The sequence below is a fragment of the Meriones unguiculatus genome, chromosome 5 (assembly GCF_030254825.1).
Source record: "Meriones unguiculatus strain TT.TT164.6M chromosome 5, Bangor_MerUng_6.1, whole genome shotgun sequence".
Lineage (NCBI taxonomy): Eukaryota > Metazoa > Chordata > Mammalia > Rodentia > Muridae > Meriones > Meriones unguiculatus.
In genome coordinates, this window is record NC_083353.1 from 46,020,905 (window position 1) to 46,092,993 (window position 72,089).

Sequence of the window (72,089 nt, forward strand, 5' to 3'; positions counted from 1 at the left end):
TACAAGAGAAACTTTTCCTGACATAACCTTGATATGGTGGTGTCCATGATGGAACAAGGGATAACATCCTTCTTACCTAGCAGCTTTGATGCTCTCTTTATAACAAAAAGGGAGATGGGTTTCTGTTCATCTGTTCCTAACCCCATGCAAAAACTCAGCTTGTGAAACTGTGAGAGCTAAGAGCAGAGACAAGGCCTAGAGAGAAACAAAACCTCGGTATTTCCATTATCTGAGCACTTTGCAATTGTCTCTCTCAGGCTCTAGGAGTCATAAATTCCTGTTCTTAGAATCCAGAAAGGGGAAACCACCACCAGGCTTAACATGGCCTTGACATCTGATAACTGGCAACCTTGTCCCTTACCTGAGACATCCCAGTGGGCAGAGCCCAGGCTAAAGGCAGCCTCTGAGTTCTAGGATCTATAGATGAACTGGGAGTGAACCACAGCACGGTGTGGGGCTGTCTTCTGTGGGGCTTTGAACTTACACCTTCAATTCCTTGTAAAGATTCAAACCTCTTAATTATTCAGACCACAGAAGTCAGATACAGTGTTGAGGACATTACATTAAGCTGTGGGTTTAAGCTTTCCTGGATAACATGAGGAGAGCTACAGGAAAGAATAAATCAGGAAATTGATTGTGTGATGGAAGTGCTAACACAGAAAGTCATTTACTTTAGAACAACATGCGTGCAAACCAAAATGTATTACTATTCTGGAAGCAAGAAAAAATTTAGGATTTACAGAATTTTAGGAATTACAGAAAATGAATATCCTAAGGAAAAATCATGCTCATTACCAGTGCAAAAACAGTCCCCAGTGCTGAGGCTGTCGGAGTTCAGCATCTTATCTGCAGATGCTGAAAACGTCCTGTAGCCCAGTTCTTCTTCTTCCACAGTCTGCCTGGGACCTGAACACCTTCGGATTCTGCCCTTGGATGTAGAGCACTTACACAGATGGACATGGCAGGGGCAGACTCTGCTCCTAAGGAGATCCTGCACAGCTAAGGTGAAGGAGTCTTTAATGCATGTCAGAAGTTTGTTATTGCTGTGTCTATAGAAGGTGACAATTTTCCACTGGGGAGCATGAAGAACTGGCATCCCAGGGCGGTGTCCTGTCTGCCTGTTGATCTTACTCGCTGTGTCCTGATAACAGCCATCTGGGGAGGGCTGAACACGGACTTTAGCTGAGTTATCTTGCAATACCTGTGGGAGGGATCAGAAAGTTTGCACCAGACAGGCAACTCTAGCTTTGCTCACTTTGAACCTCTGATCTAATCAGTCCCAGACCATTATATAATTTTCACTGTGTCTGCTCTGAGATGAGAAACTGCTGGTCCTCCCATGACTTCCCATGGCTCTGAGGTTCTCCCTAAAGTGTTAACAGGCAGCCTTTCCCTGGGTCAGTACTCACACAGAGAATACGGTTTCCGTGTAATATTGGTTCTGTGTGCCTCAATTTTCAGATGCTCAGGCTCAGGATTTGAACTGTCTGGCATTTACAAGCAAATGTAAAGAGAAATAATATGGAAATGTCGAGGGACAGACACACAGCTTGGCCTTTGGTGAAGCAGCCATGGGCAGATGAAAGTGGCCAAGGGTGGGGTTATCCTAAAATCCTACTGTTTCTTCCCGTCCACTCTCTGATTTATGTTTGGTTTTACGATGTGAACCCTGTGTCTTATTCCAGCTGCCATGCCTGCTGCTTGCTGCCATGTTTTCCCACCACAATGGTACCGTTAGCCAAATGAACTGGAACATTTCCAAGAGGTCAAGAAAGACCTGCCTAATGAATGGTTTCGTAGGAAGCCAGTGAAGTCCTGAATGAATGTGTGTTATTTCACACTGGCGGGGCTGTGTCAATGACCAATGGCTCAAACCCAATATCAAGGGCAAAACTTTCTTTGAAGGAGGCTCAGTAGGATGGCAAAGCCTTCCTCTGGTCCAAACAGGAATGTTCTCAGTGTGTGTAGAAAATATCCACCACAGCTTCCCCCTTCCCTGAAGCTTACAACCTGAAGACTGCTTCCCTACAGAGGCAATCTGCCTGAGATTAACTAAACCTGCCTTATTTCCCAGCTTCTGCAATAGCCTGTGTATCTGTTTGCTATTGCAGACCACTTCCCATTACAAGTGAATACCATATACACACTGAGCTTCTGGGGTGCTGTATCCACAGCACAGAGATCACAAGCCAGCTTGTATGTGTGTGTGTGTGTGTATACGCCTGTCCTTCATTTCCTCACCATCCTTAGTGTGCTGGGAACCAAGCTGTGCAAGGATGTGGCTGAAGACAAGGCTCAACATTATCAGATGAGGCTTCACTATATGACAACATTAAAGCATATACCAGCAAGTTGAGGGATGAAAGCAAGGACAGGAGTGAAGGAAGAATCTGATCACTCTCTGGCAGGTTAGAAATGTGGAGGCCCCATCTAATAAGCAGTAATCAGAGATCACAGGTCCAAAGGTCAGTAAGGATAGAGCCGCCAACCTAATCAACTGTTTGTAAAATACAGAACTGAACCTGATGCTAAGTTACCAACCCATGTAATTTCTACCACCAACCCCCAACCAGGAGACAGAGATCATAGCAGGAAGAGTTTAGTTCATACCCAAGCTTTGGGAAACAGGATAAAGAATGTCTGTCTCAAAAAACTTTCCCTAAGGAGAAGGTTTCAGCAGGTTTATGGAGTAATAGACAGACTATTTCAGCACATGCCATCATGCCTGGTCTCATCCTTTCCTTCAAAATCAGCTTTGAATCTCCCATCATGTGTCCTTGTTAGCACACTGACTCTAAGGATGGGGAGAGTAAGTACCACAACTCCTTCTCCATAGAATATGAAAAAACCTCTTGAAAGGATAAATGCAGACTAGACAAAATGGAGGACAACAGCGGTAGCAGGGTTTCAGGCTCAATAAAGGGGGGGGGTATTTCCAGATGCTAAAGATGTCTGTTTTTAGTAGATTTATCCTGTATTCTCTGTCTATATGAATAAGTATATACCATGTGTATCTTTCTGCTTCTGGGAGAGCTCACTCAGGATGTTCTTTTCCAGATCCCACCATTTTATTTGCAAATTTCATGATTTCCTTGATTTTTGTTCCTGAGTAATATTCCATTGTGTAGATGTACTAGAATTTGTGCATCCATTCCTCCACTGAGGGGTATCTGGGCTGTTTCCAGCTTTTGGCTATTACAAATAAGGCTGCTACAAACATGGTTGAGCAAATGTCCTTATTGATAAAAAGATGTCTCTTTTTATATGTGTATTATTGTTTTCTTTCTGTGATTCTGTTAAAGTTGCTATTACATGAGTTTGAATCAAAACAGTGGGAGATGAGAGGTGCATCTGACTCTACCAAGGGACTTGCATTTCTTAACCTGCTAATAACCTGTCATCTCAATAGATTATAATATACCCAGAAGGGAGTTATCCACAGGAACATACTATGATCCCCTTTCTTAAGGATAAATGTAGATGGGCATGTCAGCACCATGAACCAAAAGGAGCCTTCTGTTCACGAGCTTTGGGAAAGTATGAAGCCTACCTCCACATATACAGGCAAACAATGGGCTCTTTGGTGCTCATTCCTGGACAGTGATTTCCTCCATGGTAAACTACAGCCATTGCTCAGTTTTGCCACTGAGAATGCCTCATGTTATTCTTTAATAAATTCTTGATGTCTTCTCTACTATGCTCTGTGGGAAGTCATTCAAATAAAATCATCAAGTTCAGGGAAGCCCTAGTAAAACCACCTTGAGACCCTCGCTCCACAATATCCTATCACTGGACCCTGAGAAAAGGGAGCAAAACTAAACAATGATGTTCTCCCAAGACCACATGCAGAGTTCCACCTGGCTTTCAGTTTTGACACTGTGCACTTAAAGGAGCTGCATCTTTATATTTACAGTGTTTTTTACTACAAAGCATTTTTTATGGAAACACTTCTTTAAATGGTCAATGTTTCAAAAGTCTTTTCTGACTGCATTATTGTCTGTGGAGAGCAAACTAAACCCACCATCATCATTCAAGTTGCTCCATGCACTGGTTTGCTTTTCTGTTGTGATGAAATACTGTGAGCAAAACCAACTTGGAGAGATAAGAGTTTGCTTCAATTTACAAGCTATAAGCCATTAGTGAGGGAAGCCAAGGCAGGAGCTCAAGCAGGAACTGAAGCAGAATCCACAGAGGAAAGCTGCCTACCAGCTTTCTACCCCTGGCTTTCTTAGCTACCTTTTGTTGGAGGGTATTTTATTCCATTGTGAGTCCTGAGGCTGTGAACTGTAAACACCTGTTTCTAATTGTGCTGTGGCTCAGTCTTTGAGCCTAGAGCTTTCCGTGTATTATAAACAAGTTCTTGTGGTGTGGCTCAACACTAGAACACAGCTTTAATCCAAGAGCTTTCTGTAAACAGGATTAAATCAAGTTAACCCTAAGTCAAGTAGCAAAGTTAGCAACCAGCTGACAGGGATTAAACTGATAGGAGGGACATTGAGAAGGAAGGTATTTAAGACAATATGGAGAAGGAGGATGTTTTTTCTTTTAGGACATGATTTGAGTAAGAAGGGCTTTTTCCATCTAGGACATAGGCTGTATAGGAAGAGCTTTTTCCTCTGGAATGTGAACTGAGAACAAAGGGCTTTATCCTTCTGGGACATTGTTGAAGTAATGTGAGCTGCTTCTCTGAGCTAGCAGGTTTTAACCCCAGCATCTGGCTCCTGAGTCTTTATTGGCAAACTCAAACAATTGGGATTTTGTTTTGTTTTTAAAACAACAACTTCTCTTATTTAGACTCCCTCAGGTCACTGTATCAAGTTGACTACTGAAGCTAACTAGGAGATATTCTTTGGTCCCTTCAAAGCATGCTGCAAGGTCCTCTCACATAGTATATGGAAGTGGGCTGCACTGTTCTGCTACTGAATTTTTATCAAGGTGACACAAGCTAGGGTCATCTGGGAAGAAAGAACCTCCTCAATCCTCCATCAGACTGTCTTGTGGGCAAATCTGCAGGATATTTTCTTAATTCATGATTGATGTGGTAGGTTCCACTCAGTGTGGATGGTGCCATCCTTGGGCAGGTGGTATGGAGAGCAAGCAAGCAGGAGCAAGGGCAGTGAGCAGATAGTGTTCTTTTATAGCCTATGCTTCAGTCCTTGCCTCAAGATTTCTGCCCTGGGTTTCTGGACTGACGTCCTGTATGTATAAGTTCATTGTGTAATTCAAATGCTGATTTCTGCACCATGACAAATTCAGGGCTCCTAGGCTGTGTCAACAATGCCAAGCTCTGTCTTGTCCCTTCTCTTACTGTTGTCATTTTGAACAGTATTTGTGGATCTAGAGACAAAGCACAGGAGAGGCAGGGATGTCCAGGGATCTTGAACTTCAACACTGATAATTGTGGAACAAACTTTCTGCCAAGGAGCCTTCTGAGGAGGCCAGAGCCTAGACTGGGCTCAGAAGAGGGCTCAGCAGTCTGTGTTGCCTTTATCCAACAAGGCTTCGAGCTCTAAGGAAGGAATTAGTGAAACAAGTAGCTGGTCTTCTGGGTTTAGATTCTTTTCCACAGCTTAAGCACAAAAAAAACAAGAAAAGAGGGCAGTGAGGAAAGTCAAATCCTGGTGATCTTTAGTTGGGGTCTGGAAGAAGGTTAGGGGGAAGAACTAAAACTGAGAGATTTTCTTGGCCCTGGAGGAATAATCCCTCAGTTGGGCAGTGTGGTCTGCTATGGTACTCACCAGGTCACCATGGGCCAGAATCCTGTCCCCATTTCAAAATCTTACTTGATTCAGCTCTGCAAGAGAAGGGCAAGGGGAGTTGTGTAAACCAAATGTTGGCTTCCACAGAGCTCTCAAGGACAAGAGCTATCTTTTTCTTGTAGAGAATGATGGAACGTGTAAGTTTTATCCTGAGTCAAAAGCAGAGAGCAGGAACAGCTGGTGTTGGCTCCTTCCACCTTTGTCTACGGTGACAACATCCACACTCACTGACAGACATCTGTCTGAGGTGTCCACCATGGGCCAGGCAAAAGAGCTTTCCTGCAGGCTGTCCTCTGGTGAGAATACAAGAAGTCTACTCTGGCTTTCTTAGGAAGCACTTAGGAAGTATTAAACACCTACCGTCTACTACTTGCTCAATTCCCCAACACCCTGAGAAGTAAGCACTTCCCTCCCAGTTTGACAAACCAGTAACAAAGGCTCTGTGAGGCCAGCAATCTTCTCAGTTCCATCAGTGGGGATCAGTTCGAGGCTTAACATCCATCCTGACTTACTCTGGAACTCTGGCCATTAACAAGCGCCCTGGACTAGTGGCTATATCCTAGTTCTATGAGATGACAATGTCTGAGACCTACTTTCCAGGTCATTTTAGTTAATGGACAGAGATAGAGGCCCCCAAAAGAAAGAGATCTCGAAAAGAGAAGCCATGGGATCATGTCAATAGGTGCAGAAAAGGCCTTGGTGAAAGTCTAACAACTTTTTGTTAGAGACAGAGAAAGATGAGCATACTTCCATTTAATAATGTCACTATTTGACAACTTTATAATCAATGTTATCTCAAACTGGGGAAACTCAAGAATTTCCACTAAAAATCAAGAGCAAGAAAAGGGTGCCACCTTCTCCACTCTTACCTAATACAATTTTTTCAAGTCTCTGCTATAGGCATAAGACATAACAATGAGATAACGGAAATACAAATGGGGAAGTCAAGCTATTTGCAGCTAACATGTCCAATGTCCATAAGACCCTAAAGGACCTTTTTGGTGACACAAAGCTCCACAAAGTAGCAGGATACACAAGTGTGTGTGTGTGTGTGTGTGTGTGTGTGTGTGTGTGTACATTTTCTGTGTAGTGATAACAAACCTGTTGAGAAAGAAACAATCCCATTCAAAGGAACCTCAAGTAAATGAAAAAAATTAAATAGTAACCATCTTCAGAGTAAACCCTAACAAGGAGTTGAAACTTACTCAATGAAAAAATGTTTAAACACTGAATAAAGAAAAGGCTAGAATAAAGCAAGTACCCTCCTTCATGCTCCTGAACAGATAGGGTTAATATTGTGTAAATGACTGTACTATCAAAAGCAGTCCACAGTTGAATGCAATTTCCATCAAAATTACAAAGTCACTCTTCACAGAAGTAGGAAATACATTCTAGGATTTCTATGAACACAAAAGACAATGCACATTGAATATTTAACAATAAAAGATTTTTTATAACAAGGGTTGGAGGTAAATCTCAGCAGTTAAGAGTATTGGTTGTTCTTTGGGGGAGACCCCAGTTTGGTTCCCAGCACCCACCTGAGGCTCTCAAAAAGTCTGTATCTCCAGTTCAAAAGGATCAAGCACGCAGTGCACTTACATACACACCTGCAAAACACTCAAAAATAAGCATCTATTTTTAAGATCTCAGAGAAATGAACATTCAGGAAGGTGGACTCAGCTCCCCAGGGTCACACAGCAGGTTCGAGGTTGGCCTGGAATGTGTGCTGGTATCTCTCTCCCTCTCCTCCAGAGAACTATGTCTTCATAAAGAAGGAAGATAAGGCCACCTCCTCTGCCACACCAGCCCCAGAAGTCTTTCAGGAACCACTTGCAACTGGATGGCAAATGGCCTGTTCCAGAGAGTAGGACATAAGCCAGCACACTCGGGGAAGAGGTGTGGGCTTTTCCCACCCAGCTGAGCTCTGTTGCATGCACTTTAACATGTTCATGGAGCCACTGTGGCAGCATTTGGACTTCCCCCCTTGGCATGAGCTGGGTATCTGATAATGGGTGCCGTTCCTTTCCTCTGAGGGTTCCACTCCCACTGGGTGCCTTGTGTGGAATCTTAGACAATAGATGTTATAGTCTTTGGGATTTTTTAGAGCCTATATGGCTTACGTGCTTACTTACTTACTTACTTACTTACTTACTTACTTACTTATTATGTGGTACTGGGGCATAGCCCAGAGCCTAGCACTTGGCCCACAGTTATTTTTCCACTGTTTTACAGCCCCAGCCCAGGCTTCGTTTTCCTGTTTTTCTGTTTTTTTTTTGTTTGGTTTGGTTTTTTTTATATCTGCTTGCTTCCTCTGGAAATAGCTAATTGTCCATTTTTTGGTACTTCTTTGACATACTGAGAACTATTATTATAGAGTCTATAATATCTTCTAAGTCTGAGACCCAGAAACAGAAGTAGGCCAAACTGGATGCTGCTAGACCTCTCTTCTGACTGTGGATCCTGAGTGGCATTTGTCAGGAGCTTTATAGACTGTGTATAAAGAACCTAGGGGATGAAAGCAAACTTGCATGCCATTTTGTCACAGCAGATGCTAAGACTTCCTGCCTCCACCAGTGAGGAGGAAGCTGGCCATTCAAGCGCCTCAGAGAGAAGAATCCAGCTCAGGGATGGCCTCAGCCTCAGGCACGTTTGTGTTCAAGCTGCCTATTACTGCACAGCTCCAAACTCCAAGCCTTTCTTTACTTGTGGTCTCTCTCTCTTTTTTTTAATTCATTTTTTTTCTATTTTTTTATTTTTTATTAATTATACTTTATTCATTTTGAATTCATTTTTAACATTTGCTTTTGGTCTTTCTTTAAATTTATTTTTAACATTTGCTAAGAACAGGAAACAGAAAGCTAGAAATCTAGAAACATGAAGCTGGAAATAGGTGTGTGTGTGCAGAAGGACACAGGAAGAAGTAACCCATCACTTGCTGTAGAGGTGTAATCAGAAAGACTAAAGTTCAAGGAAGGAACCATGAGTCTCAATATCCACACAGGAATTGCGAGTAGAAGACTAGTTTGGACTCATTTGGTCTGAGGGGAAATTAGCAAGCATAGTTTGACGACATTGTGACCTGATCCATCACACAGATGTGGCAAGGAAGCTCAGAGAAAAGTTTGTGCTCTGCTCTCCCCAGGGAAGATGGTCACCTGGGAGGCCAGATCTCCATGCTCTCCAGCAGGAACTTGTCAGTGACAGCAGCTACAACTACAGGCTGCAGAGGTGCATTAAAAACCCCTCACCGAAGCTGCGCAGGATCTCCCCTGCATAGAGTCCGTCTGGGTAAGTGCTCTGCACCCAAGGGCATAGTCAGGAGGTGGCCTGGACCCAGGAAGGCTGTGGGAGGAGGAGCACTGGGAGGCAGGGAGGTTTTCACATCTGTGGAGGAGACCTGAGCTCTGAAACATTTTCTTCCCAGGATGTTCAATTGCTTAAGGTCCTAAAATTACTTCACTGTTATAGGATATCAGTTAATTTTAACTTCTATTTACTTTTCTAAAGTAAATTACCAATTTCACATTATCGTCTGTAAGTTGTTTGGTATAATTCTAAAGGTTTTCAGAATTGCTCATTTGTGTGCATCTTCTGAGGAGGTGAGGTTTTAATTTCGAATGTAAACAAATACACTTAATTATACTTCTGTTGTTTATGTACTATAAAAGGATCATTGTTGATACACTGGCTTCTGTAGTCTGACTACTTAGAGGCACTAAAAGCCTTAGGAAAGGAAATGGGCTGTATGTTCAAACCTTATCTAACAGTCAGCTCCTCATTGACTTTTACCTACTAGAATTTTCTTAGGAGCATTTGCATTCAATGTTTAATTTTATGTCATTCCTTCACCTTGCTCTGCTTGTTGGAATGGTCAATGGAGTGGCTGTGATGATGAGGTAGCCAGGACAATGACTGTCAACTGCACAGTGAAGATGGTCCTAATGGAGATGATACGTGTGTCCGTTAATCTTTTCTGTGTTCCAGCCATTGTATACACATTCCTTTTTCATAATAGAAATGCCCAACTATCTCTTACTTCCAGGAAACTTTTGGACAACTGAGCCCCACCCTGTCCTGTTGCCTCTACTTGGTTTTCCCAAACCTCATCTTTTGAAGAACCTATGTGAAGAGATGGAAAGGAACTGTGCAACTTCCCTTGTCCTTGAGAGAATGAGAACACTGGGAGGGAGGTCACAGCTGCACAGGAGGAGTCACTGGGTGGTGGGGGAGGCAGGTTGGGCTGCGGCCCTGTGCAGGAACCAGTGTCAACAGCTGGAGTATATAGGGCAGTCCCCTAAGTCCTCTTATTTCTCTATGTTTAAAGAGTATTTTCTTTCTACTGACTTCTACAAAGAGATTTTTAACAGTGGTTATTATGACTATTGTAACTACATGTGTGACCCTAAGCTGAACCTCACAATCCTATCCATGGACAAATGCAGTGGACATTTCTTAGCTGTCTTCGGAGCTAGCTGCCGGTCCTTAATTGAACCCTCCCACATGTTGGCTCATAGCATCCCAGACTGCAGTCCTTCCACGGTATCTCTGCAGGCAGCATCTACACCTGGCTGGTGGCTGTCTTGCCTTCCCTATGTTACCAGCCATGTCTCCCCAGTGTCCCTAATTTTCCAAGCAGAACAGCACCATAGGAAGGACAGGTTCTCCATTTAACTGCAGTCCAACCCCAACCACATACAGTGCAGCCACACCCCTCAGGCCTTTTGCCTAGTTTTGCTTCACCTTAGGTGGTGATGGTGTGACATGCTGCTGTCAGGCAACAGGATCATGGCAAACCAAAGTATTTGTGGGCATGAGTCTGGACATGAGGTGTAAGTGTGGGGTAACCACACTACGCACCATCTTGTCATTCAGAAACAGATATGTTTGAACCCGTGCTGCAGAGGAGAAGACAGATATCCTGCCCTCAAACTTTACCCTGGATTCTGCCCACCAGAAAGGTCATAAGTGACCAAACTTAGAGCAGAGTCTGTTAGGGCTTTCTGCTCTCTGCTTCTGTCCTGACCACTGCATCAAGTCCACTGTCTATGAAATGTGTCCCTTCTTTGGGGCAATGTGAGGTTCTATGTCTCACAGGATGGTGAAGGACTGGGCTTCTCATGGGATGCCACTCTGTGAAACTGAAGAGACTGCTCTTTGATCCCTGTGTGATGGGACTTTTAGCACCACTTCGCTCTGAGGTCCAGACTTCGCTGCTGGCTCTCACCAATGAAAGTGCAGATCTCTCCTTGCTGCTTCTTTCTCTATATTGGGCATGCTTTCTAGTCTGCCTGCATAGCCCCATGCCTCCATCCCAGTGCACAAAATTCCCAGATGCAGGTTAGTCAGATGTGACATTTCACAAATTCATTTTCTGTGACCGTGATCTCCTTCCCTTTCTTCAGAGCAGCAGAGGCAGAGTGTGATTTTTCCATGTGCAAAATGCACTGTTGGTGCAGGGGACAGTGGCTAGGCAAGGGACACTTCAGCAATTCAGGAGGCACGCTACACTTACACATGAAGTAAAAATGAAACATTTTAAAGTCTTTTTTTTTTTAAGAAAACAGTGGTGTATTGGCTCAGAAGTCATTATATGTCTTTCTTTTAATGGGCCATGATGTTTACGTGAGCCATGTTTGCCTGAGAAACGTGATTGCTGGTTTAGTTGTCTGTAATAGATGACTAATGGAATATTTTTCTGCAGCATTTCCTGGGGCTGCATTGAGGAAGGTGAATTGGTGCCTAGGATGCCAACAGAGTGTGTCTGGACTGTACTCCAGAGAAAAGGGCTAGTTTTCCCTTTGTTGTATCTGTGAATTTTACATGTAGAAAAAACTTTGCAGTGGTTTTAGAGTAATTATAAAATAAACTCACAAATCATAATCATTATTCTAAGCCCACAGCACCCAGGCAACCCTGTCCCTTAATATCTGTAAGGGCAGTTAGCCAAAGCACACTGAAAATGACAGCACCCAGCACCTTTGATTGACAAGTAAGTAAAGTTTGGGATGGTATGAGGATTATATTGCTATGTCTGTAAATCTCGTGTGTTTAAAATGAGGTAAAGGAGCAGGGAGCCAGATCTGAAGTTAATCTTATGATATTTCCAGTGTATAATATTGCAATCAATATATTATCAATATTTATTTTACCTTTTATTAAACAAATGTACTAAAATCCATGCATGTCACAAAGGTTGTGCTGGGTCCTAGTGATCAACTGTGACCCATTAAAGACTGGAACAGATAAATGTCTATGATTGACATCATTGCTGAGCTTTTGATGGGAGCAAACTGTCTGTTCTCAGTCAGTATGGAAGCTGACAAAGCTGATTACACAAAATAGCAAGAAGAATGGCCAGAAGAGATAGTGGAACAGGACTGAAAGGTAGGTACAGAGCAGAGGCTGTGTGAGGTCATGGTGCTCATGCCTTAGAGCACTGCAGCATAGCTGTTGTCCACACCAAGTACTTGCATGTTCCAAAGGAACACAAAGACCTGAAGGTGTCAAACACAGAGAAATGACAGTATGTGAAAAGGTGGAAATTATCCTGACGTGGTCAGAGCAGGACACACAGATGTGCTGAACTAAGATACTGTACCCCTCATCTAAGTACAAATCTGTGCCAAGTAAAATGGAAGAGAAGTCCACTTGTCCAGATTTTTACAATTGTCTACCTCAGTTCTGAAACTTTAAATAGCATAACTTGTTCATGGGTGCCAAACACATCTCACTTCTCTGGGAAATTATGGATCCTTAAGCACACGGACACAGAATAAGCTACAGAAAGCAAGCACCTTACAAACCTTAACTTTCTGATGAAATTCCTTTCCCATACATGATGGGAAAAATTTACAGCAACATTTTATTCCTGTTTAGGAAATGTGAATGAAAACATAAACAGGAATCTTAAATTGTGTTGTATTTACTTATTTGAAGTGTGTGTGTGTTATATCTGTGTGTATATCAGTGTGTTGTTTGCATGTGCAGTGCTCACAGAGGGCAGAATTTGGCATGTAAACATGTGTTCTAAATGTGTGCTTAACACTGAGCCGTCTCTCCAGGCCAAGCACGTATTTTACAGGAAATACTCTATCTAACCTCTTCATCAACATTTCTAATATAAATTAACTCATGATTTATTTACTTTTATTTTTACTTATTTGTTTGCATTGTATGAGAGTGAGCATAGGTGCCATAGAGGCCAGATGAGGTCATCCATGCCCTGTTGCTGGAGTGACAGGTGGTTGTAAGCCAGTTGACTTAGATGCTGGAACTGAACTCAAAGGCCCTGCAAGACCAGCCAGAGCTCTTAACCTCCAAGACCTGGCTTCAGCCTCCTCTCTCTGCTCTTGCTGTGGCTGTGACCTGACTATCTGCTTTGTGCTCCTGACTTCACCTCTCATGAATTGTGGACTATGACCTGGGAGTTAATCCAAATAAACCCTGTCCTCCTCAAAGCCAGTTTTGATTATGGTGTTTTGGTGCAGCAACAGAAACAGAATGGAGAAATAATCAAAACTTCTGAAGCTTTTCCTATATCTGACAAGATGACAAAACAAAAACCAGGCAATGCCCCCAAAAAACTCAAAATGAGGCAGTGGTAGGGAATCATTTCTATAATACATGATCATTTTAATTTACAGGAAACTTGAAGCCCACCTATAGGTACATAATCCAGCCATGACTGACAATGAGGGGGTTTGGACCTCAGGAAAACTTGAGTACTGTGGGGTGTATTGGGCTGGGTCCACCAATATTCCTAAAGGCAATAGTGTTTGGTACCAATGTTGCTGTTACTGTTTGTGGTGAATAATTTCTCTTGCCTTTCTTCTCAGATGTTTACTCTAGTTCCTTGTTTCATACAATGATAAGAATCAAGACCCTTTATGGAGTTGTTGACACATTATACATTTTTCTCTGAGGTAGGCTTTGGGATCTCCTTCAACATTATCCTCTTCCTCTTCCACCTTTTTGAGTTCCTTCTTGAACGCAGGCTCCTGATCATTGACCCACTCATCAGTGTCTTGGCCCTCATCCACCTTGGGATGCTAACAGTCATGGGGTTCACAGCTGCTGACATTCTTGCATCTCAGAATATGTGGAATGACATCAAGTGTAACTCCCTGGTCCACTTGCACAGGCTTTTGAGGGGCCTCTCTCTTTGTGTCACCTGCCTGCTGAGCATCCTTCAGGCCATCATCCTCAGCCCCAGAAGCTCCTGTCTGGCAAAATTCAAACCTAAATCCCCACAGCAGAGCCTGTGCCCCCTTCCTGTGCTGTGGGCCTTCTACATGTCCTGTGGTGCTCAGTTCTCCTTCTCCTATGTTGCTGAGTACAATGTCACCTCACATGGTCTCATATTTGTCACAGAATCTTGCATTATTTTACCTATGGGGTATAGCAGCAGACCCTTATTTTCCATACTGAGGATATTTCGAGATGTGTTCTTTCTAGGTCTCATGGCCCTCTCCAGCGGGTACATGGTGGCTCTCTTGTGCAGACACAAGAAGCAGGCTCAGCGCCTTCACAGCACCAGCCTTTCTGCAAAAGCGTCCCCAGTGCAAAGGGCCACCGGTATGATCCTGCTGCTCATGAACTTCTTTGTGCTGATGTACTGTATGGACTGCATCATATTTGCCTCCAGACTGATGCAGGATAGTGACCCAGTCCACCACATTATCCACATCATGGTCTCCAATGGCTTTGCCACCGTCAGCCCCTTGCTGTTCATTGGCACTGAGAAACGCATTGCTGGCTTCTTCCAATCCTTGGTGGGGAGGACAGCACATGCTTAACTAGTGAGAAAAAGATAAGTTCACTTAAGGAGCCAACTGACAGATGCTCGCTGACAGATGGTGAATCCCAGCCTAGTGCTCATGCTCCTCCAGATAAGTGAATAAATGACTCCTGCTTTGTTAAACTGCTTCCATTGAAATGTGGGTTACAGCACCTGTAGATATTTGAGCCAAATGTCTTCATGCGCATTTCTGCTTGGTGTCAGCAGGTGACCTGTTACACATCACAGATTAGGGTGCTCTGTGCACCTATCAATAACCTAAACTGTATAGCACTTTTTAATAAGCCAATCATCTCAACACTTTGTATTTTACCTAATTAAATATGGATGCATTATCACAAAATCGGATATCATTTATCAACAGTTCTTTCATAGTTAAGGAAAAGTAATTGATTCAAAGTCTCAGATGCTTGCTTGTTTATATTAACAACACTTAACCACAGCCACGATGGAAATAACTCTCTGTCCATAAGCAGATGAATGTACCAACCACATATGGCCTTTATATATCATGGACTATTACTCAGCTTGAACAGGAAGGAAAGCCACCTGCAGGAGTAGGTCCACCACAGAGGAATACATACTTCCCGTGACCTGTCAGTCACAGAATGACAAGCTTCTGTACATCTAGGGGTGGAACTGAGAGTACTGTACTGTAATTTTTCAAGAAAGAAAAATGCAATGGTGTTTGCCAGGGGTTGAGGAATGGCACAGTGGAGAATTCTTAATTGGTGTAGAATGACCATTCAGAACAAGAAGAAAAAACAGTAATCTTCTGAAACCAAATGAAAGGCTGGAGGGGTGGAGGGGGTCTGGGCTGGGTAGAGGTGAGGTAACAGTGCTTTCTGCACAAGCATGAAGACTGAATTTGAATCTTCAACAGCTATATAAAAGCCATGCTGTGTGTGAGTTCTTGTAGCCCCCAGCACTGAGGGGGCAGAGACAAGTAAGTCCCTAGAGCTCATTGACCAGATACCCAAGCCAGACTGATAAGATTCAGATTGATTAGATTCATTTGCCATGCAATCATGAGGACCTTGGCTAGAGTGCAGAGAACCCACATACAGCCAGACATGATGGTACCTTTCTGTACTCAGTGCTCCTATGCTGAGATGGAAGCAGGGATAGGAGAATTCCTAGAAGCTTGCAGGTCAACTAACCTGAAGTACACAGCAGAGGACAACAAAAGAAACTTTCATTGCTTATTAGATCAAGATTGCTTACTATGGCTTCAAGGAATTAAACCAGGCTCGTAGGAGGGATCGCAGCAAGGTTGAGGCTGTGACAATTTTATGGAGAACAATCAGACCTTTTATACCTTTGTCAAAAACAGATATAATGGCCATTGCCAGGATCAACACAGTGGTCGTTGCCAGGATACATTGATGTTTGCAAGCACTGGAGGGTACACAAGGTTATGTCTAAGAGTAATTGTCCTGTCGAGTTTCCATGTTTCCTTGACTACTAAAGAAACATACAGAGAAATGTTGTTGTTATTAAAAACAAAATCCCAAGCGTTCAATTATTACCTATTAGGATCCAGATGCTGGGGTGAAAGCTTGCTAGCTCAGAGAGGCAGAGAAAGACCTTCCTGCTCAGCTGATCTTCCTACTCAGCTCACGTCCCAGAAGGAAGCACCTTCTTCTCCACACTGTCTTAAATTCCCTTCACCTCAAGCCCCTCTTTCCTGTTAACTTCCTGTCAGCTGGTTTTTTACTCCACCTCTTGACCTGGGGTTAACTTTACTTAATCCTGTGTACAGAAAGCTCTTAGATTAAAGGTGTGTGAGGGCTGAGCCACACCAAACAAGAAACATTTTGCACTCTTACAATAGGATCAAATATCCTGCATCAGAGAAACACAAAACTGCCCAACACTTCAGGTGCCTGCAGGAGTGTGTCAGTCTCTCAGGAACTGAAGATGCTTAGTGTCCCAGGAGCCACGAACCCTAACTTAAGAACCCCTATGCCTCTCAAGGCAGCCAGGCCAGGCCAACTAAATGGTTCCCTGCAAAGATCCTGTCCCACAGAGAGTGAAATGTAAGATCTGAGCTTAACCTCTTACCTCCACATATATGTCCTTACACACACTCACACACACACACAGAGGATGAAATGTATAAATAAGGTGGGTGATGACAGAGGAAGACAGTTAACATTCATTTCTGGCCTCTACATACACAGACTTGCACATGTACATACATACATATGTACTAACCCACACAAATATGTAAGTATGCCACACTCACCACACTCAAAGAAAATTTAAATGCCAGTATAAGGAGCCTAACTCTTTGCAGAACTCTCTGATTCAGGGAACTGAAAAGATAGATATATAGGAACCTGGCTGTCTTTTACCAGGAAGGAAGTGCCCCAGATAACACAGGGGCAACCAAGGACTGGAGAGTGAGGATGAGAGACCCCTGAAGAGCCAGTGCTGGAGAGTGAGCATCAACAGCAGGCTGAACTGGCAGTACAGAATGAACATGTCACTCCACAGGGACAGACAGAATGACCGAACACAGTAAGTGAGGGAGAAGAGGAAATCTTCCTAGGAAGAATTTAATTATTGTGCATAGGTGATTCCTCTCAGGGGCATGAAGTTTGAAAGCTTGGGCCTTCCATTTATGATGTTGGGCAGGCATTGTGACTGGCTTCCAAAGAACAAAGGAGGAAGAGGTAGAATGTGCAACCATGGAGGATGAACCAGGCAAGGCAACCTTGACCAAGGGATGACCACAAAGATGGCATGTGGCCCTCACATATTCTCTCCTTAGACCCCTTGAGGTGGGGTGGAAAGACTTCCTCTGTGCATCCCACAGGTGGTCTGTGCACTGGAGTCAGCATAGCAGGAGCCCAAATGAGTGTGAAAGGTCACTGTAGCCACAGTTCCCCCTTCCTCACTTCTGCCCACACCAAAACACACCTCAGCTCAGGCTCTCAGGTTCCCTGCAGTGGGATGCTGGAATAAGGAGAAAATGCATCAGCTTGGGCTGATCAAGAGAACTGGGGAGAGTGAAGGCCTGGCCCCCTTTCACTGTGGCACTGGGCTTTGAGCTATTAAAAATCACTGCTTTTGACAAGTTTTACAGTTCTCAGGTCTTGTGAATTCTTGAAGGAGGCTGGGAAAGGGGGGAGAGCATTCCTTCATAGTACTTACTGGACTCTGCCTGGATGTTCTGAGCAGAAGGTAACTCAGTCAAACAACCTATGCAGACACCAGCTATAACATGTCTGTGTACATTGTGCGCATGCGTGTATGAACTTACTGGGTGTCCTGTACAGCTACTAACTTCCAGGCTGAGAGTTCTGAGAGGGAAAATGAATCTGATCCACCCTAAGATCCAGACCCTCCTGAGATCAGACTGACTGCAGACTTAAGGCTGGCAGATTGGTGCTAGTCCATGCTAGTCTCCCATTTGCAACTTCTGTATGGGTCCAGGGGGAGGCATTTCCCACCTCCCTCCCTGCTCTCCCACTATGACCAAGTGAGTGTTACATCTTCAAGCAAACTAAGCTATCAACACCTCAGGACTATGCTTGGCTTGGTGCTTTGTCGCCACCTGCAGGAAGCAGAAGAGAAGGCCACCTCAGTCCCAGGGCACAATCCCAGGGCAGCAATAGCCATGCCCCCAAACTCCCCTGGGCTCACTGGACCCCGCCCCCTGGGTCTCAATCTGGGCTCCAACATCGATTATCTCTATGGTCTTAGCAAAGTTATTCGCTCTATTCTTCTGCTCAAACCTGAAGGACATGGCTCTAACTTCCTTAGTTGGCTGTGAAGGCTGAGGTGCTGTCTCCTGCTGCCACATTAAGGCTGCCTGTGCCTCTGCAAAGTGAGGTTGTGAGATCGACTGCTGCCTCATGGGGCAATCCTTATGTACAAAATCCTGTTCAAGGCTCTTCTTGTTCTCAGATCCCCTTGATAGGCTGTCATTTCCCACTTGTCTTTGGTGGTGGGTGTGATTGTAGGAAAACACATATTGGGGGGGATATTCCTGAAATACCTAGAGCTGCTGGGAGCCCTGAGTTGGGTAAATGAATGGGTGAAGAAGAGATACACTACCCCACGGTGCAGTGTCAGGGAAATCACAGGAGGTGATTAAGGGAAATCACAGGAGGTGATTAAGTCTTTTCTGGAAGTTACCTTCTGCACTTCCCTTTCAGGTGCTCAGGTGATCTCACTTGTATGCTGCTCTCTGGTGTCACTGTGTGGTATGAGCAGGAATGGCACGAGGACCGGACAGGCTTCATTGCTTAGGATTAAAGGTGTATACCAAGAGTGTGTCTGTATTCCAGCCAGATGGATTAAGAGTGTGTACTGGGAAGAACAAGATGGCGGTGCCAGAAGAACACTACATCTAAGGAGTAGGACAATATTTTCTGTACAGCAACCAAGAGACTGAACTCTGGGCCCTAAAACAACAGTGATTGTGTTTCCCAGGTAAGAGGAAACCCCCATAATATGTGAATCATTCGGGTCCACTCTCAGGTCACCCAGCCAGAACCCTACAGAGATCCCAGGTCACGCAAGCACTAGGTCGCCGGACCAGAGCCACATGCCAGCGTGTCCTGATCACCTTCCCAGCCTGAATGGGTGTACAATAACATCAGAGACTGAGAGTCCCAGTCTAGAGAAAAACCCATGGGGAAGGAGGAAACAGGGATGGCCGCGGGCCACCCACTCTCTCCCTGGAAAAGTTCTTGCAGAATGGCGGGTGTGCCCCCAGCACTGAACTGGGCCCCAGCCACCAGCACAGAGACTGGCTGCCCACCCAGCTCTGTGTCACAGACAGAGCTGTGTGACAGAGGGCAACAGGGACGGGCAGTCCTTGTCGGGAAAAATCCTCACAGGGAACGAAGCAAATGGGGTCAGACTTAGGCCACGCAGTATATCCCTGGAAAAGGTCCCACAGACCAGCCCAACCCCCAGACCTGCTGTGCACCAGCTAGCCTGCTGCTACCAGGAGAGCTGTACTCACCTGCCACAGATTACCACTTGCATACTGGGACAAACAGCCTCAACCTCAGATCTATAGAAGCCTGGGATCCCCGAGATCAACCCCCAGATACTGCTCCAAGGGGCAACCAGTTATCCCTCCCATAACTGACCAAACCACAGGACACCCAGGTTACAGCAGCAGCTCACTAAATTTACAGCAGGAAACGCAGAAGCAGGGCAGCTGTCTCCTCTCTGGGTGAGAGGAGAGCCCCCTCGACTAACAAAAACCACAGTTAATACTCAGGTCTCTACATCTGAGGTGAGCTATGGCAACTCTCGAAAAACACTAGCCATACAGTGATCATACCCAAAGTGCTGAGGAGGCTTCCTTCAGGAAAATCCATCTTCCTGCCAAGGGGATTCTGTAAACCACAGGATTACAGGAACCACCAGATTCTCACACCCAACAGCTAAGATAGCCCAATGGGTAGAGGCCAGCATTAAAGCTCAACCAACTTAAGACAGAGCAATATGGCATCTCCAGAACCCAGTTATCCAGGAGCAAGTAGCCCTGGACACCCCAGTTTTATTGAAATTCAAGAAGATGACCTAACATCTATGCTCATGAAGAGGATAATAGAAGAAAAAAAAATAAAATGTGTAAAGACCTGGAGGAAGATAAACTGAAACAGATTATGGCCAGGAGTAAGAAATACAGGAATTTGCAGCCAAACAGTTTGTGGACTTTAGAGAGGAAAGACTTAAATCACTGAAAGAAATAAAAGAAACAGAGGAATGTTCAAACAAACAACTGAAGGAATTGAAGGAAAAACAGGAAAATACACAGTCAGATAGGTGTATTACTAAGGAAATCAACAAAATGGCTCAAGATTTGAAGATAGAATTGGAAAAATTAAAGAAAACACAAATGGAGGAAATTGTGGAAAGAAAGAACTTAGGGAAGAAAACAGGAACCACAGAGGTTAGCATAAACAATAGAATACAAGAGATGGAAGAAAGAATCTCAGGTGGGGATGATACAATGGAAGAAATCAATATATCTGTCAAAGAAAATGTTAAATCTAAAAAATTCCTTACACACACAGTCCAAGAAATTCAAGACAGCATAAAAAGACAAAGCCTAAGAATAATAGCTGTAGAGGAAAAAGAAGATTTCCTGCTCCAAGGACCAGAAAATATTTTCAACAAAATCATTGAAGAAAGTTTTCCCAACTTAAAGGAGAGGCCAATAAGAATACAAGAGCCCTACAGAACACCCAATAAATTAGACCAGAAAAGAAAATATTCCCACCACATAATAATCAAAACAATAAGGATACAGAACTAAGAAAAAATACTAAAAGCTGCAAGGGAAAAAGGCCAAGTAACATATAATGGCAAACCCATTAGAATCACACCTGACTTCTCAACAGAAACTATGGAAGGCAGAAGGGCCTGGACTGATATCATGCACACCCTAAGAGAACATAGATGTCAGCCCAGGCTACTATACCCAGCAAAACTCTCAGTCCTCATAGATGAAGAAAACAAGATATTCAATGACAAAAACAAATTTCAACAATACCTACACACAAATGCAGCATTAAAGAAGACACTACAAGAAAAAATACAACTCAAGAAACCTACCTATTTTCAAGAAAACACAGGAAATAATTAACCTCACTACAGTAAAACAGAAAGCAACCAAGTACACAAACCTATGACCACAGCCACCATCAAAATAAAAAGATCTAACAGCCACTGATCATTAATCTCTCTCAACATCAGTGGACTCAATTCTCCAATAAAAAGACACAGACTAACAAAATGGATACGTAAACAAAACCCAGGAAGCTGTTGCATACAAGAAACACACCTAAGTCACAATGATAGACCTGAGGGTAAAGTGCTGGAAGACTGCTTTCCAAGCAAATGGACACAAGAAGCAAGCTGGAGTAGCCATTCAAATGTCTGATAAACTAGGCTTTCAACCAACATCAATAAAAAGAGATGGGGAAGGACACTTCATACTCATCAAGGGAAAATTCCACCAGAAAGACATCACAATCCTGAACTTCTATGCCCCTAATACAAGGGCACCCACATTTGCAAAAGATACATTGATAAAACTTAAACGACATAAAGATCCCCACACGTTATTATTGGGAGACTTCAACACCACACTCTCAACAAAGGACAGATCAACAAAACAGAAATTAAACAAAGAAACAATGTCTCTAACAGAGGACATGAATCAAATGGACCTAACAGACACTTACAGAGCCTTACACCCAAACACAAAAGAATTTACCTCCTTCTCAGCACCTCATGGAACCTTCTCAAAAATAGACCATATGGTTGGTCACAAAGCAAGCCTCAACAGATACAAGAAGATGGAAATAATTCTTTGTATCTTATCTGATCACCATGGAATAAACCTGGACCTCAACAACAACAGAAATAGCAAAAATCCTACACACACATGGAAACTGAGCAACTTGCTACTCAATGAGAGCTGGGTAAGGGAAGAAATAAAGAAAGAAATTAATGTCTTCCTAGACTTCAATGAAAATGAAGCCACAACATATCCAAACTTATGGGACACAATGAAAGCAGTGCTAAGAGGAAAGTTCATAGAACTAAGAGCCTTCAAGAAGAAATTTGAGACAACTCATTCAAGCAACTTAATGTCTCACCTACAAATCCTAGAAAAAAAAGCAGACACATCAAAAAGGACTAGATGGCTGGAAATAATCAAAGTCAGGGCAGAAATAAATCAATTAGAAACAAATAAAACTATTCAAAAAATCGATGGAACCAAGAGCTGGTTCTTTGAGAAAATCAACAAGATAGACAAACCCTTAGCCAAGCTAACTAAAAGGCAGAGAGACACCATCCAAATCAACAAAATCAGAAATGAAAAGCTATAGACACTGTGGAAATCCAAACAGCCATTAGGACTTAATAAACTTCAAAAGTGGATATGCCACAAAATTTGAAAATCAAAATGAAATGGAAAATTTTCTTGATCAATTCCACTTAACAAAGCTGAATCAAGAGTAGGTAAATCAACTAAATAGTCCTATATCTCCCAAGGAAATAGAAGTTGTCATCAAGAGTATCTCATCCAAAAAAAGCCCAGGACCAGATGGTTTCAGGGCAGAATTCTACCAGACCTTCAAAGAAGAGTTAACTCCAATTCTCTTCAAACTATTCCACAAAATAGAAACAGAAAAACACTACCAAACTCATTCTATGAAGCGACAGTCACCTTGGTACCTAAACCTTACAAAGACACCCCCCCCAAAAAAAGAGAATTTTCAGGCCAATCTCCCTTATGAACACTGATGCAAAAATACTCAACAAGATACTTGCAAACTGAATACAAGAACATATCAAAGATATCATCTACTATGACAAAGTGGGCTTCATCACAGGTATGCAGGGGTGGTCCAATACATGGAAATCCTTCAATGTGATCCACCAAAATAACAAACTGAAAGAAAAAAACCACATATAACCTCCTTACATGTTTAAAAGTCATTTGACAAAATCCAGCATCCATTCATGTTTAAAGTATTGGAGAGATCAGAGATAAAAGGCACATACCTAAACATGGTAAAGGCAATATACAGCAAGCTTAGAGCCAACAACAAGCTAAATGGAGAGAAACTTAAAGCCATTCCACTGAAATCAGGGACAAGGCAAGGCTGCCCACTCTCTCCATATCTCTTCAACATAGTTCTGGATGTCCTTGCTAGAGCAATAAGACAGTTGAAGGAGATAAAGGGGAAACAATTTGGAAAGGAAGAAGGAGAATTATCACTATTTGCAGATGATATGATAGTATACTTGAGTGACCCCTAAAATTCTACCAGGGAACTCTTACAGCTGATAAACACCTTCATCAACGTGGCCAGATACAAAATTAACTCAAAAAAAAAAAAAAAAAAAAGAGTAGCCCTTCTGTATACAAAAGATAAAAGGGCTGAGAAAAAAAAATTAGGGAAACAACACCCTTCACAATAGCCACAAATTACATAAAGTACCTTGGTGTAACCCTAAACAAGCAAGTCATATCTTGTATGAAAAAAAAATAAGTCTCTGATGAAAGAATTAGAAGAAGATATCAGAAGATGGAAATATCTCCCATGCTCATGGCTTGGCAGGAATAACATAGTAAAAATGGCCATCTTACCAAAAGCAATCTACAGATTCAATGCAATTCCCATCAAATTACCAACACAATTCTTTACAGACCTGGAAAGAAAAATTCACAACTTCATATGGAATAACAAGAAACCCAGAATTGCTAAAGCAATCCTCTACAATAAAAGATCTTCTGGAGGTATCTCCATCCCTGATATTAAGCTGTACTATAGAGCAACAGTAATAAAAACTGCATGGTACTGGCATAGAAACAGAATGGTGGATCAATGGATACAAACTGAAGACCCAGAAAAAAACCCAGACACTTATGAACAACTCATCTTTGAAAAAGATGCCAAAACCATACAATGGAAAAAAGGTAGCATCTTCAACAAATGGTGCTGGTCTAACTGGATGTTTACATGTAGAAAAATGCACATAGATCTATACTCATCACCAAGCACAAAATTAAATTCCAAGTGGATCAAAGACCTCAACATAAAACCAGACACATTAAATCGGTTAGAAGAAAAAGTGGGGAAGACCCTAGAAGTCATTAATAGAGGACACAATTTCCTGAACAGAACAACAACAACACGGGCTCTAAGAGCAACAATCAATAAATGGGACCTCATGAAACTGAAAAGCTTCTGTAAAGCAAAGGACACCATCACCAAAACAAAATTAATTCCTACAGATTGGGAGAGAATCTTCACTAACCTTTTTTTTTTTTTTTCTGACAGAGGACTAATATCCAATATTAGTATATAAAGAACTAAAAAAGCTGAAAAGCAACAAACTAAGTAATCCAATTAAAAACTGGGGAACAGAGCTAAACAGAATTCTCTGTAGAGGAATATTGAATGGCAGAAAAACAAAGAAATGCTCAACCTCATTACCCATAAAGGAAATGCAAATCAAAACGATGCTGAGATTTCACCTTACACACATCAGAATGGCCAAGATCAAAAACTCAAGTGACATCACATTCTGGAGAGTTTGAGGAGCAAGGGGAACCCTCCTCCACTGCTCATGGGAATGTAAATTTGTACAACAACTCTGGAAATCAATCTGGCGCTTTCTCAGACAAATAGGAATAGCATTCCTCAGATCTAGCCATAGCACTCCTAGACATATTTGCAAAAGAGGCTCAAGTACACAATAAGGACATTTGCTCAACCATGTTTGTAGCAGCTTTATTTGTAATAGCCAGAACCTGGAAACAATCCAGATGTCCCTCAACTGAAGAATGGATACAGAAATTGTGGTACGTCTATACAATGGAATATTACTCAGCAATGAAAAATAAGGAAATCCTGAAATTTGCAGGTAAATGGTGGCAACTGGAAAGGATCATCCTGAGTGATCTGTCCCAGAAGCGGAAAGACACACAGGGTATATACTCACTCGTATAGACATATAATATAGGACAATCCTACTAAAATCTGTACATATAAAGAAGTCCGTACAAAAGCGTGGACTCTGACTAAAATGCTCAATCCCCATCCTAAAAGGCAAAGAGGATGGACATCAGAAGAAAAAGAAAACAGGAAACAAGTTAGGAGCCTGCCACAGAGGGCCTATGAAAGGCTCTGCCCTGCAGACTAGCAAAGCAGGTGCTAAGACTTATGGCTAACTGTTGGGCAGAGAGCATGGAATCTTATGAAAGAAGTGGGAAATAGTAAGATCTGGAGAGGACAGGAGCTCCACAAGGAGAGCAACAGAACCAGAAACTTTGAACAGAGGTGTCTTTCCAGATACTCCTACTCCAACCAAGTACCATGCATGGAGATAACCTAGAACAACTGCACAGATATAGCCCATGGCAGTTCAGTGTCCAAGTGGGTTCCATAGTAATCAGAAGAAGGACTGTCTCTGACATGAACTGATTGACCTGCTCTTTGATCACCTTCTCCTGAGGAGGGAGCAGCCTTACCAGGCCACAGAAGATGACAATGCAGCCACTCCTGATGAGATCTGATAGACTAAGATCAGAAGGAAGGAGAGGGGGACCTCGCCTATCAGTGGATTTGAGGAGGTGCATCCATGAAGAAGGGGGAGGGAAGGTGGGATTAGGAGGGGAGGAGGGTGGAGTTCATGGGGGGATACAAAGTGAATAAAGTGTAATTAATAAAACTTAAAAAAAAAGAGTGTGTACTAAGAGTGTGTCTGAATTTCAGCCAGATCACACAGACCTAGGTCTTCGGATGTGATCTCTTGCCAGAGTAGCCATTTTGCTAGATTAAAATTAACCTTCAACTGGGTGACTTTTATGTGTGATTTATACTTAGTTTCACAGTTTAACTTCATAAGAAACACCATCTAGAAAGTCTTGGTGAAGAGTTTAAGTTAGCCTGGGTATTGTTAGTCTGAGTATAACTCCATTATAAAATAAAGAGCCATCTTGACTGGGAGCTGAATTCAGGTACCAGGAAATATCACAAAATGTGAGCCTGGCAGAAAACAAAGTTAACTCTCCCAGCACCATCTCTAGGAAATATCACAGAACAAACACTTCATAGAAAATAGAGACAATCTCCCTTGCAATCATCAATGGGAATCGGTTGAGAATCTGGTGGGAAAATTCTCCCCAATGTTTCAGATATAGATTAAATGAATAGCCATTGTGATCATATGTCTTAGGCAATTGTTCCTCAGAGAGGCATATACCTTAGGTAATTGTGATTCAGAAAAGGTCACTTCACCCATCTAACTTTTACCTAATCCTGTAACATCAAGGCATATGCCATTTGCTGTCATAGAAACATGTGCTTCCCTGTTTGCTGTCATGAAAACTCCCTGATCACAGACTTTCCCTAAAAAACCTTGCTCACTCAGGGCTCCAGGTCCCACTTCTCTGCTGCTGCATCAGTGAGACTCAGTCCCAAGTTTGATTGCTCTCATAATAAAGCTCTCTTGCTATTGTACCGAGTTGTCTCCTGGGGGCTCTGAGGATCCCCTGAACCTGGCATTACATTTGGGGTCTGGTCCAGGGTGCCTCAGGACCTCTAGGACTCCCGACCCAGAGAACTTAATCCCATGGGTAAATGTCTTTTGTGTTGTCTGTCTGCTTAAAGTGTTTGTTTCTGTTCATTGATCTGAAAAGCCTCGATGTGCTGTAGAGGCAGCCAAAAGTGGACAAGAGAGACCTGTTGAGGTCCAGGGCCTCAGGGGTCAAAAAGACATTTTGGGCCTTGTAAGTTTCTGCCTCCCTGGAAGTCTTGGGATAGGGAAATGAGAGTAAGGATTGGTTTTCATAGACTTTCTGGCACTTCTGTGGCAGAGAAGTACAGGAAATGACAGGTTTTTGGTTTTACTTTGTTTCTGTGTAGGATTAATTGTCTTTTTCTTGGTGGTGTGCCAGGAGTTACTTTTGTATTTTTGTGATTAATTGCTTGTGGTCTTGCATTTGCCTTTGAAGCCATAGCTCTTCTTGCTTTAGTGATTTTAGATATTAGCCCAGGTATAGGTTGTGAGTTGTTGCCTTTAGTTTGGTTTTTGTCTGGGATCGCTGGTTCTTTTTTGTGTATGTGTGATTTACTATTTGTTGAAATTGCTCTCCTTACTTCTTTTGTGTTATCCTGAATTCTTTTGATGAAAAGACTGGCTGATGATATGGGACAGAATATTTCCAAACCCCTTGACTTGGTTCTGACACATTTTTAGAGAAGTTAAGACTAGAGCTCATGGTCTTACAGTTGATGTGAGGAGAGGAAAAATGATGACTTTTTGTAGCTCAATATGGCCCACATTTAATGTGGGCTGGCCAGCTGAAGGAACTTTCCACCTTACCACCATCCTTGCAGTGGTAAATGGGGTTTTTCAGAAAACATGTGGGCACCCAACCAATTTCCATTTATTGTAGTCTGGAAAGACCTAATGATTCATCCACCTCCATGAATTAAGCCCTTTCTGACCCCCACTAACAATCCTCCTTCCACAGCCTCTCCAAAACCAGAGGCCACGGCCCTGGCTCCCTCATATCCCCTTTACTCTATTTTTCAGGATGAGACTCCCATGGAAATAATTTTTCCAACCCCTCCTCCTCACATTCCTCAGACAGCTCCAGCCCTTTATCTAGGTTGGAACCACCATCTGTCCCAGCACCAAAAACCCAGAGCCTCTTGGCAGCCTCTTGGCAGCCTCTCCCTCTGGGGAACCAGATAACTGGAGAACTCAGAATGCCAAGTTCTCTGACAATTCTAAGGATTTGATTGATCTCTTTGAAACTGTTATTTTCACCAACCAGCCAACCTGGGATGATTTCAGCAGCTTTTAAAAGTTTTGTCTGCCATAGAGGAGTGAGGACATATTATTTCAGAAATCCAAAAAATGTCCCAGACACTACAGGAGTTGAAACCACACATGAAGGCCATATTGATGATTAGTTTCCTACAAGAGGTGCAATTGGGATTATAACACTGCTGCAGATAAGGAACATCTCCTAGTCTATTGTCAGGCCCTGTTGTCAGGTCTCAAGGCTGCCACAAGGCAGCCCGATAATTTGGCCAAGGTATATGATGTCAGACAGGGAATGGATGAAAGTCCATTCTTGGAAAGAATTAATGAAATCTTTTGCAGATATACACATGGAGATCCAGAAAAATCTGAACATACAGGCACAGTTGTTTGGATTTCATTAACCAGTCCACTCCAGACATAAAAAAGAAACTACAGAAACAGGAAAGAATAGGACAGATGACATTGCAAGATTTAGTCCAGGTAGCTGAGAGAGTGTACAATAACAGGGACAGTTCCGAGAAAAAGCAGTTGAAGTCAGGAAAGACTTTGAACTGGGATCTGCAAGTGTCCTATTGGCCAAAAATGTTTTGTACCCCAGAGAAAGAAAGCACCAACTTCAGCGGATAGCCCAAGGCAAAGGACATGAAGGACAATGCAAACCATCACTAGGTAAAAACCAGTGCACATAATGCAAGGAGGAAGGTCATTGGGTCAGATATTGCCACAAAAAGGGACCAAGGACTCAGACTAAGTTCCTGGCTCTGGAGGATCAGCATTTGTGTTGAAGGTAAGTCAGAATGTAGCTAAGTTTATTGGGGCAGATTGGACATTGCATTGTGCATATAGCCACCAAAGTTCAGGACAGGTAGAGAGGATGAACAAAACATCTAAAGAGACCTTGATGAAATTGACCTTGGAGACTGGCACTGACTGGGTGATGTTCCTCCCCTTTGCCCTTTATAGGGTTGGGAATTCCCCTTACCAGCTAAGTTTAACTCCCTTTGAGATTATATATAAGATGCCAGCCCCTATAATGCCCAGTCTTAAGAATGATGCTACTTCTGAAGTAGATTAAAACAGATATTGATTATCGCCATGCCAGGTACGTGGTTGGAATATGAGTCTCTGGAAAGACCCCTGTGTTCAAATTTTCTGGTTCTGTTGCTCTCCTTGTGGGGTTCCTGTCCTCTCCAGATCTTACTAATTCTCACTTCTTACACAAGATTCCATGCACTCTGCCCAACAGTTGGCCATAAGTGTCAGTGTCTCCTTTGATAGTCTGCAGGGCAGAGCCTTTCAGAGGCCCTCTGTGGCAGGTTCCTAGGTTGTTTACTGTTTTCTTCTTCTAGGAGATAACCTAGAACCCCTGCACAGATGTACCCCAAGACAGTTTAGTGTCCAGAGGGTTCCATAGTAATGGGAAGAGGCATTGACTCTGACATAATCTGATTGGCCTCCTCTTTGAACACATCTCCCTGAGGGGGGAGTAGTCTTTCCAGGCCACAAAAGATGATAATGCAGCCACTCCTGTTGAGATCTGATAGACTAAGATCAGAAGGAAGGAGAGGAGGACCTCCCCTATCAGTGGACTTGGAGAGGAGCATTCGTGAAGAAAGGGGAGGGAGGGTTGGACTGGGAGGGGAGGTGGGAGGGACTTATGGGGGGATACAAAGTGAATAAAGTGTAATTAATAAAATAAAATTTTAAAAATGATAAAAAACAGGTTTTGAGAAATATTTAAGGCTTCTGTGCAAGCAGACAGCTCTTAAAGTGTCAACAGCAGCTTCTCAGGGAAGAAAGCTGCAAGCCTCTATGGTCATAAAATAGTATTCAACCGGGAGCAAGATGTTCCTCCCTTGAAATTACAGCTAAAGGGAGTAAAAAATTAGTTTTATAACTTTGTGTGTTTGTTTTAAATATGTAAGTTTACTATATTCTATGTATATTTTGATGTTTGATTATTGATTATTAAATGTACTAAGACTTTACATAATTTTGGTCCTGTATTAAAAACCAGGTTTATAAAAATAATAATGTTTAAAACTACATTTATATAAAATATTAAAACTGCATCTCCGTGTGTTTGATTACAAGAACTTTTCTTACTGGCAGCCAACATCAAAATAATGTAGTTGGTATTGATTTTAAAAGTACTGAATAGTTTGCATTGATAAAATCTGGTTTTTAATTTTAAAATTATGGTTATATTTTGTGACTTCATTTCTAAAAAGGATACCTTATTTTGATATTGCAAAAACTGATGTTAAAAAATATGTTCAAGGTTATGAAATATTTTAAAGTTTATCAGGTATTTTAGACAATGGCTGTGGGCATTCTAACAGAGAACTTGAAACAATTACTCAGTCCTTTGGGGGAAGACAAAAGACTTTGGTATTTATTTTGTTAGTTTTACCAAATGAAACCAAGCCATATGATTTGAGCCAATTAAGAAAATTGCAGTTTTAATAATGTATTATGTCAAAATGATAAAATAATAAAAAAGTTCTGATGAAAATTTTATATGGTCTGAAAATCAAGAAATATGTCGGTTGAATCAAAAAACAAAGCTGAGAAAAGTCTAACTTGAAGATACACAGAATGTTAGAGAAGATATAAACTGTATTTGCTTTGTGTATTTTTTTGTTGTTGTTTTGTTTTTGTTTTTACACCTGCAAGCATGATTTGAGAAAGAACTGTAAGATATGTTGCTCTTCATTTCAAAGGCTGGTGATTCTTCAATGAAATTGTTTTCTTATGCTCTTTCACCCAGGTTTATACAATGTAATGTTCAAGTCATTGTTAATTAGTATAAAAATGTATGCCTGGTTACCAGTTCCTGTATAAATGATTTAATGCTGTTTCTTCCTGGCTAATAGGTTTGATATGGCCAGAACTGTCCATCTCTGCTAAGGTTGCCAGTTGTGTTTAGTTCTCGATTTAGGGCTAAATGAAACTTGTGTCCTTTGTGCTTTTTTGCTGCTCAGTCTTAATGCAGTATGTTGGGATGAGCAAGATTTGCTGCCCCTTCTATATATTGTATCTGATCAAAAGTTTTGCTTTGATTCTAGTTCAGAAAGGTATTTGAAGTTATGCTATAAGAATCAGTTTTATCTAGTCTTCTGTTTATGTTTTTGAAGTTAAGCTTAGGATGGGTAATTATAAAGTTTGCCTATAGAGATTTACTTGAGATGAATATGGCTCTAAAACATTTATTTAAAGAATATGCCATAATTAGAGATTATGACATTCTATTTCATAGGATACAATTTAAAATTGATAATTAAAAGAGAGATGAAGAATAATTCAGATATCCTGGCCCACAAGCTTGTCAGAGATCTGATGAATATGGCATTTTAACATTTGTAAGATTATTTTGACACAGATTTCTAAAATCCTGACAGTAGCTCCCCCAAGGTCTCCAAGAAGATTTGGACACACTGCAACTCTGTATTATGGTATGCTAACCACTGGGCCAGACTGCCCCAACTGGCCCAATGCTAGGGCCCAGCCTAAACTATGGACAAAACTGTGGACACCTGAAGAGTCAATGTTTCACATTGCTAAGGGCGAGGTGAGGCCATTCTCTTCCCTCTCATTATCTGGGCCTGGTTGCTGGACTTCCCTGCTCATGATGCCATAAGACCACAGGACCCAGGGACAGCTGACTGGAGTGATTCACTGACTAGCTTTCACTGTCATTTGGATTGGTACATATTTATCCTTCTCAGGTCTCTGATTACATTGATGGCTAAGCTAAGCTAATGGTAGTCTTTGCAGCTAAAGACCAGATAGTTAGATCCAGTGTTAGTTTATTGGTTAATTTATTACTTAGTTAAAATTACCAGGTACTAGGTTTTCTATTTAAAAAAGGGTTGCCATGTCTACAGGCTCCATCTTCATTATTTATGTCTTATGATGAATGGCTGGATAGAAAGATAATAGAGTTTATGTAGGGTTTGAGGATATAGGAGTTTAGGTTTTGAGAATCTAGAGAATGTTGTTTGGTGTGGAAAAATGTTTCAGGGTTGATAAATGCAAGAAACATTGGAGGGTGTAAGGAGGTGTTTTAAGGTATATGAATGTGGAGTGTAATGATCTGAGGCATATTAAAAACGGGAGATATGTCAGATTTCTCTCCTCTCTCTGCTATTGTTGTGCCTATGATGTTATAAGGTTTCAGAAGTCTAGAGTTTTGACATTGACCAATAGAGTTCTGATATGTTGATGAAACACTGATTGCTTATTACCCAGTCTTAAGCTTGAGATTTTAATTACCTTTTGGTTGTCTTTTGGAGGTAGATTTAGAAGTGTATTTCATCATGCTAAACACGTCTATACAATGTGTATATCTGAGCTTTTACAATGATATTTTTAATATCTGCCATTTCTGAGATAGACTTTGATATAGGATTTAAGAATATTTTAAATATGTTTCTTCTAGTTGCTTTGTTAAGGAAAGTCCAACCATTCAGAGTTTAATACTAAAGCCATTAATGTATTTCTGCCTAACTTTCCAATGTAACATGGAGATGGGGACTAAAAGTAAATGCTAAGAAAATATGACAAAAAATAGCCAAGCTCTTTGATGGCTGATTACCAACAACAGGGCCCACATTAATTAAAATGTTAAGAGTTTCAGGCCATGGACAACTTAACTTGTTTATAAAGGTCACAAAACAAACAGCTAAGAAAAATTGATACTCATTCCATTGGATGTAGTTTTACCTGTTACTCACAAAATGTTTCAGGAAATCAAAAGTTCATGAGACCTGAATCTGACATAGCTCAAACAGACCTCAGTTGAGTTTTTCCCTGGTCTTGGGATTCCTCATTTTTCCCATTTATTACACAATTTTAACTTCTGTTTCTAGTTTGAATTTGTCTCAGCAGATTTTCACCTGGTTGAGACTGCAAGCTGAGATCTGAACTTGCTGGAAGCTGACATGATTGCTCACAGCCTCCTTGGATGGATCACCTAACCAGACGTTTCTGAGGACTGCCCCACTGTGCAGCCTTTCGCTGGCATTTCAGTCTTCCTAGCCCCTGATGCCAACGGTGCTATTATCATAATTAAAGCATTTTCAGAAGAAGAGACCATCAGCCCAAAATCCCAACAAAAGGCTGAAATGCTAGGTCAAAGGGAGCTCCTTGACATTACCTATTATCTTGGGGACCAGTTTAGCTGGATCAGAAATTAGTGTTGCCATACTAGAGGTACAAAGCCAGAATTATAGCATCTCAAAAGCAGAATCTTTTGCTTTTGGTCATTTTTGGATTATGCTTACTTAATAAGTTGTTAGGATATATTAGGCAAAGACTAGGACTATACAGTTGATGATAATGAAAACCCAGTAATGTCAGCTTGGACATGCCCTTGAACTATAAGTGCCCAAGAGTGGCCTATTCAGGTTCATGGAAAGGGAAAAATAAATTGTTTAAGTTAGCCTGGGTATAGTTAGCCTGAGGTTAACTCCATTTTTTGCAATAAAGAGCCATCTTGACTGGGAGCTGAATTCAGGAACCAGGAAACATCACAATATGTCCACCTGGAAGAAAACAAAGTTAACTCTCCTAGCAATAGCCTCCAGGAAAATCACAGAATAAATATTTCATAGAAAATAGAGTCAAACTTCCTGGTAATAATCACTGTGAATCAGTTGAGAATCTGGTGGGAAAATTCTCCCCAATGTTTCAGAATAAAAGAATTAGTAGATTAAAAGAATAGCCATTGTGATCATATGTGTTAGGCAATTGTGCCTAAGAGAAGCATATACCTTAGGCAATTGTGATTCAAAGAAGATCACCTCAACCCTCTTTTACCTAATCCTGTAATGTCAAGGCATATGCCCCCCCATTGCTGTCATAGAAACATGTGACCCCTGTTTGTTGTCATTGAAACCCCCTGATCACAGACTTTCCCTTTAAAAATGCTGCTCACTCAGGGCTCACGGTCCCATTTCTCTGCTGCTGCATCAGTGAGACTTGAGTCCAGAGTTTGAATGTTCTCTTAATAAAGCTCTCTGTCTTGTTATTGGGGATCTCTGAGGTTCTCATAAACTTGGCATAACAATAGCACTGGAGCTGAGAGGAGGCTGAGAGCTTTTTAAAATTAAATTCTGTTGCTTTTGAGGAAGGTTCTAATATAGCCCAGGCTGGCCTTACTTCACTGTAGCCAAAGCTGGCAGGCCTGAAGATTGCTCAAAGGCTGAGCACAGGCTGTGATGCAACCTGGATCTCAAAGGTGTGAGGGACCACAAGGGAATGAGAAACAACTGTGATTACTTGAATTGAAGCCATGCGCAGAGAGCTCTTGAAGGGCGGGGTGAACTGTCCTGAGAAACAACCAGCTGTAAACTATCTACAACCAGCTGTAAACTATAGAGCAGACTGATCTGATTTTCAGGTATAAAAACCCTGTGCTTTGCATGTTCAGAGTCATCTCCTGTCTTTGGAGGGGTGACCCTACCTCAATAGCAATAAAACCTCTTGCTTTGGCGTCAAGCTGTGCTCTGTGAGAATTCCTGGGAAGTGTGTGATCCTGAACTCCTGAGCAGTGAGACTCCAGGTCTTACAAGTGGACTTCTCTGCTTGCTCTGAGGACCTGAGATTAAGATGAGGACTATGGGGATTGAGAAAGGAGGAGGGAGGGACCCACATGGGGGGATACAAATTAAATAAAGTATAATGAAGAAAGAATTTTTTAAAAGATGAGGACTATGAGAAAACCCTCATTGTTCAAGAAAATCTGTCATGTGTTAAAACTTGAGAAATCATATTTTGACAATTTTATTCTCATTTTTAAAATTGTATTTTACTTTAGTAGTTTTATTTATTTTTTATTTTGTATGCATGAATGCATGCCTGGTGCCTGCAGGACCAGAAACCATGAGATCCTCTTGAACTGGAGTTACTAAGAGTTGTGAGCCTTCATATGGAGGCTGGGAATTGAACTTTGGTCCTCTGCAAGGACAGCCAGTGTTCTTAACTCCTGAACCATCTCCCCATCCCCATTGTTCACTTTATTATTTCAGGGAAAATATACTTCACTGCTTGGTTAAGGTAACTGAACACATTGTTATTTTGGTAAAGCACAAACAAAACAAGAATTTCCCATCTTCAGCATACTGCTTGGCGTTGATTACATTTTTACAGTCTGCCTCCACCCAGCAAGTCGCCCATGGCCTTCCCTCCTGAGCTGAGGATGAGAGTCTGTTTTTGTTTCCACTCCTGAAAGTTTCCAAGCTCTTCCTGCTCCCAGTAGTCCAGACAGAATTTGTTCTGCCTAGACTCTCATTGCAGTCAGTACAGTGGCTTCATGCCAATCTGTGTGGGACCATGTGCACAATCTCCTTCTCTTTTAAAGCTGGAGTAACACTCCAGTGCAGAGAAGCTGAACTCTGTTTATCCATCATCAGGACTGCATTTTATACGTAGATTCTCTGTCTGTTTTTGGCTCTGTCTCTCTGTGTCTCTGTCTCTCACTCTGAGTGTGTGTGTGTGTGTGTGTGTGTGTATGCTAAATGATTTGAACATTTCTGGATACTTGATAATTATAATAATAACTATTTACAAACCTCATTTGGCAAAACAGAGATAGCTGAGGGATTTGAATAAACGAAGACTATCATAAGCTGTCACGTATTATAAATGGCTGTGGATAATCCAGACTCTAACAAGACAGTCACTTTATGTCTCCCCAAAAGACACACTGGGAAGTACAAAAGACTCATGTATCTGGCATGTGGTTTGTCTTTTATGTGTAGCATCCACACATCTCATAAGAAATAGGTTTAACAACAGCAAAAAGACAACTCTGTAATTTCGTTTAACCCGAAGCTCATGTAAACTACATTACAATTCATAGCTCTAATGCCAGAATACCAGCTTATCTTAAGGAATCTTACCTATACCCAAGTAATATGATGTTTACCATCCTTCCATACATGGATCTAAAAATGTTAATTATGTGCTTTTCAGTACTGAGAACCAAAACAGGGCTGACTGTGTCATAGCCATGGACTGTGAGAATATGGAAACAAAACAAAATCAGGTCATCATCTATACTTCTTAGGTAGGAGATGACGCTGTCCAAGGTGTACATCACCATAAAGGAACTCATGATGCAAAGGATGGTCCGTGTGGCTCTTTGTTCTGCAGATAGTCTGAGGAAAAGGCTGGCACTGTGGAGAAGCTGGGACTGGTTCTTATGTCTTATAGGAAAGTCACCATGTACCCACTGGAGAGGGTCATAAGACCTACAAAGATGACATCCCTGGAGGTCAACAATATAAAAAATGTGTGATGGACAGAGTAGCTCATGGGCACAACACACCAAGATTGACTGACTTATATAAAGCCAGGTGAGGTCAGATTAGCGTTGCAGTTATGTATGTTATAAGGGGACTGCTAATGGATGAATAAAAGATACTCAGGAAAAGAAGGCAACCTAGCATGTGGTGTGGAGATTTACATTTGAATTTTGCTAGATGGGAACTTCTGGGACTGAGGGTGATGGCCTGGAGAATGCTGAGCAGGCTAGTGGCACAAAGAGAGAGGCTCCTAAAAGACCTGTACAAGAACATGACAAATTTGCATGTGGAATCACTCCATCTCTTCCCTGGCATAAAAATGTCTGAAGCTACTAAACTCACGACTAGCAGCATCAGTATGTGGATTAGGGCCAAGAGACTGATGGGCAGATCAGTGAGTCTGGGCCTCTGCCCACGAATAAACATGAGGATGTGGAAGAGAAGAAGGAAGCTGTTGCCTGAGAGCCCAATCCCAGCTCCAGCATAAATGGTGTTTCTTACCTTGGTGTTACCTGACAGTTTGTTGATTTTGTTCATTTTAAGGCTGAAAGAAGCAGGTAGCAACTGTGAGGGGAGAACAGCAAGAAGATTTCTATCACCAATCTAGCCTTGATCATCAGCTGCAGACAATGGCAGCTCCACTCTCCTTGGAAAGATGTTTATTTCACAGCTCTGCCTTATTCCGCTTAAGATTGCCTTCATCTCAAAGTGCCCAGAAGGGATGCCCACTCTCTCCATTGTTCTGACATTTATTGCCCCATCCAGATAGAAGCTTTCTCCCACATTACAATTGTCATGTGTCAAGAAAATATTTCTTTTCCTACTCTTTCCTTTTTGAGGTTTCCTTAGGCAAAAGCAATGTCTTACTTGTCTTTCATCTGCATCATGTTGATTGCCAGACACAGAGCAGCTCTGCAGGTTTTGGTGAAGTTCCATGAAGATTGCAAGAAAATAGAAATAAGATCCTCAGATGAAGCTGTGCCCTTGTCTTAAACAGGCCCAGAGTCATTTTATTCCAATCTCTTTGTTCTGCTCATTTACTTCAGACCTTGTGCTCTTCATGTGGATGTGCAGGGAGCATTAGGAGTGGAAATTCTGAATCCAGACTCCTTCACATCATACTCACTCCTGCCATATCCTGTGTGTGACCCTGAGCAGTCTGGGGCTGAGCTACAGCGTTAGAACATATGACATCTGTGTGCCTGCGTCAGGGAGATGTGTAAGAAGATGAAGTCTACATACCAAGAATGTCGGTGTTCCCTGTACAGGGCGAACTCTTGGAAGTGTAGGCTGCTGGCTTTATTCTCATGAAGGTTCCTTATGTTTGTGACTTGGAATAGTTAATACAGATTTAAAAAAAAAAACTGTTTGGTTTCTCCCAGCCCAAATCAGAGAAGGGTAAGCATGAACACAATAGACTTCCCAAGCAATCCTTTCCAGAGCATCCTGGTAGCATTTTAGTCCTTCTCTGTGAATCTCACATTGTAACTTCATCTGAGGTATGTGCTGATGTCACAACAAACAAAAGCCTCCATGAGAAGTGTTCAGTTATCAGAGGCTGCCAGGAATGTGGTCTACGTTTTGTCTCTTTCCGCATTTGAAAGCAAAACAATTAATAAGAATTATAGTTTCAATAGATTGAGGGCCATTCCCATTGTAAGGTTTTAATGAAAGAAGAATTATCTAACTCATCCTGAATGAGGGGCTGCACAGGTGTGTAGGATTTCATACCTCCTTGAGGAAGCAGTGATGCTACTCAGACTCAGGTGGCCAAAGCCTCAGAGGTACAGCAGAAGATTTGATGACGGGTCTTCTCGAAAATTATTTCTCATGCAATGCAAGTATTTACTTTAATTCAAGTATCATAATCCTAAATTATGCAATAATAAAAAATGAAGTCATATAGTAATGAAATAATTATCATTTTAATATCATGGGTGTAAGATGGTTTTATTTTATCTTTAATGTGAGATATGAGGGAAAGCAAAAGGGCCTGAGTTACCAAACCTGATGCACCAGCTAAGTAAGTGCTCAGAGCAGAAGAAATGAGGGAGCCTCAGTGTTCAGAAGTGCTGGCCTCCAGTCATGATGAGTTACATTCTAGAAGGGAAGAACCAATTTCAAAGAGTGGTCCTCTGACCCCGAGATGTGTGCTGTGACATACACACCCTACCCCATCCCACAAAATACATAAGATGAAAAGTAACTTTAAAAAATCAGAGTTGATGGCCAGTTAAAGACTGTAAACATGGGGTGCTTGGTGTGGTGAGAACCTGCTGCTTTGACAGAGGCCCCGGGTACAGTTCTCACCTCTCACATGGCAGCTCAAAACCATCTGTAACTCTAGGTCCAGGGGTTCCCAAAACTGCTGAGGTCCTCGGGCAACAGGCATGCATGCAATACAAATATATAGACACAGCAAAAGCAAACAAAATAAAACACCCAAAAAGTGTAACACACATAAGAAAATAACCTAAAAAATTTAAATTGAGATTTTCTAAAATAGAATGGTAAAGCATCATTAGGAAAGGTAAAACTTCTACAAGATTAATATGCTGAGTTCTATGTACCAGCAGAGCTGTAAATACATTTTACTGAGTGATTCCCATTGCATTACCATGCTCTTTATATAATAGATCCGTTTGGTTACCCAATGTCAATTTCAGCAGATGTCAGAAACAAAACAGATTGAAAAACAGAGAAGTAGAGGCAAAGCTCAGAGCTGAGGTGGTCACAGGCAGGTGGAATATAGCTGAGGCTGAGGCCATGTCTGAATGGACCCCAGTCTCTGAGGAGCAGGAATGGAGACCTCATTTTCATTGAAGACTTCAGGAAGAGGCTGTGCTTTGCTTTAGTGGAACTTTATGCTCTGTGTCTCAGTCTCCCCAACAGACATGGTGCACACACCTGCACCCAGGACTGAGGAGAGGAGGAAGGAACATACTTAGTCCAAGAGCAGCCTGGGCAACTCACAGAGCCCTTGTCAAGAAGGGCAGTCATTTTATGGAGACTCTCATATAGCCAGGTACTAGAAAACAATACCAGTGTACTCAAAACTACTGACCACTTTCTCTCTGTCAGGTTCAGAGTATCTGGTTTTATGTTGAGGTCTTGATCCACTTGGATGTGAATTTTATGCAGGTTGATTGAATGGGTATATTTGCCAGTAAGGCCAGCACAATTGATTGAACATGCCTTTTCCCTCATTGTACATCTTCGACTTCTTTGTAACAAATCCGGTGTCCATAGGTTTGTGGCTTTACATCTGGGTCTTTGATTTAATTCCTTAGACCCACCTGTTTTGTTTTGTTTTTTAATGCCAATACTATGTTTTTTTTGTTGTTTTTTTTTGTTTGTTTGTTTGTTTTATTACTATAGCTCTGTAGTAGAGTTTGAAATCAGGAATGGTGATACTGCCAGTAGTTTTTTTTTTTGTTGTTCTTTGTTTTTTGTTTTTGTTTTGTACAGGATTGTTTTAGGTATCCTGGCTTTTTCTTTTTCAATTTTAAGTTGAGTATTTTTTCTTTCCAGGTCTGTAAAATATTGTGTTGGAATTTTGGTGAGGAATTGAATTGAATCTGTAGATTGCTTTGGTAAGATGGCCAGTTTTACTATGTTGATCCTACTGACCAATTAACATGGAAGATCTTTCCAACTTCTGATATCTTCTTCAATTTTTTAAAGACATTAAGTTATAGTCATTCAGCTCTTCACTTGCTTAGTTAGAGTTACCCCAAGATATTGCATATTATTTGTGGCTATTGTGAAGGATGATGTTTCCCTGATTTCTTTCTCAGCTTACATGTCATTTGTATAAAGAAGGGCTACTGATTTTTTTTTCCTGAGTTACTTTTGTATCCAGCCACTTTACTGAAGGTGTTTATCAGCTGTAGGAGTTCCCCTGTAGAATTTTTGGGGTAGCTTATGTATAGTATCATATCATCTGCAAATAATGATATTTTGACTTCTTCCATTCCTGGTTGTATCCCCTTGATCTCTTTTAGTTGTCTTATTGCTCTAGCTAGAACTTCAAGTACTATATTGAATAGATATGAAGAAAGTGGACAGCCTTCTGTTGTTCCAGATTTTCGTGGAACTGCTGTGAATTTTTATTTAATTTGATGTTGGCTAACACCTTGCTATATATTGCTGTTTTTATGTTGAAGTATGTAACTGTATTCCTGATCTCGTCAAGATTTTTATCATGAGGGGGTGTTGAGTTTCCTCAAAGGCTTTTTCAGCATCCAATAAAATGATCATATGTTTTTTCTTCTTTCCGTTCATTTATGTGTTGGGTTACATTGACTGATTTTTGTATTTTAAACCATTTATGCATCCCTGGGATGATCCCGGGACGATAGTCATGATAGATGATATTTTTAACGTGTTATTGGATTTGGTTTTCAAATATTTTATTGAGTATTTTTGAATCAATGATCATAAGAAAAATTGGTCTGTAATTTTCTTTTTCTGTTGTTGAGTTGGCCTGGTTTGGATGTCAGGGTGATTATGGCCTCACAAAATAAATCTGACAATGTTTCTCCCGTTTCTAATTTGTGGAATAATTTGAGGAGTATTGTTATTATCTCTTCTTTGAAAATCCAGAAAATTCTGTGCTAAAATCATAGAACCGTGGGCTTTTTTTTTTTTCAATGCAGTTTATTCAGGAACCTTGAACAATCATCTGACCCTGGGGAAAGCCAGCCCACAGCTTAAATAGCCTCTGGGTAGCCAACCCCAGCGTGCCACGTGGGCAATGCAGATAGGTCCACATACATGGAAGCAAGCCAGATCCTCAGCCTTAGCCAAATGTGGAATTGTTCGTGACAGAGAGCACTCACCATCAGGAAGGTGGAAGGTGGAAACCAGCTCCATCTTCACGGAATAGCATTCCGCAGCTCTCTACAGTTCCCCCTTTTTGTTTTAGACGCATCAGGCAAGAGTAGAGGTCTGATCTCTGATATTAGAAATAAATTGGGACTTTGTACTGATGTTCATTTAGGTGTCATCCACCCAAAGAGCATCAGACCGGACCGATACCTTTTTCTCAGAGGCGGGACCTGGGGCATCAACCCGCATTCAATCAGACATGCTCTTCTCTGGTTCCAAAGCGGCTGACCCTGAGTGCAGTGCTTAGCCTCGCATCCTGAGCATAACATTTTAGCTTTTGATGGTAGCCAAACATGCTGGGGAGACTCTCCTGCTTCAATGGCTGTAAAGGCCTGAATGATCATGGCTGCATTACGCTGTTGTGAGACTCTAATCTTGCATATACACCACAGGCAAACCAAGGAGACAAACACCAGAAGGCCTGCTAACACTCCCATGCCCGCCCATTCCTTCAGATGATTCATGGCTGCAGCAATCCATGATGATAATCCTGTGGCTAGTCCTGCGTCCACTCTGGTAGAATTTACCGTGACAATGGCCACTCTCAGCTGCTCCATCGTAGTATCGAATTCTCCAGTCCAATTACCTAAAATATAGTTCGACAATTGTTTAGACAGATTTGCAGCACAGGAAAAATTCTCATGTTATATGCTAGTGACACAAAGTCCAGCATATTTTCATTGACAGCCAAGTTGAGCGATTTGCCATAGGGTATCAATTTGCTCCTGCATGAGGTCAATCCTCTGATTGAACACCATCAAGCTTCCTTTTAGTTGAGCATTAATTCCTTTTTGTACAACTAAGGCATGAGCTACATTGGCTACATGATTATTCAGGGTCTGAGCAGTCTGCCCAGGATGACTCATGGCTAATGCCCCGGTGGTAGCTCCAACAGCCGCCAATGAGATGGTAGTAACAATGGTGGCTGTAGTTCCAAGATCCCTTTTCTGTCTGAAGAGAGTCATAGCGTGAGGGGCATCAATGGGCACAGGCACGCAGTGAGGCATGCGAGTAACCAGGGCACACCTAAATTAACTAGCATTCCAGCATTGGGCAAAAAAGCAAGTATCATTACCACAATTACTTGGCTCTATCTGGGTAACAATAAATAAAAATGGGGGATATAAACAAACAGGTGTGTACTTATAGGAAATATTACAAGAAGCCTTAACCCCCTCATTGGAACATCCTGCATCAGTTCTAGAACTAGCAGTGGTGGTGTCCAAGGTCTGAGTAGGTTCAGGAGACCATTGCCCCCAGGGGCGAGACGCGCTCCATGCCAATTGACTAACTCCATGTTTTCCTCCACTTTTGAAAGTCATTTAAGGTTCTTAAATTATTTTTCCCTTTTTTTTTAAATTTTTCATCAATTACACTTTATTCATTCTGCATCCCCCCATAAGCCCCTCCCTCCTCCCCTCCCAACCCCACCCTCCCTCCTCCCCCTGCTTGCATGCCATTCCCCAAGTCCACTGATAGGGGAGGTTCTCCTCTCCTTTCTGATCTTAGTCCATCAGTTCACATCAAAAGTGGCTGCATTGTCCTCTACTATGGCCTGGTAAGGCTGCTCCCCCCCAGGGGGAGGTGATCAAAGAGCAGGTCAATCAGATTATGTCAGAGGCAGTCCCTCTTCACATTACTATGTAACCCAATTGGACTCTGAACTGCCCTGGCCTACATCTGTGCAGGGGTTCTGGGTTATCTCCATGAATAGTCTTTGGTTGGAGTATGAGTCTCTGGGAAGTTCCCTGTGTTCAAATTTGCAGGTAAATTGTGGGATCTGGAAAGGATCATCCTGAGTGAGGTGTCCCAGAAGCAAAAAGACACACATGGTATATACTCACTCATATAGACATACAACATAGGACAAACCCACTAAAACCTGTATCTAAAGAAACTAAGCAAGAGAGAGGACCCTAACAAAAATGTCCAATCCCCATCCAAAAAGGCAAAGAGGATGGACATCAGAAGAAGAAGAAAACAGGAAAAAACCTAGGAACCTACCACAGAGGGCCTCTGAAAGCCTCTGCCGTTCAGACTATCGGAGCAGATGCTGAGCCTAATGGGCAACTGTTGGGCAGAGTGAATGGAATTTTAGGTAAGAACTGGGAAATAGTAAGAGCTGGAGAGGACAGGGTCTCCACAAGGAGAGCAACAGAACAACCTTGGGCTTTTTTTACTTCCTTTAGTTGGGAGACGTTTAATGACATCTTCTATTTCCCTAGAAGCTAGACTTCTATTTAAGTTGTTTATCTGATTCATCTTTGGTAAGTGGTATCTATCAAGATATCTGTCCATTTCTTTTAGATTTTCCATATTTGTAGAGTAGATGTTTTTGAAGTATGACCTAATGATTCTTTGGATTTCTTTGGTATCTGTTATGTCATCCTTTTTATTTTTTGTTTGGTTAATTTGGATAGTTTGTCTCTGCCTTTTAGTTAGTTTGGACAGGGGATTGTCTATCTTGTTTATATTTTCTAATAACAAATTCTTTGTTTCACTGATTTTTTTTTTGTATTGGTCTTTTTGTTTCTATTTTATTGATTTCAGTCCTTAGTTGGATTATTTACTTTCCTCTACTCCTTTTGGATGAATTTGCTTCCTTTTTGTTCTAGAGCTTACAGGGGTGCTACTAAGTTGCTAGTATGGAGTCTGAACTTTCCTCTGACTACCATTTTTATTGTGTTTCATAAGTTCAGGTATGCTGTGCATTCATTTTCCTTGAATTCTAGGAAGTCTTTAACCTCTTTATTCCTGCCTTGACCCAGTGGTCACTTAGAGGATAGTTATTCAGTTTCCATGATTTTGTGGGCTTTTTGTTATTTCTTTTATTGTTAAAATATAGCTTTAATCTGTGAGAGTATGATAGGCTACAGGTGGTTATTTCAATTTTCTTGTACCTGTTGAGACTCACTTCGTGACTGAGTATGTAGCCAATTTTGGAGAAAGATCTGTGAGATCCTGAGAAGAGTGTATATTCTTTTCTGTTTGGGTGAAATATTCTCTAGACTTCTGTTTGGTCCACTTGACTCACAATGGCTGTTAGCTCCATTATTTCTCTGCTTAGTTTTTGTCTGGATGACCTGTCTATTGATAAGAGTAGTGTATTGAAGTCCCCTGCTTTTAATGTATAAGGTTCAATGTGTGGTTAAAACTTTACTAATGTTCCTTTTACAAATGGGGGTGCCCTTCATTTTGAGGCATAGATGTTCAGAATTAACATTTTTTTGCGGTTGGATTTTCCTTTTGATGAGTATGAAGAGTCCTTTCCCATCTCTGTTGATTAATTTTAATTAGAAGTCTTTTTGTTTTGAAGATATTAAAATGGCAACCTCAGCTTGCTTCTTGGGTCCATTTGCTTGGAAAAAAAGTTTTCCTACCCTTTAACAATGGGTAACAATGGGTGGTTTGTCTATGCTCAACTGACACAGAAAACAACCAAGAGATGGGACAACCAGGCTGAAGCCAGGAAGAAGTTCAGTGTATGGGAACAATAGGCCCAGGGGACATCAGTCTAAAAGTTGAATCCCAAATTAACTTAAACAAGGCTTTTCATGCCCCCTGTGTTGCCATGTCCCCTTGCATAGTAATCTAGATGACATATGTTTGATTGGCTTATTAAACTTCCTTATTATAGTCTGATAAACTGCCTCATGGATATAAATGTTTCCCCAAGCAACAGACTTTATCCCAATCTATTTATAGCAGAGGTGAAAGGAGGAGGAATTTGGTTTTAGAAGAAATGTTGTGTAGAGTGTTGAACCTCAAGGGAGCTGGCCAGTGGTGTGGGTCTTTCCTGTTTTCCAGGGCACCATACCTTGGTGACCAGTGCTGGAACTAACTGCATTGCACCGTAAAACTGAACGTGGTCCTATGCTGTGCAGAGGCTGTGTTTGGGTCAAAAGTTTTGATAACTCTGAGAATTTTAAATCCAGCTGTTGTTCGCATTGCTGTATACATCACATGTGCTTCTTGCAAAGAATTCTCTTCTGAAAGTTCTGTGTATGATTCCTTTCTTTCTGGAGTGTGTAACTATGGCAAGAAATGCCTCCTCATTTAATTTGTCAAAATAGCTATACCACGGGAAATTAAAATATTGAAATGTGTTAGACATGGTTACATCCTTCAAAACAGTGTGAGCTGTCCACGGCCATGATGCATGAGAGCCACCTCATAGGATTCCCATAATGACGCATTGAGGAAAAAGATAAAATAAAATAAAATAAAATGAAACAAAAATGCCCTGGTCATATCAGAAAAGGGATGAGGTTTAATTTTCTGCTACATGTTTGTTACCACACAGGTTAAAGTAAATAATTTTAACAGAAAAACAAAAACAAAAACAAAAACACTGCTTTAGATTTTCATGTACACCAAAGCACATGAACACCATGCCATGACTGACAGTTCTGATGGCAGTGTATTGGGTCCTCTTATAAAGAAATAGGCCCATCAATGATCAATGAATATTCAAACATTTATGTCCTTCCACACATAGACCTGAAAAAGTTAACGACATGTTTTTCAGTGTTCATAAACACAAAAGGGCTGACTGTGGCATAGCTGTGGACAACAAAGAGTCGGATATAGTAAGATGTTGGATCATTCAGGAACATAGTTCTTGAGCAGGAGATAAAGCCATCCAAGATGGACATCAACACAAAGAAGCTCATGAGCAGAAGGAAGGCCCTGTTAGCTCTTTGCTCTGGGGATGCTTTTGGAGAAAGCCTGGTGCTGTGAAGATGCTGGGCCTGCTTCCTGTGCCTGCACAAGAGAGCCACCATGTACCAAGTAGAGATGACCATAACACTAATAAGAAAGACTTCCCTGACGGCCATCAGTGTACAAAATGTGCTTTTCATGAGGTAACTCATGGGTAGGAGAGAACAGGACCTAGTAACGTACATGAAGTTATTCGAAGTCAAATTGGGAGTGGCAATAATTGATACTAAGAGGTGACTGCTAATGAGCACATAAAGGACACTCAGAAAAAGAAAGGCACATGAGATGTAATGGGCAGATTTGTGCTTGAACTTGGCTAAACAGGAGCTTCTGGGACTGAGGATGATGGCCTGGAGGACACTCAGCAGGCTGGTGGTACAAAGCGAGAGGCCCCTAAAAATTCTGTACAGGTAGACAATGAGTTTACATATGGTGTCATCCCATCCCCTCAAAGAAATAAAAATGTCCATGGCTATGAATGCTATGAACATTAGCATCAGTAGGTGGATTAGTGCCAGCAGACCAATGAGCACGTCAGTGGGTCTAGGCCTGTGCCCAGGAATGAACTTGAGGATGTAAAAGAGAAGAAGGAAGCTGTTGGCTGCGATCCCAATGCCAATTTCAGAGAAGAAGGTGTTCCTTATGTCAGAAGAGTGTGAAGTCATCTTATGTGGAAACAAAGAGTGGCTGAGGAGAAAAGTAAAACAATGATTCACCATGATCAAGACCTCACATACCACTCCAGACCAGTCTTCTGGCCTCAGGAAAACATGCAGATGCTCCTGAATGCTTATTCCGCTGAAGACCTCCATTCTAACTCCTACCCCACAGACCATCCTCCTGCTCTCACTTGTCCTAAGCTGAGCCATGGCTGGACCCTGTGTCCCATGGTGGCTGCAGTGTGTGAGCTCCCTCAACATTAAAAACAGCAGCAATTATGTGTTCTCATGTTTGCAGGTTTGGGTTTTCCTGGAGCAGGAGCAGCATCTTACTTGGTTTTTACCCACAACATCTTGATGGCCAGACACATTATAGACAGTTTTCCTATTTTGGGTAGAGTCTGAATGAGAAGGATTGTATAAAAGAAAAAAAAGCAGACCTTGCCAACTAAAGCGGTCCCATGGATTGGGTATGCACTTATTCTATTCAGGGCTATCTGTACTCTATTGAAAATCCTAATTTCTTAGAAAATTTCTATAGCAAATGTTGGGGGTTGTAATCTATGAATCCAGACGTTTGTGATTTTATTCATGATCTGCTGTTTCCTCCAATTGTGTCCTTCAATACTCTGAGGCCGGGTCCCAGCCACCTCCTCTTGAACATGTGAAGAACAGAGTGCTTGTGTCAGAGAGACACTGGGTGAGCAAGAACACACTGTTTACACACCAAACATGGGAGAATTCCAGCACATGATGGTCTCTGTGGATGTGTTGGTGGCTTATGTTTGTGGTCTGGGAGAGTTCAGGCAGCTCATAAAGACTGTTCAGCTCTGTCACTGCCTGAAACAGAAGATAAAAGACAAATCAGAAAACAATAGCACATTGGCACGGAGTCCTTTCAGAAAACTCTGGTGGATGATTCAGTCTTTGATCACTGCTCTGTACCTCCATCTTGCTTGGTTCTGATCTCAGTCCAGAGCTGCTACAAGAGAAGGGCAAGGTGGGCAAATGTCAGCAGGAGCATATACCGTGTCTTTCTCCTTCAGCGTGTGAAGTCAGGGAGTAAATAGAACTACAGTTCTAACAGACTTGGAGCTGTCCATATTACAGAATTAATTAAGGAAAAATGGTCCAACTCAGTCTTGAAAGGCAGACTCCATAGGAGTCAACATTCCCTCTCTTCATAATGGAGCTGCGATACTTCTCCACATACCTGATATAAACTTGCTGGTCCAAGTTTATATTAGTAAGTGTGGTGTAGATGCTGTTGAATTATTATAGTTTATACTTACCAGGTACCTGATATGCTGGCTCCAGGTTTATATTAATAAATGTGGTGTACATGCTGTTGAATTATTGTAGTTTTTTGATTTAGACTAAATAAACCACCATGACCAAAACCAAATTGGCTTGGGAAGCCTTCATTTCATTTTACAGCTTATAATCCATTGTGCAGGGAAGCTGAGGAGGGACTTGAGGCAGGAACCTGGGGCAAGAACTGAGGCACGTGTCTTGAGGCAAGAACTGAAGGACGCTGCTTACAAGCTTGTGTCTCATGGTTTTCTCAGTCTGTGTTCTTAAGTATCCTGAACCCTGAGCCCAGAGTCCACAGGCACAGTTATGTGGGCCCTCTCACACTGATCATCTATCCAGAAAATGCATCACACACTTGCCCATAGGCCAATCTAGTGGGGGCATTTTCTCAACTAAGGTTCCCTTCCCAAATGAGTCTAGTGTGTTGACTCAACAAACAAAAGACAAAAACAGCTGCCACAGTTGACCCCCTATCTACCTGACACTAAACACATCTCTGTTACACTATAACTTTGTCTCTCAATTTTGTTGTTCCCAAGATATTAAACTAATGTCAACATTGCAATAGAAAAGTTCCATTTTTTTAAAAGTTCTATCTCTCAAGTCTCTTTCAACATTCAAAGCCTCTACAAAATATTCAAGCCTCTAAAACATTTAGTTTCACTAACATTTTCAAAGTCTCTCTAAAATACCCACAGTCTCTCTAGAACTCCAAACTCTCTGTAAAGCTCCAAAATCCCTTTAAGTGTTCAGAGTCAAGAGACTTTGTGGGCTCCTGTAAAATAAAAATAAATATTTTCTTATGTAAAAGGGAAGAACCAGGGCACAGTCACAATCAAGTTCAACAAAGTCCAACAGTGTAACTCTCAGTGCCAGGCTTCTGGGACTCACCAGTGATCTTCTGGGCTCCTCCACACTGCTGGCAAAGCCTTCCACACAGCTTGTCTCCTAGGTTTAAACTGGCCTCGTCCCACAGCAGCTGCTGCTGGCATGTGATACTGACATCTCCAAATGGCTTGGCTCTGCACTGCAAAGGGGCCTAGCCTTCTTCAGTGGCTTCTTGGCTCTCTTCAGGGACTCTATACAGTCATATGGTGCCAAGTCACAGCTTCACTCCATGATCCCTCCATGTTTCAGAACAGTACCACCTGAGAAACTCTGTTTATTTGTTGTTTTTTTTTGTTTTGTTTTGTTTTTATTTTGTTTTGTTTTTTTGTTTTTTTTGTTTTTTTTTTTTTTGACACAAGGTTTTTCTATGTAGCCTTGGCTGTGCTGAACACCCTCCCTAGAACAGGCTGGTCTTGAACACCTGAGAGACTCCTGAGCTACCAAGTTTGGCTACCAGCATGAGATGCAGCCTCAGCAGTATTTAGGCCACAATGTCTGTAGGCTGAAGCTGAGAAAATACTTCAGAGGATTTTAATTGTTCCTGCAAGGCAAAGGTTTCATTTTAGTGGTTCCTTTTTTTAATTAAATTTTTATTTTTATATTAGTTAGAGTTTATTTACTTTGTATCCCAGCTGTAGCCCCTCCCTCATTTCCTCCCAATCTCACCTTCCCTCCCTCATCTCCTCTCTAAATACACTCACAGGGGAGGTCCTCCTCCACTTCCATCTGACCCTAGCTTATCAGATTTCTTCAGGATTGTCTGAAATGTCCTCCGCTGTGGCCTAGCAAGGCTGCTCCTCCCTCAGGGGTGGTGGGAAGGTCAAAGAGCCAGCCATTGACTTCATGTTAGAGACAGTCCCTGTTCCCCATACTAGGAGACTCACTCAGATAATGAGTTGCCATGGGCTCCATCCAAGCACGGGTTTTAGGTTATATCCATGCATGGTCCTTGGTTGGAGAAACAGTCTCAGAATAGCCCTCTATGCCCAGGACAGAGTGTCTTTGAAAGACTCTGCCTATCAGTGTATCAAAGCAGATGCTGAGACTCATAACCAAAACTTGGGCAGAGTGCAGGGAATCATATGAAAGAAGGGGGAGTTAGTATGACTTGGAGAGGACAGGAGCTGCACAGGACAAATCATTTTAATGGTTTTTAACTCAAAATATGAGTGACCCTCATAGAATCTTTAAGGGACTCTCAAGCTTCCCCATGGAACTGCATAAGAGAAGCCTCCATCATCTGCTCTGCTCTCAGCATTACATTCTAATATCACACCAAATAATCCACTGGAGTATCAGCACTCTATGTACTTTACACTCCAAAGTTTCAAAACCTTTCCACACTTCTCCCAAGGTCAGGTCTATCATAGTCATATCTCACGACCTAGTACCACTTTCTGTCTTCTCGAGTTTCTGTTACTGTGGGGAGATGAGGGATTATTTCACCACACAGCCTGTAGTTCTCCAGCCAGGGAAGCTAGGAGAGAACTCAAGACAGGGACCTGGAGGCAGGAACTGATGGAGAGGCCATGGAGTAGTGTTGCTCAGCAGCTTGCTTCTTAGAACTTGCTCAACCTACTTTTTGTAGCACGTGGGACCAACAGACAGGGACGGCACTGTTCACAGTGAGCATGGCCCAGCCATATGAAATCAATCATCAATCAAGATAATGAGCTAACGAGAAAAGAAATAAGAAAAAGGAACTTGGTCTTTATGAGCACATCACACTATCAGACTGCCCAGGCAGTGAGCTGTCAGCTCTGCAGAGCAGGGCACAGGCTGTGCTGTTTTCAGCATCTCTTCAGAAACCACAGCCCTACTATGTACAGGTGCTTGCCCACAGGCCGGTCTGGTAGGGATGTTTCCCCAACTGAGGTTCTCTTGTCTGAAATAATTCTAGCTTGTTTCAAGCTAACATAAAACTTTCCAGCATAGACACCATGCATGCAGGAGATGTAATTTTGTAAATAAATTCCAGTGACATAGTAAAAACTTATCACTGAAAGTCAAGTGTGTACAGTGAAATTGTTTTACACTTATTTAAACTATGTCACATTGTCACCACAACTGGCAAATCCTACCGCGTGTGACAACCATGGGACATTGTCATGGAAGATACTAAGGATAGGCAAAGGGTTTAAAATTTCACAAGTATGGGGTACCATGACAGGAGTTATACCTGAAGCAGATGGTTGGTGAAAACATTGAATAAAGCAGATTTTCTGAAATAAATGTTCTGTAGCATCATAGAAATGGTTAATCCTTTATTAGATTATGGACCATGTACTCCAGATAGCAGTAGAGTGTTGATTAAATGAGTGGTGCTCAATTATTCTTTATAAAGCTCATGTGTTTGTTTTCCAAATCCCAGTCACAAGAAGCAGAACACAGTAGGTTGGGGGCAGCTCTGTTTTCCAATGATCAGGTAAAATGGCAGTTGTCTCTACTTTGAGCAACTCAGACATTAGAGTTGTGATGTGATAGACCAGGAAAACAATGGAGAGACTGATGGGGCTCCATTGTTTCCAAGCTTTATTTACAACTTTTTAAAATTACAAACTACATTTACAAATGTCATCGGAAGCACACGCTCTGAATGTCATTTTATGGTTTCTGCACTGAGTGTCAGGTGCATGTTCTATACTTATTTCATGGAAGGAAAACACACTTGTAGATTTTAACTAATAGTTTGCATTGCATGTGTATTAGTACTGGCTAAATAAGAAGCAAAAGAATTCTAACATGCTTTTTCTCGTGTCGTTTCTGGAAATGCATATATTTTTTCTTTAATTCCACTGAGTTAACAAGAAAAGAAATAAGAAAAAGGAACTTGGTCTTTATGAGCACATCACACTATCAGACTGCCCAGGCAGTGAGCTGTCAGCTCTGCAGAGCAGGGCACAGGCTGTGCTGTTTTCAGCATCTCTTCAGAAACCACAGCCCTACAAACCAAAAGCTCTTAGGAGAGAAAGGCAGCCACAGAGACTGTGAATCCTCCCTGATACTCTTTTCTTTTCTTTTTTAATTTCATTTTTTCTTATAATTTTTATTTTTATATCAATCACAGGTTATTTACTTTGTATCTCAGCTGTAGCAACCTCCTTCATTCATTCCCAGTCCCACAATCCCTTCCTCATCTTCTCCCTGAACCTTTCAAAGTCCACTGATAGGGGAGAACCTCCTCCCATTCCATCTGACCCTAACTTATCAGGTCTCTTCAGGACTGGCTGCAATGTCCTCCTCTGTGGCCTAGCAAGGCTGCTCCTCCTTCAGCGGGGGGTGAGAGGAGTCAAAGAGCTAGCCATTGAGTTCATGTCAGAGACACTCCCTGTTCCCCTTACTAGAGAACCCACTTGGAAACTGAGCTACCATGGACTATATAGGAGCAGAGATTCTAAGTTATTTACATACATGGTCCTTGGTTGGAGAAACAGTCTCATGAAAGACCCCTGTGCCCTGATATATTTGGGCCTTGTGGAACTCCTGTCTTCTCCAGGTCTTACTAACTCCCCCTTCTTTCATATGATTCCCTGCACTCTGCCAAAGGTTAGGTTATGAGTCTTAATATTAACATCATGGCTTCAGGGATTCCTGCTTTGAAACCACTTCTGTCCTGGAAATGGAATTCAATAGTAGCAAAAGAGAAAACATACAGGCTTGCCAGGAGGGATAGACATGTCTTTAGTCATCCAAATATCTACACATAGCATGCACTGACAGCTACATCTAAGTCTTATACAATCAGGACCAGTAAGGCAGGCAGATTATAATTTCTAGAGAAAACCTTCTGGTGAGTGTTCCTCTCCTCAGGAACAAGCCACAGAGAATCCTCTAGCCTGGCTCCTCCCAGCTGAGCCTCATCAGCCCACCTGCCAGCCTGTGTATGCTGTAAGAAACCAGGAGATAGGACACACACTTTCAGACCTGCAGAATGGGTCAAGGGCCACCTCATCCAACCTAGAGGACTGGAGTGAAGAAAGCTGTGCCCAGCCTGGGATGACCTGTTGTAACATGTTCTATGATTTCACTTTACACAACACAACAAAATAGGCTGCTTCCTAGAGGCAAGAAACTCTGTACATGGCACCAGGAAAACTCACCAATCTGTGAAATAGGTCCCATTAGGAAAGGCTGTATTGGAGAAGAGAAAGGGAAAGCATTTGGAAAGATTAGGAAAATAAAACTTGCACAGAGCAAGAAATGACCAACGGGGAACCTGAGAGCTCCTCAGTTAAAACCAGTTGTGAAGACTACAGCTGCTCAGGAGGTGGGGGGAGGAATTGAACTCCCTGTACTGCAGGAATTCAAGAAGCCGCGACTTTAGCCTGTGTTAGCCCACAGTTACCCAAATCATGGACAACTCACAGTCCATAGCATCAGCACATAGAGGGGGTTGGTGGAGACACGGTCCCTGCTCAATGAAAATGGCTGAAAGTTACTCAGTCAGGATGTCTACCTTTGGCACAATCCTAACTTTAAAAATAGGAAGACTCTAGGGATAAATGGCCAGTACTCCAGGGAAGGCAAAACCTTCACCAAGCATAGGCCAGTGCTGTTTCAGAGATGCAAGAAATAAATGAACTGTGGTAACGTTATAGGCAAATCATGAAGAGCCTTTTGGTTAAGGAATCACAGCTCTGTCTGAAAGCCTGACTGAGAATTGTGTTTTTGAACTTTGAAGTGTTTGTACAGCATCTCTGAGCTCAGAGTGTCAGTGAGGCTGTACCCCAAGGTTTCCAAATCAGCCTCCAGAAACAGAAAGATTCGATGACCCTGAGGAGCAGGATGGCACAGACTCCAGACACAAACACTGGACCATGCATGGTGCTGCAGCACAACCTGCTCCCCCAGCACCCAAGGAGCCTCAGGAGAGGCTTGGCTTTGCTGCTAAGAGCTCTGACCTCCCTCCCAGTGCATTCATTGCCTAAGAGAAAGGAGAGGGGGGTCAGTTCCTGTCCATCTCTTCACATAGGTTCATGAAAATTTGAGCTTTGGGATAAGTCTGGAAATGAAATAAAGACAGCAGGACAGGGTGAGGGGGTTCACTTCTCCAAATTTCCTCAAATAAAATGAGATTCAAGTTTTTCTATCATAAAAAATTGCACAGATGCATGTGGAGAACATAGAGAAAAGACAAAACATGCAACCAGCTCTTCCCAGAATTCCTGATCTCAGTGAGTTAGGGAAGGGAATCTGCCACTGTCACTGTGCATTAATAGTTAGTGTCCTGGAAACCTCACCATCATAGCCATTTACTGACACCTCCTACCAAGCCAGTAGTGGCTAAGGGATGACACCACTAATTTGTGATCTCTGAAATTGAGCTGAGAAGAATAGAGGCCATGAGCAAACACTAGAAGGAACATTTGCAGTCCTGTGGGGCCTCCCTCTGTGGAATGAGATTTTGAATCTACAGCCTCTATTACTTACACAGACTTTGGAAGTTTTTATACTTCACAGCACAGAAGATGTTACATCAAAACAGTTCTATGCACACCAAAGTTACAGATGCACAACCGAGGAAAGTGAGCTCTCCAGACCTTTCACTTCCCTGATAATTTGTCCTAGGAATAGGTAAATTAGTAAAAGAAATGTAACTTAACAGCTTATCCAGGTATACAGTGTGAGTTACTTAGTTCACAGGAATGAACATGAATTCTAAAGCAATTTGAAAGTCTAAAAATTAAGGAAATGAGTATGTTGAGAAGAAAATGTTCTTGTTGCCAATGCAGAACTCAGTCCCTTGTGCTGATGATCTGTCAGAGCTCTGCAACTCCTCTGTAGCTGCTGAAAACCCCTCTTTAGCCTCCTCCTCCCACAGCCTGCCTGGGTTCCTACCACCTTCTGAATTTGCTCTTGGGTGCAGAGCACTTACCCAGATGGACGTGGCAGGGGAGGACTGTGCGCCTGAGGAGATTCTGCACAGCTTAGGTGAATGGAGAATTTAAGGCCCCTCTGTGACATGTTATTTCTGTGTCTGTAGAAGATGACACGTTCCTGCTGGGGTCATGGAGACCTGGCCTCCCAGTGGAGCATCTTCTCTGCCTGTTGATCTTACTCCCTGTGTCCTGATTACAGCCATCTGGGGAGGGCTGAGAACAAACTTTATCTGAGCTCCCTTGCCACACCTGCAGGAGTGATCAGAAAGTTTGCACCAAATAGACAACAGTTTCTTTTCTCACTTTACACCTTAGGCTTAATTTTGAGCAATTTCTCCACTGTACTGCCTCTCTTCTGAGATGCAGAACTTTTAGTCCTCCAATGATTTACATGCCCACTTGAGGGTCCTCCTTCTACAGTGTGTGAGAGACAGCCTCTCCCCAGGTCAGTCTTCCCATGGAGCACCTGCTTTATTGATGTATTTTCCAGTCTATCCAAACTCCTAGTTGCAGGATGTTAGCTGTGAGTGAAATCTGAAGGTGAATTGTGAAAGAAAGCAGATGGAATGCTGAGAGCTCAAGGCAGAGCTGGAGAGCCAGGGTGACCAGAGGCAGATGGGACCCAGCTGAGGCTGAGGACAAGCCGAGCTCTAAAGTCTGAATAAAGGGATGACTCCAGAGGTGGAGCCAGGAGGATTCAAGGCTATCCTGGCTACAATGACATTCTCACTTACAAAAGTTAAACAAACATAATGTTTTCAGGTGGATGATTTACATTAAGGACACTAGAATTAGAAGAGAAGCCTTTAAAAATATAAACCTCCTGTCTTATGTCAACAATTAAATATACAGGATAGATGGAAACATGATTCTAGAGAGAACTGGAAATTCAGAGATACTGAATGTTCTTTTATTTTTAGTCAGGGTCTCCCCATGTAGCCCTGGCTGGCTTGGAACTCACTATATACACCAGGCTTGCCTTGAACTCACAGATCTCTGCCAACTTCTGCCCCTGCCGGCAAACTAAGTGCTGGCACTAAAGGCATGTGCACACACATTTGGACCTGTTCATGTGTTCACATGTTTGTTTTAACAGTTTATTAATTTCTCCCCATTTTCTCCATCTTTATGTATCTGTAAATATTCCCTCCCTTTAAGTCATTCACAACATTCAATTTTGCGAGCATATAGCCTGTCATCAGCATTTCTCACCAACCCAGTATGTATAAAGGACATGTGATCTTCTTCTCCAGCTGCCCTGCCTACATTACCTAGTACTTAAGTCATTTCTTTAAATGATCCTTAAGGCTAACTTATGAGATCTACACATGGACAGTGACATCACTGCTCATGGATATGAGTGTGCTTTGATTTGTAATATCTCCCCAAATTGCTCTTTTCAGTTACTGAATAACAAATGAAACTGTAATTAGTATAGAAAAGCCCACCTGAGTTAGAGGCTTGCAATTGATTTCTCTTTATAAGTAATCAGGATAGAGCAAGCTCCCACTTTTCATGGCATTAGTTGAGGTCAAAGCTGTGTTATGTTCCATGTCTTATTCTGCATTTAAACTTAGGAGGTTTTCTCTATCTCTGTCTCTGTGTCTCTGTCTGTATCTCTGTTTGCTGTCCGTCTACTCTGTGTCTGTCTCTCTCTGGTGTGTGTGTGTGTGTGTGTGTGTGTGTGTGTGTGTGTGTGTGTGTCTGTGTGTCTGTGTGTGTGTGTGTGTCTGTGTGTGTGTGTGTGTGTGTGTGTGTGTGTGTATTCATGATATCCAAAATAAAGAGGCCAGCACCCAATTGTAAAGTTACTTTAAGAAACGACAACCCAGGCCTTGTATCCATATGTGGCCTCCCAGCGCTGCAACAGGTGACCCTTCAATGGAAAAAAATGTGTGAAGGAAAAATTTGGAAGATGGAGTACATGGCAGAAAGATGAAAGAGAAAGTGAAGTGGAGGGGTTTATTCACTGTAGAAAATGGCGGAATTGGAGACTTAATGGCAGTGAGGAACAGACATCCATGAGGAGGCCAAGGTGAGGTCCTGCTGCAGCTTGGGTCTTTGGCTATGTCTGTAGCCTAAGTTACCAACAAAGGCCAAGTGAATGTCAGGGTTAGGGATGCCACTGAAGACCGTGTGATTGTCTGAAGGATGTGCTGCTGAGGAAGATATAATGATCAGAATGGCCTCCACTGCAACCTAGGCCATGGGGACATGTGGAACCATGCTGCTGCCAGGAGCCAAGTCTGGGTCCCCTGGTCCTATGGCAGCCAGGGTCTGTTCGATGACCCAGGCCCATGTTTCCACCAGAGGCCATGCAGGTGTCCCTGGTTAGGAATGCTAACTGAAGCACTGTTCTGAGCTGGCTCCACCCCTCAATGGCCACGAACTTGGGAGAGCTGGGCCTGCCCCTGCTCTGCTGTGGGATGGCTTGGGCAAGGAAGAGATCCCCTCCCCGCTCCTCACATTTTGTCTCTCACCAGCTGTAGCAGGTTGGAGACATGGCTCCAAGGTCATGAGAGCAGGAGAGTTGTCTCTGCCTCTCCCCATTTGCAGCACTCAGAAGAGCACCTCCCCTGGGCAGCACAGCACAGCTGGCCCTGGTAGTGAAGGCATGGGTGATTTGGCCCCAAGAGCAGGAGAGCAGGAAAGATGACCTTGCTCCTTGCCGGCTGCAGCACTGTGTGAGATATCCAGGGCCGTGCTGAGCTCACCCTGGGGTGTGGGTCCAGGAGAGCTGGTGGGCTCACCCTGGGGTGTGGGTGCAGGAGAGCTGGTGGCTCACCAACTCAGCTACCACCCAGGCAGATCCAGAGCTTTGAGTTGGTCCACCCCAACACCTGTCCTTCTGTGACATGCTGGAGAGGATGAAAGGGCCGGTCCTGTAGATCCAAAGCTGCCGGAGCTCCGAAGACACAGGGCAACAAGAGGGCATCTGAGAGAAGTCCCCATGTGGATGCAGTCTTGATGGTGTAGCAGAAGCCAGAGGCTTCAATCCAGACCCATGACTCATTGCAGTGAACATAAGCACGTAAAGAAAAGATGCCACACTACGATTCCACAGCAAAACTTTTCATTTCATTTCATTTCATTTGGAGGAGAGGTTGCAAGGGTACAGGGTGGAAACCAAGGAACAGAGACATGAGTTGGAATGGAGCCCATGATGGAAACATCAGAAATAATTAAAGTTTTCGTTTAAGAAAGAAGTGACAATCCTGAAAGCTAAATGACCATATTGACATATAAAGAGCATGTCTACGTAATAGGACATAAGTCTTATTAGTTCATAATCTCTTACAGAGTTGCTCTTTTGAAACATTAAGGGACATATGATTTTTCAATCACTGATGTAAAAATACAGGGCTGGGTATGTTTTATGTTTGGTTGATTTTTCCACATAACAAAAGAAAAAGCCCACAATTTACACACCATCACTTGTTTTCAAGCTAGGTAATTTTCCACGTTTAATCTACATTTTTTTATGGCTCTGACTGAATTTAAAATATCTCATCCAGAAGGTAATAACTGGATGCCAGCACAAGGTGGCAAACCCTTCCAGGGTGGAGGAGTACCTTCCTAAGAGCACTGCTTAACTGAAGGACTTCTCTGCTTTCATGGGAAACCTGAGACTAAGAGTCAGAGCATTAGGAAATAACAGACAATACATTGCTTGAGGCAAATTTACCTTAAGGACTGTAAACTGTTGAGAAATGACAGCTTGATACTTTTAGAATACTTTTGTTTTTAATTGCAGCGGCAATGCTTTTGCAGCATGTTTAAACTAACTGTACACATTTCCATAATGAGAAAATGGACTGAAGATACACAGTTCCCCTCTGAATATTGTGGACATACATTGGTGAGAACAGTCACATTACTGGCCAGCCAGAGCGAATGCCTCTAAAGACCCCACCAGCAAAACTTCCACAATGCGTATGCTATTGAAACTCTAGAATAACATTCTGATTTTGTTCCTGTTGGTTACTCTGAGTCCTGTCATCTATAAATGTATTCATACAATGTCTGCTCCTCTGTGACTGAAATTTCACTTTGCTAAGTAGCTTTGGGGCTCATGGGCATTGATTCATGTGCAGGTGTCTCCTCCTTTCTGAATGCTAAATAACAGTTCACTCATGCACAGGCTACAGTTGTGTTCCTGTGTTCAGAGTGTTCTAGATCTTAGGTTGTTGGAATGCTGAAAATTTGTCAGGAGCATTGTCGAGTACATGACTGTTTTTTTTTTTAATTTAATGTCATTTTTTTAACTTTATTAATTACACTTTATTCACTTTGTATCCTCTCATAAATCCCTCCCCCCTCCCCTCCTAATCCCAACTTCTCTCCCCCTTCTTCACACATGCACCACTCCAAGTCTACTGATAGGGGAGGTCCCCCTCTCCTTCCTTCTGATCTTAGTCTATCAGATCTCATTAGGAGTGGCTGCATTGTCATCTTCTGTGGCCTGGTAACACTGCTCCCCCCTCAGAGGAAGGTGATTAAAGAGCAGGCCAATCAGTTTATGTCAGAGACAGTCCCTCTTCCCATTACTATGGAACCCACTTGGATAATGAACAGCCATGGGCTACATCTATGCAGGTGTTCCAGGTTATCTCTGTGCATGGTACTTGGTTGGAGTATGAGTCTCTAGAAATTCCCCTGTGTACAAATTTTCTGGTTCTGTTGCTCTCCTTGTGGAGTTCCTGTCCTCTCCTGATCTTACTATTTCCCACTTCTTTCATAAGATTCCATGATCTTTGCCTAACAGTTAGCCAAAAGTCTCAGCATCTGCTTTGATAGTCTGTAAAGAATTGTGTTGGTAATTTGACGGGAATTGCATTGAATCTGTAGATTGCTTTTGGTAAGATGGCCATTTTTACTATGTTAATCCTGCCAAGCCATGAGTATGGGAGATCTTTCCATCTTCTGATATCTTCTTCTAATTTTTTCTTCAGAGACTGGAAACTTTTTTCATACATGTCCTTGACTGGCTTGGTTAGGTACAAGTTCCCTTATGTTATTTGTGGCTATTGTGAAGGTGTTGTTTCCCTAATATATTTTTCAGCCCTTTGTGTTTTGTATAAAGGAGGGCTACTGATTTTTATTTTAGTTAATTTTGTATCCAGCCACTTTCCTGAAGGTGTTTATCAACTGTAGGAGTTCCATGGTAGAGTTTTTGAGGTCAATCAGGTATACTATCATATCATCTGCAAATAGTGATAATTTGACTTTGTCCTTTCCAATTTGTATCCCCTTGATCTCCTTCAACTGTCTTATTGCTCTAGCAAGGACTTCCAGAACTATGTTGAAGAGATATGGAGAGTGGGCAGCCTTGCCTTGTCCCTATTCAATGGGATTGCTTTAAGTTTCTCTCTGTTTAGTTTGATGTTGGCTATAGGCTTCCTGTATATTGCCTTTACTATGTTTAGGTATTTGCCTTGCATCCCTGATCTCTCCAATACTTTAAACATGAATGTATGTTGGATTTTTTCAAAGGCCTTTTCAGCATCTAAGGAGATTAGCATGTGGTCTTTTTCTTTCAGTTTGTTAATATGATGGATCACATTGATGGATTTCCATATATTGAACCACCCTTGTATACCTGGGATGAAGCCTACTTGGTCATAGTGGATGATATCTTTGATGTGTTCTTGTATTGGGTTTGCAAGTATCTTGTTGAGTATTTTTGCATCAATGTTCATAAGGGAGATTGGCCTGAAATTTTCTTTGTTGCGTCTTTGTGAGGTTTAGGTACCAAGGTGACTGTGGCTTCATAGAATGAGTTTGGTAATGTTCCTTCTGTTTCTATTTTGTGGAATAGTTTTAAGAGAACTGGAAGTAACTCTTCTTTGAAGGTCTGGTAGAATTCTATGCTGAAACCATCTGGTCCTGGTCTTTTCGTGGATGGGACACTTTCAATGACTGCTTCTATTTCCTTAGGAGATATAGGACCATTTAATTGATTTGCCTGGTCTTGATTCAGCTTTTTAAGTGGAATCGATCAAGAAAATTGTCCATTGCATTTTGATTTTCAAATTTTGTGCCAAGAGGACTTTTAAAATTAGACCTAATAATTGTTTGGATTTCCTAGGTGTCTGTAGTTATGTCCTCCTTTTCATTTCTGATTTTGTTGATTTGGATGATGTCTCTCTGCCTTTTAGTTAGCTTGGCTAAGAGTTGGTCTATCTTGTTGATTTTCTCAAAGAACTAGCTCTTGGTTTCATTGATTCTTTGAATTGTTTTATTTGTTTTAAATTGATTGATTTCAGCCCTGAGTTTATTTTCAACCGTCTACTCATTTTTCGTGTGTCTGCTTCTTTTTCCAGGGTTTTTAGGTGAGCCATTAAGTTGTTTGAATGAGCTGTCTCAAATTTCTTCTTGAAGGTACTTAGTGCTATGAACTTTCCTCTTAGCACTGCTTTCATTGTGTCCCACAAGTTTGGGTATGTTGTGCCTTCATTTTCATTGAATTCTAGGAAGACTTCAATTTCTTTCTTCATTTCTTCCCTGACCCAGCTGTCATTTAGTAGCAAATAATTCAGTTTCCATGAGTGTGGAGGCTTTTTACTATTTCTGTTGTTATTGAGGTTCAGCTTTATTCCATAGTGATCAGATAGGATACAAGGAATTATTTCAATCTTCTTGTATCTGTTGAGGCTTGCTTTGTGACCAACCATACGGTCTAATTTAGAGAACGTTCCATGAGGTGCTGAGAAGAAGGTAAATTCTTTTGTGTTTGGGTGTAAAGTTCTATAAACGTCTGTTGGGTCCATTTGATTCATAACCTCTGTTAGAGACATTGTTTCTTTGTTTAATTTCTGTTTTGTTGATCAGTCCTTTTTTGAGAGTGTGGTGTTGAAGTCTCCCACTATTAATGTGTGGGGATCTTTGTGTGGTTTAAGTTTTATCAATGTATCTTTTACAAATGTGGGTGCCCTTGTATTAGGGGCATAGAAGTTCAGGATAGTGATGTCTTCCTGGTGGAATTTTCCCTTGATGAGTATGAAGTGTCCTTCCCCATCTCTTTTGATTAATTTTGGTTGAAAGTCTATTTTATCAGATATTAGAATGGCTACTCCTGCTTGCTTCTTGGGTCCGTTTGCTTGGAAAGTCATCTTCCAACCCTTTACCCTCAGGTAATGTCTATCTTTGTGTCTTAGGTGTGTTTCTTGTATGCAACAGATTGCTGGGTTTAGTTTACGTATCCATTCTGTTAATCTGTGTCTTTTATTGGAGAGTTGAGTCCATTGATGTTGAGAGAGATTAATGACCAGTGGCTCTTAGATCCTTTGATTTTGATGTTGGCTGTGGTCACAAGTTTTTGCACTTGGTTGCTTTTTCTTTTACTATAGTGAGGTTAATTATTTCCTGTGTTTTCTTGAAAGTAGCTACTTTCCTTGGGTTGTATTTTTCCTTCTAGTGTCTTCTGTAACGCTGAATTTGTGTGTAGGTATTATTGAAATTTGTTTTTGCCATTGAATATCTTGTTTTCTCCATCTATGAGGACTGAGAGTTTAGCTGGGTATAGTAGCATAGGCTGATATCTGTGTTCTCTTAAGGTCTATATGATATTCAACCAGGCCCTTCTGGCTTCCATAGTCTCTGTTGAGAAGTCAGGTGTGATTCTGATGGGCTTGCCATTATGTTACTTCGCATTTTTCACTTGCAGCTTTTAGTATTTTTTCTTTGTTCTTTACACTTACTATTTTGATTGTTATGTGGCAGGAGGATTTTCTTTTCTGCTCTAATATATTGGGGGTTCTGTAGGCCAATTGTATTCTTATTGGCCTTTCCTTTAAGTTGGGGAAATTTTCTTCAATGATTTGGTTGAAAATATTCTCTGGGCTTTGGAGGATGGAATCTTCTTTTTCCTCTATTCCTATTATTCTTAGGTTTTGTCTTTTTATGTTGTCTTGAATTTCTTGGATGGTCTGTGTCAGGCATTTTTTAGATTTAACCTTTTCTTTGACAGATACATCGATTTCTTCCATTGTATTGTCCACACCTGAGATTCTTTCTCCATCTCTTGTAGTCTATTGGTTATTCTTACCTTTGTAGTTCCAGTTATCTTCCTTGAATTATTTCTCTCCACAATATTCTCCATTTGTGTTTTATTTAATTTTTCCAATTCTATCTTCAGATCTTGAACCGTTTTGTTGATTTCCTTCACCTGTCTGACTGTATTTTCCTGTTTTACCTTCAATTCCTTCAGCTGTTTGTTTGAACAATCCTCTGTTTCTTTTATTTCTTTCAGTGATTTAAGTATTTCCTCTCTAAAGGCCACAAACTGTTTGGCTGCAACTTCCTGTATTTCTTTATGGATGGCCATAATCTGTTTTTCTTTATCTTCCTCTACTTCTTTAGAGATGGCCATAAGCTATTAGAGTTTATCTTTATCTAGGTCTTTAAGCATTTGTTTCCTCTGTTATCCTCTTCATGAGCATAGAATTTAGGTCATCCTCTTGAATTTCATTTATGCTGGGGTGTCCAGGGCTACTTGCCTCTGGATAACTGGGTTCTCGAGATGTCATATTGCTCTTTCCTTTGTTGGTTGAGCTTTTACACTGGCCTTTACAGATTGGGCTATCTTAGGTGTTGGGTGTTAGTTTCTGGTGGTTCCTGGAATCCCCTGCTTGCTAACCCCCTGCTTGCTGTCATGGAAACCCCCTTCTTACAGTCTTTTCCTTTAAAAACCCTCCTCACTCAGGGCTCAGAGTCCCACTTCTCTACTGCTGTTTCAGTGAGACTTGGGTCCTGATTTGGATTGCTCTCCTCATGAAGCTCTCATGCTCTTGCATCAAGTTGTCTCCTGGAGGTCTCTGAGGATCCCGTGATCCTTGCATTACAATACAGACTGTTTGAAGTTCTAGGACTTACTCAAAGGGTAGACATAACATGGAATAGATCTTCTTTGATATTTCTCTTTCCAGCAACCAGGTTCCAGTTATTTTTTTTAAATTTTATATAAGTGTCAACACTGAAATTACTGTATTCCAGGTGTGGGTGGGGTTCATGTTTGTGACATTCCCTTGCTTTGAGTGACAGATAACAGTTTTCCTATGTGAAGTACGCCTCTAAGTGTGTGTTCTGCTCTGTAATGTATGCCTCTGGGTGTGTTCAGCTGTGTAAAATTTTCACTGTCTGTTCCGTTGTGTGAAGCGTTTCTTTCTGAGAGTGTTCAGCAGTGTGCATTTTGCCTCTGATTGTGTTCAGCAGTGTGCATTGTGCCTCTGAGAGTGTTCATCATTGTGAATTATCCCGCTGATTGTGTTTGGTTGTGTGAAGTCTTCCTGTGAGTGTGCTCAGCTGTGTGACTTGTGTGACTGAGTCCGTGTTCCCTCACATGAAGGGTGCTCTGAGGAGGTATCTGATTAGTCTCCAATAAGCAGGCATGCTGCAAGCCCTCAGTTCCCTGGAGTATATCAATAGTACAGCTGAGTAACTATCTGTGACTAGTTTACTATTTACATTTGGCTATGATATTTTGAGCACAGATAAAGCACTTTGTTTATGGTCTCTATTCCTTTGACACCCCTAAGCTTCATCTTTCATAAGTAACTCATCAAGTTTGTGCAGTGTGTCTGACTGGCATGGCAGACATTCGAGGTGTTCTTCATGTTCTGACTAGCACTTCTTGGCACAGGGAGGCCATGACCTGATCCCACATCCTGATACCCCTAGACTAGACAGTGGCTGCTCCTACCTTTGACTATTTTAAATTTGGCCATAGGAGCACCATTATGCAAATGACATTATGGTTCTCTGCATATCATTTTAGCTCTGTGTATTTGTGTGTGTGTTCTTCATCCTGTGATAATTTATTCTCAAAACAATGTTTCCTTGTGTATTTTTCCAAATATAAACAATTGAGGCATTCATTTATTGAAAATGTCATAGTTGCCACATATTTAAAGTAATGGTTGTGCCAGAGAGTTGGCTCAGCACATAAGTAAACTGTTTTTCAGAAGATTCAAGTTCAATTACCAACACTCACACTTGGCTGGCCTACAACTGCCTATAAGTCTAGCTCTAACAGTAATTGACACATCTGGGCTCCAAGAGCATCTGCACTCAAGTACACACACACACACACACACACACACACACACACACACACACAGTTAAAACTGAAATCATTGTTCAAAAAATTAAAAACAAACTATGCATGGTGACACACATCTTTGTTCCCAGCACTCAGGGAAGCAGAGGCAGGTGGATCTCTGAGTTTGAGGTCAGCCTGGTCTACAAAGCAATCCCAGAATAGCCAGGGCCATACAGAGAAACCCTGCCTCAAAATCCTCAATAAATAAATAAATAATAAAAAGTAATGTGCTAACACAGGTCAGGTGAGAGACATCTCACAGATCTCCTTGGAAAACCCATGGAGAAAGATAAACCTCATATGATATCTGAGTGGGAATGCAGTTTAATCTTCTTTTACATACTTGCCATCCACAAACAGAGTAAACAGATATAATGGGAAAAGGATGTTTTTACATATCAGTTTAAACCTTGGAATGTTCCTACTATGTCATGATCATAGCTCTGATGACAACATATTGGATTGTATTAAGGGATGAAACCCATTCCTGAATAATCAGATATTTACTTTCCTGTCCCACACTGACCTCAAAAATTTAATGATACGCTTTTCAGTGCAAATAAACACAAGGGGACTGACTGTGGCATAGCTATGGGACACAAGAATATGAATAAAGTAGAATAGTAAGCCATCTTTGAACTTCATTCTTGTTTGCAAGATAACAGTCTCCAAAATGCAGAGAAACACAAAGAAGCTCATGAGCAGCAGTATGGTCTGTGTGGCCCTTTGCTCTGGAGATGCCTTTGGAGAAAGGCTGGTGCTGTGAAGATGCCAGACCTGCTTCATGTGTCTGTACAAGAGAGCCACCATGTACCCACTGGAGAGGACCATGAGACTGATAAAAAAGGCTACCCTGAAGAAAAACAGTGTGGAAAATGTGCTTTGTCTGGAGTAACTCGGGAATAGAAGTGAGCAAGACTTAGTAACAAACATAAAATTATCTGAGGTCGAATTGGGGATGGCACTATTTGATACCAGGAGGTAACTGCTAAAAGACACATAGAGAATGCAAAGAAAAAGGGTGCAGGAGATGTGATGGGGAGATTTATGTTCAAACTTGAATAAACAGCAGCTTCTAGGGCTGAGGATGATGGTCCAGAGGACATTCAGCAGACAGGCAGCACAAAGGGAGAGGCCCCTCAAGAACCTGTGTAGATAGAAAAGGGATTGGCATGTGGTGGGGTCCCACCTTCCCTGAGACATAAACATGTCTGCAGCTATGAGTCCCATAGTTAGCAGCATCAGTAGTTGGGTCAGGGCCAAGAAACCAATGGCGAGATCAATGGGCTTAGGCCTGTGTGCAGCAATGAGCATGCAGAGATGGAAGATGAAAAGGATGCTGTTGGCTGAGATCCCAAAACTCATCTCAGAGAACAAGGTGATTTTAATGTTTGTGTTAGTGTGGAGTATGCTGGCTTTATTCATTGTGTGTATATTTGCAAGTATCAAAAGTCTGAGGAGAAAAGAGAAAACTCTTCATTACAAATACTGGTAATGAAGCATTACCCACCAACACTGAGATGGCAACAAGGTGTCAATTCATCCCAATTCCACCTCATCCAAGAAGAACTCAGCTCCAGCTCACACCCCCTTGAGGCCATCCCACAGCCACCACTGTCCCCACTGTCCTGATGCTTCTCAAGCGAAACTGAACTGTGCGGACCATTGTAGGGCTGTCTCAGAATACAAACTTTCTTGTACATTAAACATTTCCACTAGTTATAAAAAATTTTCCTCTCCTGGTCCACATGTTTGGTTTATTAAGGGGTAATAGCTGCATCTCACTTGATTGTCAGACACACGTGCACAGGGTCGTTTATCTCAGTGCCCTCTTCCCTGCTGGCCAAGTATTCATTCACCTTCTTTTTCATTCATTCATTATTCATTAATTTTCTTTGTCTCTTTCTCTTCTTCTCTCTCCCCTTTGTCCCCCTTACCTCTGCCTCCTCCTCCTCCTCCTCCTCCTCCTCCTCCTCCTCCTCCTCCTCTTATTCTCTCTCTCTCTCTCTCTCTCGGTTTTTCAAGTCAGGGTTTCTCTCTGTAGTCCTGGCTGTTCTGGAACTCACTCTGTAAACAGAGATGTCCTAGTGCTCGGAGATCCACCTGCCTTTGCCTCCTAAGTGCTGGGATTCAAAGCATGCACCGCTGCCCAGCCAAATGTTCTTAATAAACCTCCAGAAAAAATAATTACCAGTTTGGACTCTGAATTGAATCCTACTGACTCTCTGCCATTTCTTCGAAGTGTGACCATAAGCACTCAGAAGATGAGCTCCAGTCAGCAACTCTGGAGCATATGCACAGTCAAGGAGCCCCTAGATGTGAGGATGCTACATACACACCAAGCATGGAACTGTTTCTGGCACAGAGTGATCTCTGTACAGGTGACCTGCTGGTTTTCTCATGCAGTGGCCTGGGAGACAGAATGCAGCTCTGTGAATGACTGATCAGCTCCTTCCCTGCATGAAACAGAAAAGACAAAAATGACCAAAAGGCTAGAATGATGGAGCCAAGTTCCCTTTCCAGAGAGTTTAAAATTCTGGTCTTTCTCTGAACTCTTCTAAGTGACTCTGCCTCCAACCTATGAATTTAATCTCCAGCCATGAGATCCAGTATGGTGTGAGTTCCGGGTGAGCATTCTCCTTTTTTTTCCCTCTTTTGACAGGTAAAATCAGGGTAGTAAACAAAACTACAATTACAATAGACTTAGGACCATCTCATTCTAAGGTCACAATTAAATGAAAAATGTCCACCCAGTGTTGAGGGATGGGCTCTACAAGAGTCTTAGGTCTCCATCGCCTCCAAGTTGTAGGGGACTTTGCCAGACTTCATGGATGTAGGAAATTCAGTGGGTATTTTATGTAGAGCTCATCATTTCTTTTAATGATGATTAAATACACACAAAGTATATAATATTGTAAAAAGTTTTCCAGATACACAGTAAAGAATTATCAACTGAAAATCAAGGGTGTGAAATGAAATAACTTCATAATTTTTCTGACCATATTGCACTGTAATACAGTATACTGACAAGTAGAAAAAATGTTTTAAATGATCTAAGTATTTGTTCTTATATCCACAGATGAGTGTAACCCTCCCCTCTCAACAAGAAAACTTCTCTTTTTCAGGGGACAGAGATCAGTACAGAAAACCACAACTGATCAACATGGAGAGTTGTGGATCCCAGTCTCAGTGGACCCATCTACCAAAGAACTCCTGCAAGCAAAGCTCAGAGAACATTGTTTCTGAAGATGGCATGGAGAGATTGAAAGCAGAGGATTAGGGAATTCACCATGAGATTGTGTCTCCCTGTAGTTGTTAAGGAGCTACAGCAATAACCTTATGCACATGACTGCCTGAACAGGAGCTAAACAAGGACAACAACACTTAGACATGACAAGGTACAAGAAAACCACTGCTCAGCCCTTCTCAAAGAACTACAGGAGACTAAGGAATGCTAAGAGCAGGAGCAACAGTCCTCTCCAGGGAAGAGCACACAAACTGGCAGTCCAAAACCAAATTATCAGCCCTGAAAACAGGCAAACACGTCACACTATACAGACTGAGCAGGTCGCAGTTATGCATCTGAGACTATATATGTTTGTAATGATAATTAGAGGAAAAATGGCCCATGAGGATGGAGGACAGCATGGGAAGGATATTTGGATGGGTTTTGAGGGAGGAATGGGAAAGGACATATTACATCATTATATTATAAGCTTAAAATTCAAAGAAGTATTTATAAAATGAGGGAAGAGGGAAGATGTTAAAATTCATAAACACTTGAAAAGAATGGGGAGGGGCAAGATGGCGGCGCCGCGCCGGGAGGACTCTCATTCTGAGCAGCAGCACAGCAGGATCAGCACAGTGAACAGCAATCAGAACTCTCGGCCATAAAACACAGTCATTGTGTTTCCCAGGTGAGAGGATACCCCACGGTGGGGGATTCAATCAGCTTTTAACTCACCCTGCTAAACCGCAGAAGAGATCCCGGTTCCGCCAGACGCTTGGCTGCCAGCCGCCAGCCCCAGCCCCAGCCCAGAGCCACAAGCCAGTGTCTCTGGTCACGGTCCCAGACTGAACCTTGGGCACCACACTATCAGAGACTGGAATTTTCAGTCGAGAGACAACCCCAGGGTACAGGAAACGATTGGGACTGGCCTTAGGTCACCCAGACATTCCCTGGAAAAGACTCGGGCGGGTTCCACGGGCACCCCAGGAGCCAGCCCGGAGCCAGAGCCAGGGACCCAGGTTCCGGCACAGAGCCCTGCCTGCCTGCGCGCCTGATTCGCTGCCAGAGATAGAAACGGCGGGTCTGATCTCAGAGCACTCAGCTCACCCCCAACCTGAAAAGGTCCCCGGAAAATTACCCAGCTTAGGGAGCCACTCAGACTCCCAAAAGCCACAAAGGCAGACACAGGCAGTTTTTGCGCACCAGACAGCTGGCAGAGACTGAGCCGCCATCACACAGCTGTGCTCCAGGCACAGGCAAATTTCTGTGGCCAGCCAGCTGGCGGACACTGAGCAGTGTGCACCAGGGCAAAAAAAGACACTAGGAGTCCGTGTCTCCAGAGAATCCACGGGGAAGGAAGGAAACTGTACTGATCTAAATCACCCAATCCTTCCCTAGAAAAAGTCTAGCAGTCTAGTAGGGCCGAGGCGCCAGCACTCAGCTGTGCTCCAGACACAAGCACAAACAGTTGAGGCGCGCCTGATGTCCAACTGGGTCACAGCAGCTGATCATTAAATTTGCAACAAGAAACCCAGAAACAGGGCAGCTGCCCTCAGGACTTCCCTGGGTGAGAGGAGAACCCTCTCGACTAACAAAGACCACAGTTACCACTCAGGTCTATATCCCTGAGGTGAGTAACTCCTGAAAAAACACCAGCCATCCAGGGACTATACCCAAAAAGCTGAGAAGACATCCTTCAGGAAAATCCAGCTTTCTGCAAAGGGGATTCTCTCCACCACAGGATCCCCAGGAACCACCAGAAAATAACCCCAAACACCTAAGATAACACAATGGGTAGAGGCCAGCGTAAAAGCTCAAGCAACAAAAGACAGAGCACTATGGCATCTCCAGAACCCAGTTACCCAGGGGCAAGTACCCAGGGACACCCCACCATAACTGAAATCCAAGAAGATGACCTAACAAGTATGCTCATGAAGATGATAACAGAGGAAACAAATAAGATTCGTAAAGACATAGAGGAAGATAAACTCAAACAGAATATTGCCATCCATAAAGAAATAGAGGAAGCTGCAGCCAAACAGTTTATGGCCTTTAGAAAGGAAATGCTTAAAACACTGAATGAAATGAAAGAAACAGAGTTGAAGGAACTAAAAGAAAAACAGGAAAGTACAATCAGACAGGTGAAGGAAGTAAACAAAACAACTCAAGACCTGAAGATAGAATTGGAAAAATTAAAGAAAACACAAATGGAAGAAATAATGGAAAGGAAGAATCTAGGGAAGAAAACAGGAATTACAGAGGTAAGCATAACCAACAGACTACAAGAGATGGAAGAAAGAATCTCAGGTGTAGAAGATACAATGGAAGAAATCGATGTATCTGTCAAAGAAAATGTTAAATCTGAAAAATTCCTGACACAGACCGTCCAAGAAATGCAAGACAATATGAAAAGACAAAACCTAAAAATAATAGGTATAGAGGAAAAAGAAGACTCCCTTCTCCAAGGCCCAGAAAATATTTTCAACAAAATCATTGAAGAAAATTTCCCCAAGCTAAAGGAGAGGCCAATTAGAATACATGAGGCCTACAGAACACCCAGCAAATTTGACCAGAAAAGAAAATCCTCCCGCCACATAATAATCAAAACAGTAAGTATACAGAACAAAGAAAAAATACTAAAAGCTGCAAGGGAAAAAGGCCAAGTAACATATAATGGCAAACCCATTAGAATCACACCTGACTTTTCAACAGAGACTATGAAAGCCAGAAGGGCCTGGACAGATATCATGCAGACCCTAAGAGAACACAGATGTCAGCCAAGGCTACTATACCCCGCAAAACTCTCAGTCCTCATAGATAGAGAAAACAAGATATTCAATGACAAAAACAAATTTCAACAATACCTACAAACAAATCCAGCATTACAGAAGACACTGGAAGGGTTAATACAACCCAAGAAAGCTAGCTACATTCAAGAAAACACAGGAAATAAATAACCTCACTTCAGTAAAACAAAAAGCAACCAAGCACACAACCTGATGACCACAGCCAACATCAAAATCAAGAGATCTAACAGCCACTGGTCATTAATCTCTCTCAACATCAATGGACTCAACTCTCCAATAAAAAGACACAGATTAACAGAATGGATACGTAAACAAAACCCAGCAATCTGTTGCATACAAGAAACACACCTAAGACACAAAGATAGACATTACCTGAGGGTAAAGGGTTGGAAGATGACTTTCCAAGCAAACGGACCCAAGAAGCAAGCAGGAGTAGCCATTCTAATATCTGATAAAATAGACTTTCAACCAAAATTAATCAAAAGAGATGGGGAAGGACACTTCATACTCATCAAGGGAAAATTCCACCAGGAAGACATCACAATCCTGAACATATATGCCCCAAATACAAGGGCACCCACATTTGTGAAAGAAACATTGATAAAATTTAAAGCACATATTGATCCCCACACATTAATAGTGGGAGACTTCAACACCCCACTCTCAACAAAGGACAGGTCAACCAAACAGAAATTAAACAAAGAAACAATGTCTCTGACAGAGGGCATGACTCAAATGGACCTAACAGACATTTACAGAACTTTACACCCAAACACAAAAGAATTTACCTTCTTCTCAGCACCTCATGGAACCTTCTCCAAAATAGACCACATAGTGGGTCACAAAGCAAGCCTCAACAGATACAAGAAGATTGAAATAATCCCATGTATCTTGTCTGATCACCATGGAATAAAGCTGGACCTCAACAATAACAGAAATAACAAAAAGCCTACACACACATGGAAACTGAACAACTTGTTACTAAATGACAGCTGGGTCAGGGAAGAAATAAAGAAAGAAATTAAAGTCTTTCTAGAAATCAATGAAAATGAAGACACAACATACCTGAACTTGTGGGACACAATGAAAGCAGTGCTAAGAGGAAAGTTCATAGCACTAAGTGCCTTCAAGAAGAAATTCGAGACAGCTCATTCAAGCACCCTAATGGCTCACTTAAAAACCCTAGAAAAAGAAGAAGCAGACACACCAAGAAGGAGTAGACGGCTGGAAATAATCAAACTCAGGGCTGAAATCAATCAATTGGAATCAAATAAAACAATTCAAAGAATCAATGAAACCAAGAGCTGGTTCTTTGAGAAAATCAACAAGATCAACAAACCCTTAGCCAGGCTAACTAAAAGGCAGAGAGACACCACCCAAATCAACAAAATCAGAAATGAAAAGG

At 42.0% G+C, this 72,089-nt stretch overlaps 1 protein-coding gene across 1 annotated transcript; it reads right to left on the reverse strand.

Moving 5' to 3' along the window:
- Positions 1 to 5,468: 5,468 nt before the first annotated feature.
- LOC132654131 (vomeronasal type-1 receptor 45-like) lies at positions 5,469 to 46,459 on the reverse strand (the record flags this gene model as incomplete). The annotated part of the gene is made up of 5 exons (XM_060383396.1): positions 5,469 to 5,569; positions 14,332 to 14,526; positions 15,875 to 15,954; positions 35,793 to 35,837; positions 45,588 to 46,459. Coding segments are annotated over 5 exons (1,293 nt in total), but the record flags the coding sequence as incomplete, so codon positions are not given.
- Between the last annotated feature and the right edge of the window lie 25,630 nt (positions 46,460 to 72,089).